Below are 71,492 nucleotides of genomic sequence, written 5' to 3' on the forward strand. Positions count from 1 at the left end.
TAATTCAAAAGCATCAATTCTTCGGCGATCAGCCTTCTTTATGGTCCAGCTCTCACTTCCATACATCACTACTGGGAAAACCATAGCTTTAACTATACAGACCTTTGTCGGCAAGGTGATGTCTCTGCTTTTTAAGATGCTGTCTAGGCAAATTATACTTTACCCATGAGTATTTATTTCCCAGCTGTCAAAGCTTACTCTAAACTCAGCAAGACACCCTGAGCAACAGATGGACAAATAAGCAGACAGGACTTGTTGAAAGGGATTTCTGCATAGTCATACTGTGCATTTTCCTCCTCACACAGCAAGAGTGGCACATTAGGAGGCTACTCACAGTGGCACAGTGAGGTTGAAATCACTATGCTTATCAAATCAAGCACCAGGCAGCTTTTTACATGTCTGGGTGCTGCACCACCTACCTGAGACTGGCTCCATCTGATTCCATCAGATCAGTGAAAGAAGGGTAAGTTTTGTGGTTTTTGGAGGAGAGGCATTCAGTGGGAATTGTTTATATACATTTAATCAAATCACCACATATACATTCAACCTTCCCACCCCCACCCAACCCCGTCTGCAATAGGCTAGAAATTTACAAAGCATTAGTGTCCTGATAGACTCATCAGAAATATTTCATAGCTCCAGAGCAAGGAGCCTTGATGCCCTTTCCAATGGAAGCTGTGTGACATTTAAGGCACATGGGACTATCTGTGTATACCATTAGGCTGCTCTCTCCCTACACTTGTTCCTTTCCCATGCAGTAACCCGTCTGAAAAGGGAGTTAACCAAATGTTGGTACGTACTCCTAGTCCTTACATCTAATGCTATAAGATGATATCCATGGATGTTAAGCACATTCCATGCAAGGCAAAAAGGGAAACTCTGTACACGTAATAAATGACCCTAGTCCAGAGACAGTGAAGCTTAAGTCGCATATATTTCAATGAAGTTAAGTGCCACCGACTGTCTTTGAATCAGGCCCCTTCTCTATACATTGTTGTAACTGAGAGTCTCTGATAATATGTGAAGAGCTGAAATGCTCAGTATAAATGCTGATTATTGATACTACATGTACAGATTGTATAACTGGAAAATCCATCCCACTTCCCCAATTTTTATGGGGAGCAAATGGGCCATAAAACGGGCTTGCTTAAGGCCTCAGTATTGCTGCCTGCCCTGTATTTATATTCTATTATTATTCATATCCTGTGGGATCACAGGGAGGTAAGGAAGAGACTGCTAGATTTAGTTTGGGACAGGGTTCTTGTGCATCTAGAAGGGGGAATTTTGGCAAAGCCACATCTCATTTTATAGGATTACTATTCTGAGGGCTGCTTTACACTTAAAGGATTCCTACACAGACATCACTTGTGTGCAGGAAAACGGCACATTCAGTGCACATACGCTAACATGCAGTCTATTTTGTCACCTCTATACATAGCTGTGTCCGCAGTGGCTTTGGACGTTATTGGATTTTTCTTGTACACAGAAATTCACCTTGCTTTTCCGGAATCTCCAGTCTTAGGCATGGCTTGGAAGCTTGCACCTATAACTTTAAAAAGGAATTAAAACAGCCACTGACCCAAGACAGGAAAACCCCTTCACGATATTGTAGGGTCTCATCTGATCTGCAGTTCGGGTTCCAGCTTCAAAACTTCCTTCCCTTCCCATACAAAGCTAATATTTACTTTTCAGAAAACGATCAAAATCGAAAGCACCTATTTTGCAAGGCCATAAAGATGTACAGTAACTGGCTTGGGCCCAGCACGGATGTGTGTGTTTGCACTGGACGTGGTACACCAGACATTTGTTTGAGCATGGCAGCCGGGTAGATTACCAGAAAATGCACCCACAAAGCCTATTCATCTCCACATGCTTGCTTGGGTCTTGGAGCACTGAGGCCTACTAAACTGTTGCCTTTTCTACTACGAGACACACCTGCTTTTGTTCATGTGCTGTTCCTTGTTCCAAGATAAAGGAATCCCTTTCCCCTTTCAAAATCTCTAGGCAATACCAGACCTGGCATCAACATGTAGAACCCTGGGCTACAGCTTGGAAACGTTTTTCCTGGTGTTCTGAGCAGTACTGAGCAGCTGGGTCCAGGAGCCACAATGCCTCTAATTAATTTCCCACAATGCCTCTAACACAGTATTACTCCTGAGGCATTGGGCAGATTTAAAATTCCAACTACCCAGGCCTGTACAGAGCACTGCCGTCTGGCTCAGTCAATGCTGCCACATACATCCACTAATTCCCACTGCCATGGGAGGGACTCCATAGCAGGGCAAATCACTGTAGGCCTTCGACAAAACTCCCATTGGGACTAGTTTGGATCCTCACCAATGCATTGCAAGCCCTTTAGGTCTTTCTAACTAAGATAATTTCACCTCTCATATGTCCCACACCAAACCAGGGAAGTAAGAACGAGCTAACCTTTCTATCTCCATGAAACCAAGCATTTTCGAGGACAGCTGAGATCTTAACTAAAGCCAGAATCTGCACTGTTCCCTCATCCTCCATTTAGCCAAGATGTTAGCTTCTCCCCACTTTCTGGAGAGGGTTTTGCTTTAAAAAAACATTTGAGAAGCTATTTGTGCTGAGTTGCCATCCGGCTAGTGTAGAAACCTCTGGATTCCCGCTCAGGCTGGTGGGGTTTTATTTCAAGGCACGCTGTTACCAGTTAGGATGACCAGGCAGATCGTAAGGACCAGGAATGCTGTGGGGCAGGTTGTGCAGCCAGCCAGCTAGAGAAATCAGTGTGCAAGATGCTGTAGTGCCCTGTTTTGCTTCATTCTCTTCTAAACGTCTGCAGGGCAGGAAGCCAAACAAGGAAGAACAGTCCTGGCCAAAGGTGATAACCCCCAATCTGAGAGGAAATCAGCCAACAAAAGAGAATGGCCCTGGCAGGATCACTGGCAGCAGTGGGGGAAACAGGGTCTCCATCTCCTAGCAGCCTTCAGTTTCATAAGATGCTACCTTCTGCATGCACCTGAGCAAAGCACGCAGTGAAACGACATGGGCTTGCTTGGCACCATCTCCTCCCAGCCTACAGCACTCTAGCATCATGAAATGTTGCACTGCACAGCTTCCTGGAATTACAGGCATCTACGAAGCCATTATCAATGCACAAAATGATTAAGCTCTATATAAACCGTTTCCCCAGTTTCAACTTTATATATTCATGCAAATACAGCACCAATCATATCTGCACTCACGTATGGTTCTCTTGCGGTTCTAGTCAACTTTAAAAATCAAAGTCCATACGTTACTCAACGACACAGCATGGCTTGGTGATTGCAATGGGTAAAATCAGGGCGCCAAATAGCTGTGCAAAGCAAAGGCTTAGCGGGTGTAATGTTCAGACTGTACGCGTTCAACCCAATAAGGTGCAGAGCTTCAGACAAGGAGTCTCTGAATGCACAGGACTCGACATAGCCTAGTTTTCCTGGAGGAATCCTGTGAATTCCAAATGTAGGCTGGCATGAGTGTCCGTATTCGCTGCGTCTTCCCTTCATTCTCCTGGGATAATCCATGGTATATCAGCTTTAAGTGCACTGGGAACAAAAACACAAAAGAAGAAAAGTTGCATTCAATCCATTGCTGAATGAAAGTGGTATCTGGGTATGTTCCAACTCATTCCTGTTCCAGCCCTTCCTTGCTCAGGGAAAACGCTGCACAGCTAATGAAGCTGAACCTGCATCTTTCTGCATCTTGTCACATCTGCACAGGAGATAGATGTTTTATATAAATAATGGATTTTAAGAAATCCATTATTTCTTTAAATCCTGTAAATAATGGGCTTTGGGGGAAAGGGTTCAATTAGTAATCAGGATGCTTCGGCTTTACCACCAACCCCCACAATTAAAATTTAAAACCACGTGCGTTCCAACCAAAGACATGTTTCTGAAACTGTTTTGCAAAGATAAGCTGGCATGTTATAGCAAAGGCAAATGTGGGATCATTTCGCAAGGGCTTTTACTGTACCAGCCAGTGTAGTTTGAGAAGCATTCTGGCCGCATGCATTATCAGTTTCATGTTGTTATGCATGCCTGGAAGTTCTCCATCCTTGGAGTGATTGGGGCTGAAGCCCTATAATAGTCATGTGGGAGTCTGATTGAATTGACTAGGACCTACATCTAATAGGATTGTGCTCTGGGATATGCATATTCCATATTCTGGAGGATCAGAGTGAGTTTTGTGCCACCTGCCACGGCTGCGCCATCTTATAATGCCTAATAAAGAATAATTACAAGCCATGTATCTGGCAGCTGCCCCATCAAGGAAGCTTGTGGCTCGGGAAACTTTATGGTCCACAGTTAATGATTAAACACAGCAGGCCATAGTGCCAGGCTGGTCACTTTATAACTTGCCCGGTTACTTCTCCCTGTTGTAGAGAGACAGATGTTCACTTGCTCTTCCTCCTAGTCTGGGCACGATGCCAGGGAAATGCCAGGAATAATGGCATACGCAGAGAACTCTCTCCTAGCAGACACCCGTATATTTGTTGTCGGCGATACGGCATCGCAGTCATTGTGAGACAAGGAGCAGAAACTAGAAAATGGAAAAATTGGAGGACTTAGAAATGCAAGGAATAATCGGAACTGCGAGGACATGAGGAGCTGTGGTCAGGATTCAGGATTTGTCAAAACAAATGTACAGCTGCTGGGGGACAAGCCAAAACTGGGAGGGGGCACTACTAGTGGCTACTATTATTTGACCATCCAGGATTAAGTCTGAATCAAAGAGCTGTGAACCTGATTTTAATTTAGGGAGAATGCAATCTACTTCAAAGCAGATTGTGCAGTTTCTCCTGCGGCACCAAAACCCCTGATTGTGCCCCATTTCTATTAGCATCTAATAAAATGCATGGTATTGTTAAAGCCGTTATGAGATGCCAGAAATATTCCCTGTATGTTTTGTTTTCCTGAAGACATGTCAAGAGACATAGCCGAGATGGCTGAAGTGGAGCTTTAATTTGGGGCTTTGGTTTCGCTACAGCAGACAACAGAATTCTCTGACTAGATAATGTAAGAAAAACCCCATACCCACCTTCCCAAATGCAACAAACAAAATAAATGTTGGTTCATCTCTGCGGGAAGCTTGACACGACGACTGAATTATCTATTGGGCTTTTTAGGCAGCTGACTGTCTCTTCTGCGTTTGAGACGGTAGTCCTGCTCTAAGACACATATTTCATTTTTGCCCTTTTGTACGCAAACGTGGATGTTTTTGAAATAAAGCTTTTCAGACAGAAACACCAGACAAGCGTCCAAGGTTTTGTGTGTGTGTGTGTGTGTGTGTGTGTGTGTGTGTGTGTTTAAATTCTGCTAACAAGATAGGCAAACAAATGAGCAACCCCCCCCCCCAAAAAATGATAGCCAAAACACAGGAACTGGACACCATGCTGAGAACAGATGTGAAACAGTAAAAAATGGAACAGACACAACTGATCACATTCCCACCACGCCAGCTGTTATTATCTGCCCTTTCTCTAATTTTCAAAGTAACATGAAATGTACACAAGAGGCCAGTATATTCTATAATGTGCCATGCAATCCTATGCAGGACCAAGTCCTCCTCCTAAGTTCAGTGGCAAGTGGGTACAGGATTGCAGCCTTAATGTGGCAATTATCAGAAGCTGGCTTCTATGACACCAGCAATATTAACAATCATAAGGACTTGCTTATCTGTGACAACTTTTAAGGCAATGTAGTTTGAGTTTAGTAACTTAAGTCACAATGGGGTGTGTGCAGATGGACCCTGACGTACCATTCATTCTCTGGAATTCTGTCATCTCTCTCACACACACATCGCTTAACTACCATTTCCTTGAAGTACCATCATTCTCTGGAATTCTTTGACCTCACACACACCTCACCACCCTTTCGCATTCATAATTCTGCTAATGTGATGTAACATGTTTTTAAATCACTCGGCTCAAATGTATTTCTCTCAAAGCACAAATGTTGGAAAATTCAGATTATATATCTGCCTAAAACAGAAAAACAACACTCTTGGTACATACCTTGCTGTGGGGATGGGTGGGCACTGGCTCTTGTCGCTGCATCATTTCCTTCTACTCTCCAGGGAAAATTTCAGATGCCTCCAGGAGGTGAAACGTTCTTCTCTGTAGTTTGATGGTGCCACCTGCACGTTCTTCTGGTTGTAGATCGACTTAAACAGCTAGTTCTTTAAGGGAGACTTCAATGTTGAGCGAATACCAGAAAGCCCAGAATAGGAGACTAAATGCCAACAGCAGGGCTCCCGAGTAAACAAAGAAATCCCAAGAGCTCAAAAGGCCAAAAATCCCTAGAAGCAGGAGGACCAATCCAGCCACATCACAGACGAGAGCCAAAACTAATATGAAATAACACCGGCCCACGTATAGGGCAAGGAGCGTTGCCAAATTCTTCTTCATGGGGCGCTATCAGCCAAAAGGCAGGCTGAGCTTTGGAAGCCTGTCTTATTGTCATGCTACCTGCCCAAACATCCAGGCTGCCTTGCCATCAGAAGGAAGTATAAATGTCAGAGCACACCTCTGAGGACACTAAGCAGGTAGACCAGGTGAGCCTTTAACTCCTTCCTGCCCTGTCACTGTCACCCTAGCAGTGACACACTTTTGCCTGCAAGGTGCCGCACTGCATGGATCCCTCCACCTGGGCTTTGGTCCTCTTGGGGAACTTTTCATTTTGTACTCGGAAAAACTAGTAAGGGCTTACTTAGCCCATGTCTATTATTTTTTGTTTAAATCTGACATTTTATAGTCGTATAGCTTCTACAGCACTTTGAAATCAAGCCCCACACTTCCTAGACCGAGGGGGTTGTTCTGTTAAACCAGGAAAACTATCGCTAAACATTATTTTAAAATGTGTCAATAAGATCATTCAGCGTACATGTAAAGTTGTGTGTTTTTAGATAGCCACGGTAAGTGTCCTTTTAATGCCAAGCTGAGGCACAGGCATGACAAACCCATAAAATATCTAGGTGTGGTCTTTACTACAAACTTTAAATTACAGCGGTACCTCGGGTTACATATGTTTCAGGTTACATACGCTTCAGGTTACAGACTCCGCTAACCCAGAAATAGTGCTTCAGCTTAAGAACTTTGCTTCAGGATGAGAACAGAAATTGTGCTCCGGCAGCAGTGGGAAGGCCCCATTAGCTAAAATGGTGCTTCAGGTTAAGAACAGTTTCAGGTTAAGAATGGACCTCTGGAACGAATTAAGTACTTAACCCGAGGTGCCACTGTATTATAAAAACTTAATTACACAGCACTTACAAAAAATAAAATAAAATAAAACTACAAAAATGGAGCAAACCAGTTCCATAAATATGAATATTTTACCATGTTAAACTTACCTTTTCCTGGTAGGTTATCTATTGCTATCACGACGGAAGCACTCCAAAATTGGCAGGAACTTATTAACGTATTTAGGCATGGTGGTAATTGGTCAATATTTTTAAAAATCGAACTATCTGAAGACAGAGGGCTAGGAATACCTCACTTATAATGACACCTTGACATTTTTTTAATGTTATGCCCCATGTGCCTTCATTTGTAGGGATTCAGGCAAATAGCAGGGACAAATGGAATGCACTGATGAAGAACATGTGTCTCTTTAAGCCATACTGTTTTAAAAAACAACTTGGTCTCTAACCCTTTCTTGAAACATGCTCTGCAGGTATGGCAAGAGTGGAATAAAATCTACTGTACAATCACTATTAGCCCCTATAATTGTTCATCCTTTGTTCTGTGGAACTGATAAAATTTTGTAATGTAAACACTGGGAGTCTAAAATGCCTCTGTAGGGTGAGGGACTTATCCAGTGGGTTAACCTCATCCTCAAACTGAAAAAAGAGTTAAAAAAACCAAACCCACCACGGTTTGAACTGCATCAAATTTTACGTTTCAGCAATAATGCCCTTAACTGAAATGGAAAATTCATTAACAGAATATTATTCAAGTCTAAAAAACATCAACCTCTGTTTCTTCTATCTACAGGATATTTATAAATTTAATATCACAACTCAAAATGATTCTGTTTTTTTTTCTAAAAAAAGTTTTTCTTAACAGATTTAAATACAACCCTTTCAGATGCATAGTGGAATGCTCAGTGGAGTAAAAAGGCACTGAATCTGTTTCTGCAGAAACACTCTGAAAGTGAGTTATAGGTAGAACCTTACACCTGTCTTATTGAGCAGCACCAACAAAATACTGAGCAAACAATGCTGGAGAGGCTGTACTAACCTTTTTGTTATGTACTGAAGTTCTCACACTGGGACAGCAAGGGGATACTGTAGATAGTTTTCACTCAGGTCCACATATGCAAATAGGGGATTGAAAGTGACGTTCAGTGATTGGATAGTTACAGAAAGTGGTTACTGTTGTGCTGTAGTGGAGCTCAATATAACCAGACTGGCTGAACCCTGCAGTTCAGTTCAGTTCTGGCCTGTGAATAAACAAGAGCTGTTTGAAGAATTGCTGTGTCATCTGATATGTTCACCCACAACTTAACACTTTTGCCACATGTGGCAGAATTGGTCTGAAATTAATCAATTTTGGCAAAAAGTATTTGAAGGCACTGGCAAAATAGCAGGATGTAAGCTTCCATGTTCTCCCCTCAGTTGGTTTTGTTATCCCTGTTTGATAATCAAAATGTTGGTATTCCTTACAAGGACTTAGTAATATTTTTCAATGGGGTCAGCTCATCAGCTGATAAGTAAACTGGTTCAGGATTAACATTATCTAATTGGTACACAAGTAGGGACACGGGTGGCACTGTGAGTAAAAGCCTTAGCGCCTAGGGCTTGCCGATCGAAAGGTCGGTGGTTCGAATCCCCGCGACGGGGTGCGCTCCCGTCGCTCGGTCCCAGCGCCTGCCAACCTAGCAGTTCGAAAGCACCCCCGAGTGCAAGTAGATAAATAGGGACTGCTTACTAGCGGGAAGGTAAACGGCGTTTCCGTGTGCTGCGCTGGCCCGCCAGATGCAGCTTTGTCACGCTGGCCACGTGACCCGGAAGTGTCTCCGGACAGCGCTGGCCCCCGGCCTCTTGAGTGAGATGGGAGCACAACCCTAGAGTCTGTCAAGACTGGCCCATACGGGCAGGGGTACCTTTACCTTTAATTGGTACACAAACTTTTGGCAAATTGCTTTAGCCAAAAAGTAAATGGGGAGACTGAATGCTGGAAGGGAAAGGGGTGGGGAGATGACTTTGACAATGATTGGCTTTGTTTTATTACATATGTTAACAGATCTAGCCATTCTGTGATTCTTCGACCAATGTATGGCGACACTCTTTAAATTAATATACCAGACTTCGTAGTGAATACTGTTGCAGCTGGTGTACTGTGATTCTGCTTTATATAAGTAAGTGCTCATCTACACTTCTGCTTGTCTGAGTGGTCTTCTGCTTGTTCTATGCTTTCTAGGGATGGGTCCACCCCTAGGCGCAGGGCACGCATGCTGCCCCAGGCGCCCGATCGGCTTGCTCTGCCACTGTGTGGAAAATCCGCTTTTCAGCACTAAATCACAGCCAGTGTCAATCTGGAGAAAACCCAACAGTAGGTTTTCCTGGGGGAAAGCAGTGGGACAAGCAGAAGTGTGGATGAGCACTTAATGTTTCTTATTTGTATGTTCAGAACAACATTTAGTTGAAATATTTGCAGGGGGGGGAGTTGAGGCACAGGCATAAGGTGGTTAATAATGTTTATCTCTATATGATGGAAAGCTTCACCTCACTGGTTTTTGCAGATCAACCTGCTGTTAAAGGTACAAGAGCAGCCCAGGCAGGGTCCCCCCCCCCCCCCTGGTCAGTAGAGTAACCATAAAACTATAACACACAGTCAAGGAACTGCATTGTGTTTGCAGTTCCGTAATGTTTGTCAGCTGTTTTGCTCCATCCATTTAAAGGCATACTGTTGAAAATCAATATTTAATCATATAGTGGTTGTGAAATGATAATATAACTGGGTGCAGCCATTTGTCTTCAAAACCTATGCTCTTTTTAAAAACAACTGGGTTAATAACAGGAGCATGGGAAATGGCCTTATGGAGAATCAGACCATTGAACCGTGTGACTTAGCAGTTCTCCAGTGTTTCAGGCAAAGAGGTCTTTGCCAACCTTATCCATCTAGGGATGGAGCCTGAGACCTACCACTGATCCACACAATCCTTCCCCAACCCCCCAACCCCCCCCCCCGTTGCTGTTCAAGAGTTTAAATGCTTGTCACTCTTCATGTCCACCAGTGTCACAGGACTAATTGCAAGAAAATCAAATCATCCAGTTAAAATGTCTGCCTGATAAATCAAACCCCTTACTGTTCAGAACATGGATGCGACACTGTCTCTGTTCAGAGGGTTTGCAATATACATTTGGGTACACCCATTTTTTTTCTGGCAGGGCTGGTGTATCAGGCAGAAATTCAACAGGTGAAGCATTTCTCAACCCTGCATCTTCATCTGCTGTTGGGGGAATCTTTGCCTGTCAAAGTGTGCTGCTAATAAAAGCAGTAAAGCAACAACAATCCTTATTCCTGCCCGCCTCCTCTTTGTCTGTCCTTCTGTAAATTCCTTCCATCTCTTCCCTTCTCACTTTGGCAGCCCTTAATTTTTTTCAGTATTTTCCATCGGAGAAAGCAGCATGATGCTGAAATGGTGGGTGTTTATTTTTAGATGCCCCAGTGGTTTGCTTTTGGTTTACCAAGCTGCCTCACTTGCTCCATGTCTGCTAAGTGTCAGGCGTAATAAAAACCTTATCTGCTTGTGACGTCAAGCTATGAATCACACCAAACGTAACGGTATCAGCCATATGGCCAGATGAACCTCCTGCCAGATCGTTCTCCTCTTTTCCTCTCCTCTCTGGATAACGAGTGTGACTAACATTCCTCAGCAGCAAAAGCCCAGCCCTAATCCAGTTGGCTTTGCCATTTGTCAGTCTTCCATGGTAACCCCTTTTGGCCATCGATAGGCTACCCAGTAACTGCCCTGCTTGCTGAGGACATGCAGAGGCCTCCAGGTTAGCTCCCCAGCTCAGAAAACTAACCATTTTTACTGAACGATTACGATTCCAGTGATGCACCATTCCCAGGGCTATTTATAAACCACACTTGCAGGAGTCACATTCTGACCTGCCCTACGGCCAAAAAAGAGTTCCCGTCACTGTGATGACTGACTGGCAAGACAACCTGTTCTGGAGCACACATGTTATGTGAAGAAACAGAGCTGGCACAATAGTTTTGAAGAGTGAGGATCACAGCTCTGTATGAGGCAATCCTTACAGGCTTTCACAGCAAGCTAGAGAAAATATGGGTGCAAAGAAACAGACAACCCTGGTGCCCCGAGTCTCTCTCAGGAGAGGGGCAGATTTAGACTCTGGACTGAATGCTCTTAAAGGGACCCATCAGTTGGTAACAAGTTTCACATCACTTCAAAATGTGGTGGGCAAGCTCATTCTGCTGCCCTGACCCTGATGGCATCACTTGTTCCTCTTCCTTCACACCCAAACTCTTGAGAACTGCTTCTCAGTACTATGCTGTGGTATGTATGTGTGAATGTGGCAAGTACCCAGGCAGGATTGATGAGTAGAGTTGGCAACAAGATAATATCCTGCCAGGCGGAAGAACCAGCCCTTAGGGAAGGCATACACGATCAGCTGCACCCATGCCCTTCTGCTATTCACGCACATGCCATAGTCACGTGGCATAGCAGCATCATTAGCAAGGGGCCCCAATGCCAGGTGCATATGAAAGGGAGCCTTAAATACCTCAGATGAGGAACTTGCTTCCTAATCCCCATTTCCCTTTAAGTTTTTCAGTTATGTGGATCATCACACACTAAATGCAATCTGTCTTCTTAAGGCAGGGATTTATGCCCTTGTTTACAAATCTTTTTGAAGTGCTATTAGTGCATTGGGTTATCACTATTGTTACTGTAGTTGTTGTTTTATGAAGCTTTGTGACAAGCTAAAACTAGAACCTGACAGGCATGCAGGACTTAGAAACTGCAAACACTTCCCTTGCCAGGAGAGTGCTTCTAAAAGAGTAATAAGGGTAATAAACTATGAAAGAAAAACAAAGTCTTTTTATAATTCCTAAAAAGAGAAACAAAACTAAAATGAACTTCAAAACAAAAACAAAAGCACTTCTTTAAATGGAATAGGACGTTCCCTGGCCAGGAAGAGATGTCAGAGCTGCTCAGCCAGTCTCTGGTTGCTGTTGGGTTTTTTAGCTTATATTTTACAGGGTAAGTTCTGGGTTAAATCCAAAGCACACTTGATTTCACTTTAGAGCCTGGGTTCGGGATTCAAGAGGGGAAATCTTCCTCCATATATACCTCTCCATCCTTTCAAGTCCAGTAACAAGATGTGTTGTGGGCTCCACTCTTCTGAGATTATCCTCAGTAGCTACTACAGGGTGTATTCCTCTCCCAAGTGGTTGTATTTGAATTATTTACTATCAGAAAGATGAGGGGATCTGGTCTGTTTTGTTGAGAGACCTTTCTGTATAAGTAGACCATTGATCTTCAAGCATTAAGCATGCTAAGAGCAGATGATGCATGTTTGCTATTGAGTTATGAATTATTATTTATTATAGAGATGTGAAAGTTTTTCCCCCAGCTCTAGGGCCACATTCCCTTATAAGCAATCTTCTGGGCGCCACAAGCCCTTTGCCATGGGGGGTGGTGTAAAGTGGTACCTCAGGTTAATAACTTAATTCGTTCTGGAGGTCTGTTCTTAACCTGAAACTGTTCTTAACCTGAGGTACCACTTTAGCTAATGGGGCCTCCTGCTGCCGCCACGCGATTTCTGTTCTCATCCTGAAGCAAAGTTCTTAACCTGAGGTACTATTTCTGGGTTAGCTGAGTCTGTAGCCTGAAGCGTCTGTAACCTGAAGCATCTTTAACCCGAGGTACCACTGTATGTGCAAAAGCAGGGACAGATGTGACTCCACCTTTTTGTAGGCAGCAATTTAGTCAGACAAAAGTTGAAGGCATCTACAGATGCCTCTCTGCATTCAGGCCACAGTCTCAGGACACATTTCGACCAGGCAAAAGGACGATGCAGACCTGGGCTGGTTTGGGGCCTGGTGAGAATCCTGTGGGCCAGAGAGAGAGAGAGAGAGAAAGTCCTGGAGGTTGCATTTAGCTCCTGGGCCTGAGGTCTTCCATCCCAGATTAATTGTTGTAACTGTATTTCTCTGTTTTTTTTAAACATTCTTCTCTGCCTTGAGAATGCATATAAATCGGAAACAATCAGACAGACTATAAATTCTGGATTAATAAATCATCTGCTCTTACTGCTTTGCCCCTTGCTTCATGCGCACCTTCTTTTGTCTGTAGGAGGACAGAGGGTTTGTTTTTTAAAACCAACGAGCATTTACCACACTCTTTCATTCCTTCTGCCTCCCATCCTCTCAACATCCTTGTGGCTTAGTGAATCATTCCTGTTTCATAGGCTAAGGAACTATGCCTAAAAAATTGGCTTTGAGGCCAAACCGGGATTACACTTTGTGCTCATGCACAGAAATCACAACAATCAGTCATGTGATTTCTAGAACAAAACAAATGTCCCAAAACATATCCTGAAGAAGGATTTATGTCACTGGTGGTACGAGGGATCAAGAATCTGGATAAAATGTGTCACCTACTCATGAATTCCTGAGTTATGCTGGAACTCATAGAACCCCATAGGATCCTTTGGAATGCTGTGACAGTCTCTCATTTGATCCTGAAATGCCTGCCCGATGTTTTCTTAATGTGTGGAAGCAGATAGGAGTGGTGAATCATGTGGAAGACTCACATCAGCCTCACTAGTGGTAGTGAGGTGCAAAGCTGACATGGAAACAGGGCCGGCTCTACCATTAGGCAGAGTGAGGCAGCCTATTTTTAGGACCCACTCTGTTTTTTGTGATTGCAGTTGGTTTAAAACTGTTTTCAATGTTGTGTTCTAAATTGTTGTAACCAACCCTGGGACTGTGGTTTCTATGCATAACCTGCAATCCACCAACCGCAGACAGGTGCAAACATGCTTTAGAATGAAGGAACAGGGTGCCTCTGAGCACTTGCTCAGGCCAGGAATTTGTTTTCAGGACTAGAACTAAGGCTGCATACACACCACGTATTTAAAGCACTTGACTTCCCCAAAGCACCCTGTGAACTGCAGTTTCTGAAGGGTTCTGGGAATTGCAGCTCTGCGAGGAGTAAACTACAGTTCCCAGGATTTTAGCGGAAGGCTATTTTCTTTAAATTTAAGGTATAAATGCAGCCCAGCTCCAGTTTTGTCACACAAAAATCCACTCCCACTGCGACAAGCTTTCTTCATCTCAGCAGCTTGAGAATAAAACCCTTTTTGTTACTACTGAGGAATAATTGGGAGTCACAATCCTTGCTGAACTATGGAAATCATTCGGAGAGCTCACATTTGATCCCATTCTACCTTCTCCTAACCTCTGATTTTCATCGATTCACTGATCATGCTTTTATTCTCAGAGCGGGATAAGAGATGCTTGTTTGGCCTCAAGTGCCAAAATAGCTCAACCAGGCTTGGGTACTATGCAACTTCAGCAGGGGGTGTTATGAAGGGGAGGGAAGGCAGCAAAATGTTTTGGGTCAGGCCTGGGCGTGACAGCTATGTACTTGCATGTGACATATAAACAGCCTTACCAAGTCAGTGAATATGGATGAAGTCAGACATAGTGATGCAGCCAAAATTAAGCACTTTTATGCCCATTTGGTTTTAATGGGTGATCTTTAAATTATATATAAGCTCCACTGAAGTAAATGGGGCTTAAAATTGCTTACCTTTGGCTGAATCCTGCCCATAATGTCTTTGTCGGCAGTAGCCAGTTCCTGATACTACTCCCCCAAATATTGTTGAACCATCAGGCAACATGCCTGGAAATATTCATTAGCACTACCATGCCCACAAAAAAGAAGAAGAAGAAGAAGAAAAGGAAACTGCTATGGCAAACATCTTCAATCAGTTTCCATCACTGGAATCCATTCTTATGAACCTACTTTTTAGCGTAGCTCATTCCAAATAAAGTGTGGTGGGGCCTTCCATACAAACCTTTGCCCTGGCACCTTGTTTTCTCTTCTCCCACCACAGGATTTCAGTTTTGAACAAGTGTCAGGACTCCCTGGTGGTTTGGGCTCACACAATCAATGAATTTTAGGAAGAATCATAGAATTGTAGAGTTGGAAGGAAACTTGAGGATCATCTAGTTGACTTTGGCATATGAAACTAGGAAATGCCTTTGATCTTCTCAGTATATATATGCCATGTGGGTTGTTAATAATGCTAGATGATACATGAGAAAGGGTTTTTAAATCAATAACCATTTTAACCGATATTCAATTAACAAAATGCTGCCAAATTTCAAATCAATCCATTGACCCATTTTGTGCATTTATTATTGTCATGGTGGAATGTGATTCAGGTGACTCACCCTTAACACAGGGCCACAAGTGTGGTCCTATAATTCACATTATGTATAAATTGAAGCAGAAGGGGGGGGGGGACGTAGAGAACAGGTCCTAAGTGCTATGTACGCAGATCTACTGAAACTGTAATAGATAAAGGATAATGCAAGTACCGGTAATCTCCATGGAGTTATAGAGAACAAATGGAGACAAGAAAACCCAAGAGCCTAATCTGAAAACCTGCTCTTGGAGGAAGGGCAGGCTGAGCTCTGCAGCTTCACTTCTGCATCATAAAGCACAGCACTCAAACCCATGTCAGGATAGCCAAATAGACCATACAAAAATCAGCCATGGTGCACTTTTCTTTTTAAATAAATCAATATTTATTATAAAAAATCTCTGCAGTCCTCACTTTTCTTGTAAACAAGTACACATTTGCACAAATTAACCATAGCTAAAACTTCTTAGAGAAGAGGGTCCAAAAGGAACATCAGCTTGTTTGCACAGCTTAGCTGTGGATCAGCAATGGTCTTAACATATTTCTTTTTACTAAGTAAGCCTTACAGGGCAGAGAAGCCATCAGAGAGTACTGAAGAAAACACAGTACAAGACTGGGCTGTGCCTATGAAAATCCACCACAAAGATTCAGTATCAAAAGTCCCTTCCACAGTTCAAAGGGCAGCTTGACTCCATTGTGAAGGTAAGTTCTCAAGTCTTTGCAGGGGGCTGTGCAAAGAGCATTCAAAGAGCTGGCAGTACAATACTTTGGCACAGTAGTCTTTGGCAAAAAACAACAACACCCCACACACATCCAAGGCTGATGTACATAAAACGAGGCTCTTCCACCAGCTCTGGCGCAGGAGGGTGTCCCACCAATCAATGGCAATATGGCACACTCTGGATTGGCATATAGATGGCGGCAGACCCATGCTGACCTAGGAGGAGAAAGAAGAAAGCATCACTGGCTGACAACATGCCCATTTCAAGAATGCATAGGGAATCTAAGAAAGCTGAGCACAAGTTTGGTCAGGGTCTAGCAGGGGAGAATTCAGCCTATTATTATTATTATTATTATTATTATTATTATTATTATTATTATTTTAAAATAAGATGGAACAGGTTGTGTGTGCTGCTTGCCCAGAGCAGGGTGGAGAGCAGCTGGCACCACTGATGCTTCAGTAAACAGTCTCAGGAAGAAGACCCCAAGGCTTGGTTTGTTTTTCTTGCTTCTCTGCCTGCCTTGAGCTGTGTGCATCTGGAGTTGGCGTAAGCTGCCTAATCCCCAAAGGGAGTAATAGAATCCAAACAGTACAAGCGAGAGAAATTTATCCCACCCTAAGTTGAAAGTATGAGAGCAATAGTTTCTAGACAGACAACCCTAAATATTTACACCACCTTCAAATGTTGACTCTTACCTTGGACAGGTAAAAAGCGCACACACCAACAATTTGGTTTCTATCTCCACCACCTGCATGCCTTAAAGCAGGACCAGGGAACCTGTGGACTTTCAGGTGTTGTTGGATTTCAACTCCCATCAGCTCCAACTAGCTTGGCCAATGGCCATTATGGGAATGGTAAGAATTCAATAACTGGAGGGTCACAGGCTCCCCATGCCTGCCTTAAAAGACTTGGCTTTGTGTCCTTATTTATTTATAAAAGTACAGTGGTACCTCGGGTTACATACGCTTCAGGTTACATACACTTCAGGCTACAGACTCTGTTAACCCAGAAATAGTGCTTCAGGTTAAGCACTTTGCTTCAGGATGAGAACAGAAATCATGCTCCGGCGGCGCGGCAGCAGCAGGAGGCCCCATTAGCTAAAGTGGTGCTTCACGTTAAGAACAGTTTCAGGTTAAGTACGGACCTCCAGAATGAATTAAGTACTTAACCTGAGGTACCACTGTATTTATATACAGCAAAAATAACAAAGGGGTTTACAACTCTAAAAGGATTTTTTAAAAATACGTACAATAAAAGCACATGAAAATTAAAAACAATTTTAAAAGAAAAAATCAAAACAAGCATCAATACAGTAAACCACTGTGGGAGAAGAACTCTTCATTGCCTGCATAGACCTGGAGGAATAGAAAAGTTTTCAGAAGGCATTTAAAGGTTGGCACAGAAGGAACCTGCTGAATCTCTATTAGCAGAGTGTTCTGCAGGTTTGGCCTGATGACACTCAAGGCTTGATTTCTTGTTGTTGTCAAACGTTGTTAAAATGGCCCAGAAACAGCATAAAGCAAGTTCAGCTCTCTGCCAGAGAATCCTAGGAGGAACTTAAACCTCAAGGAATAAGGAGGCAGCAGTTTAATTAAGGAGGTAGTTTAATTCACCAGATAGCCAACCTGGCAAGAAGCTTATCCGTATCTATGTACCTTCCTTTCAGTGAAAGGGTGTTACCTCAGTGCTGCACTTTATACCAGAGCTGAGAAAGCTTTCCTGATACGGCACTGATGGAGAGCAAACAGTCTTGATTAAAAAATTGGGGGTGGGGAGCAGGGGGAGGGAGAAAATGATGAAAGGAAGGCCCGTTGCATTGTTCTGGTTGTGAAGGGCCCACGGTGTGCCCAAGTTCCTCAAATTATAGATGGTCTGCTGTGCCTGTAATGAAGATGAAAAGTCTCCCTCTACTAAAAGTGAGTTTCAAAGATGAGCTTGGGATCATTTGCAGAGAACTCAGATAACACAGGAGAAAGATTGGCACGTGATTCCCAGTTGCATCAGGGCTTCTTAGGCTAATATTTCAACATCAATTTTAACTCCAAAAAGCTATGTCCAATGCAATGGTTGAAACATTCAAGTTTCCCATTTAGGGGTAGAACTCATCCAAGTGGAGCCATTTCAAGCTGACATAAATGCGTGGGGAGAGACTTAAATGCCACATGTTAGGCAAACATGGAGAAATACGTTGCCCATGCTCCCCCTAAAAATCTATTTTGCCCCCAGATGTTTTTTCTTGCTGTAAGGGTTTCTTCCCATTTTTTTTGAGCCCACTTGGGAAGAACAAAGCTGGAGCAATTTGGGGCTGGAAGTCCAGGCAGAGAGTAGATTCGGCTCCTCCATATCATGCATGCTGCTCTTTAAATCATCTCCAACACACTTCATATGAATTCAGCAGAAACCTGAATTCTAACATAGGGGTCTGTCACTGTGGTGTCTACTCTGGATGCATGTAGTATTTTGTTACAGTCTACACAACCTCTGGGGACCCAGGAGCGGAAGCAAAGAGCTTTGTGCTTTTCAGGAGGATTTTTAAAAAATGGTTGTTTGGAGAACATTACATGCTGCTCAAGGGACAGCGGTCGTGCTCTGTCTAAGTGCTTTTATTCTATTATGTAATTGCAATAGGGTAGTGAAGCAAATGGACAAACACAGCATGGAGCACCCAAGGGACAACTATATCCAGACCCAATTGAAGCAAAAGTCTCAGCAGCAGACTGGCGTCATCAAAGCAGGGGCATGAAAAAGCATTTACCAGCATGATTCCATATCAAGTGTTGAAATCGGCACTGAAATTTGCAATAGATGTCTCTTGAAACGGTACAATTTCCTCTATCGCTTTGAAGATACATTATACAAAGGGGACCTTGTTGTGTGTTTCTATGAGGTGGGATGAAGGAAGATCAAGGATTTGTCTTTTTAGAAGGTATACACAATCAGGCTGTAGTCACTGAAATATATCAAGCCAAGAAGGTGGCTCAAAGGCTGCCTTTTATATAAGCCATGCCATGAGAGGCCTGCACCAGTCTGAGAACCAAGCCTAATTTTTGTAGACATTGTGGCCTAGCAAGTTTAAACCTGAAACACACTTTTCGTGGAACCAGGAAAAGATAAATAATAATTGGAAAGGAATACTGGAATGAAGGAATCTGAGTGTTCTACGTGTTCTTTTGAAGAAGAAGACACACCAGGAGAACTTTTCATTTGTCACTGGAACGTGACAGTGAAAGTACGTGGAGATATACAATATCATTAAATGTGTGACACAGGCTATTTACTATGTCATTTTATCAAGTGAGTTTTAAATAGTAAACACTTAAAAATGAAATCTGCAGATTGGAATGTATGAATAGCATGGCAAATTTTTGTTTTTGCATCTGTTTCCTGACATGTGAACTGAATCAGACACATGATCCTATACTGAAGTGCAGGCCAGCCCCAGCCATACACCACACGTCATGTGGAAGAAAACAGGTTTTGAACAGGTTTTGAAGCGGCTCAGAATATAGGCAGACAAACTGACTCGGCGCGTGTCGGAAGCATTCATCAAAGCAGTGGAGGAAGCATGAGTTATGTGCTTCCTCCGTGGACACTTCTGGGTCTCGCGCAAAGGAAGGACAAGTACACACTGTTCCTTCAAGAAGGCGGGAGGAACATTTCCCCCCACCCCTCATATAAAAGTCAAAATTGATGGACTTGTCTATTGCCACTTTAGGTGACCATTCACCTGGGCGATCAACCTAGATGGCTTTAAAAGGGGGCTGGACAAATTCAGGGAGAATAAAGCTACCGGTCATGATGGCCATGCTCTGCCTCTATGGTCAGAGACAGTAATGCTTCCCAGGACCAGTTGCTGGAAGCCACATCAAGGGTGGGTGCTCTTGGACTCAGGTCCCACAGGCATCTGGTTGGCTGCTGTCACAACAGGATGCTGGACTATGTGGGCCGTTGGCCTGATCTAGCAAGCTCTGTTTCTCAAAGAGTTGGCTAGAACCTGCCAGTGGGCTTCAGGCCACCTTCTCAGGTAGGCCTCAATGCCACAGCCTGCCCTGCAACTTCTCACTTATCTGCCTCACACTTAAGCTGTGTCGTAGTCATTTGGTACCAGCGAATCTCTTCATGAGGATTATCCAGGGATGTGGGAATAATTAAAAAAAACTGGCATTTTTTGTGTTTTTCTGAAGGGGGGAAGATGGGAGGAATGAGGAACAGGTTGAATATTGGACAGGAGAAGAAATTACAGAAGATGAGTACATATAATGTGTGTCGGGAAGGGGAAAATGTAAAAGAAAAAGGCATGTGGACCAGCAAATTCTTCCTAAAATGGGGAGGCCGAGTTATAGCACATTCAAAGCAAATATCTGTACTGTACTTAGCTTGAGGAAAGGTGAGCTATGGAACTTTTTGCCACAAGAAAAACAGTGTCAAAGAATTTAGCCATTTCCAAAGGTGGGTTAGATACAGTAGAAGATGACATCACTAACTGCCACCTGATTATGCCAAACTGCCCCTGTATCGGCCGCCATTTTGTGACTGGTGAGCCTCAGTAGTTTTCAGCCATCTCAAGTGAGCATGGGAGCAGAAAGTTTGGGAACACCTATCCTAGGAGACTGTGAGTAATGAAAAGAGGGGGTGATTACAACGAAGGCTCTCATGTGTTTTTCTTCTGAGTATAATGGCTAAGCTTCACAATGAATTCTGCCTTGTCCAGAATAGAGAGCTAAAGAGGGATTATATACTAATGCATTTCATGTACATAAGATACAGAAAACATGAAAAAGTCATAAGAAACCACTCACTTCTAGGACAATTGCTTAGTGATTTCTTTGCCACAGGTAAAAAACACACAAACAAACTGAAATTATACTGTACTGAAAGAGCGTTTGGAACAGCATGGGAAATGGAATCAGTGGCTCAGACTGGGGGAGGGGGGGGAGAGAAAATAAATGCTTTTAATGTACGGTACTCAAACATGAAGTGGAATGGAAGGAAGGAAGAAGGGAGACCAGGATTTCATCCAAGGCTGAGAAAGGGCAAGAACAACACAGTGACTCCCTTGCAAAACATGTCCAGTGTTTTACCTCTGGGGTGGTACTTGAGAACAGGTGCCTATCTATAGATCACGAGTGATAGGAGAGACTCATATAACCACAGACCTTTTTTTAAAAAAAAATGATCATTGTGTTAATGCCACAGCACAAGTACTAGTGAAATGAAAGAAAGAAAGAAAGAAAGAAAGAAAGAAAGAAAGACATAATAGAAAGAGAAATATGATGGATGCACAGCATTATAAGTCTACTAAAGACTACAGAGCAGATTCTGTGCTGTCAAAAAGTCACGGCCATTTAGATTTCAGCAGCTTCCCAAAAATAAGTTTATGCTCTAAACATGGTTAAATAACTAAATACTGTGGGAAGGTTTCCATGCAATTAAAAAAACGCGGAATTATTCGTAAAACAGATTTTTTTTTGTAATTGAAGGTTAAATTGGTAATCTTGTCTTTTCCATAAAAATGGCCTGAATGGTTTCTGAGACCCTCAAATTAGGCCTCTGACACCATGGACACCAGCCATCTTCTTAGTCTCAGGATATACTTCCAGAAGGCCAGGGGTCATTAACATGACAGTTGCTTGAGCCAAAACACTCAAGTGTGACATCAGCCATCTCAATCAGCACTCAGCTGGGGAACAGGCAAGGCAAGAACATGTTGTTCAGAAGCAGGAAACCGCTGCCTTTGGGAAGCAAACCATTTGCAACACACAGCGAAAAGGGCTTAGGGTTTTCTCCCCAGAGGCAATGGAATCTTTCATGCACAGAAAGAGAATTTAAGTTACTTTGCAGAAGCATTAGCTGTATCATCCAGTTGGGACTTATAGGCATGTAGAGTGCTAGACAAGTCCAGAAACATTCAGCGGGAATGAGGTGCACAGAGCAGAAAAGGGAAAATAAAGTTACTATAGCAGGGGATCAGACTTTTTTTTTTTTGGTGTTGCAATCTCCCAGCCACACATCTTACTGTCATAGACATTTGTGTTTCAGTCCCATGTGTTTTGGACACATTAGCACCTATTGCTACCTGCTTCACTGCTTGTGGTGATAAAGGACACGGAGATCTACACAGGAAAGGGAGGCCTTTCCCTATTGAGAAGGGAGATCCAGCATGCTGCAGTGATTAAGAGTGCTGGACTACCAATGGGGGAAATCAGGTATAAGCTGCCACTCAGCCATGAAACTCCCTGGAAGAGCTTCGGCAAGTCACTATCCCTCAGCCCTAACCTACCTCTTAGGATTGTGGTGAGGATAAAATGGGGAAACGGAGAGGAAGGAAATTTAGGATATAAATACAATAGACAAGGGACTGCAAAATACAAAACAAATGAGATCCTACACATCCATGAGACTTCCAGGAGTCATGTTGAGAAGTGCTGTCACACATACAAAGCTAAGCAGGGTCTGATATGGTTTCAAACTGGATGGGAGACCATGTGTAGACATTGCTGCATTGCAGGGACTAGATGACCCTTGGGGCCCCTTCTATGATTCCATGACAGCTACAACCTACAGCAGCTAAAAGCCAGCCAGGAATCACCTATAGATGAGCACAATAGGCCTTTCCTCACTCATGTTTTGAACATACAGTGATACCTCAGGTTAAGAACTTAATTCGTTCTGGAGGTCCATTCTTAACCTGAAACTGTTCTTAACCTGAAGCACCACTTTAGCTAATGGGGCCTCCCGCTGCCGCCACAGCACGAATTCTGATCTCATCCTGAAGCAAAGTTCTTAACCCGAGGTACTATTTCTGGGTTTGCGGAGTCTGTAACCTGAAGCGTATGTAACCCAAGGTACCACTGTAGAGCAGCCTCCACCGACTGGCACCTTCCAGATGTTTTTGCCTACTACTCTCATCAGCCTCAGCTGGCACAGCTGGGCTTTTCTTCTCTTACAAATACCATCAATAAGGCTTTGCTGGTGTTAGGCTTGAATGTGTTGGGCATGATGTGGCTCCAGCCTGTCCAAAGTCATGCCTTTTCTTAATACTCTCAAGAATGTTTAAGAGGCAAACTGTAAATACTCACTGTGGAAGGAAAGGCAGTCGACACACGCTCAGCAGGGCCATTTATTGCTTTGTTTCTGGGCTACAAGAGGGTCGCCGCTTAAGCTCAGCTTAAGGTCTTCCTAAGCTTAAGGAGTACAAAACTGCTGAGAACGGGCCCACCGTCTGGCACCACAGTCATTACTATTGGGAAGAGGGGTGCCGGGGCTCAGCGTGTCCGGCAGCTGTGCGCCCCACGTCCTACAAGTCACATACCATTTAATTCCATATATATTAAAAGCGGAGCGAGGCAGTTACACCGCGAAGTGCGGAGGGAGAGACCTGTCTATCCCAGGGGATTTCTGACCACGTGCCTTTTCTTCCATCCTTCCTTTGGCGCGGGTTAAAGAAAGGTCCAAGGCAGCGAGGATGGACGAAGGAAGAGCAGGTTCCCGGGGAGGCAGCGCTTCACACCAGCCGCTCCTGCGTCCTCGCGGGCCCCTGCTCTAGCGGCGCAGCCGGGCGGAGGCAGCTGAGCTCCAGGGGCCCGGCGGCTGCTCCCGCTCCCGCCGCGCCTCGCGTGGCCTTCGCGGGAAGGCCCGAGCCAAGAGGCGCGCAGGGCGCAGGCGCCGGCCGGCGGCGCTGCGAGAGGCGCTCGGAGAGCTTGGCGGCCAGGCGCAGGAGGCTCTGCCGGTGACGGGGCTGGGTCGTGCCTGCGGCGGCGGCGGCATCGGCGACGGGGCGCACCCCGATCAGGAGCTCTTCGGCGGGCACCCCGCGCAGGTTCCCCGAATACCAAAAGAGCCAGCAGAGCAGCGACAGGGCGAGCAGCAGCGACCCGGTCAACACCAGGAAATCCTCCAAGGGGATCCCGTCCACCATCGGCCGCCCCACGGCGCCCGCCAGCACCAGCGCTAAGCCGGCCCCGTCCAGCACCAGCGCGGCCACGAGGAAGACCGCGCAGTGCCCGCAGCGCGCGTGGCCCATGCCCGCACTGGCGCGGCGCCGGCGGGCAGGCGGCAGCCAAAGTCCGCCGAGGGCCACGCCCGCTCAGGTGCCGCCGGAGGGGCCACGCCCCCCTCACCTGCCCGGCGGCACCGGAGGAGGCTCAATTGCAGCGGGGATCGCGCCGTCCCCGGGGGCAGATGAGAGAATAGACCCCAAGCGAGCGGCTCGGCTGTGCGCGGCCAAGAATTACCCCACAGCCGACGGCTGTCCGTCGCAGCCTGTCACCAATTGCCCCCATAAACCGCGCAATCTCGCCGGATTTGGATCTCGCCCTTCGGTTCAAGGACTGTCTTAGAGGTATCGCAGTGCGCTTAATAATCGTCATAAAAATCTCCGGTGTCGTCGCACTTGGAATACCGTGCACCGTTTTGGTGACCCCATTTCACCCTCACGCCACGTGCAGGGGTGTCGTAGCCAAGCAGCTGCCCCCCTAAATCAAGTAAATAAGTAAAAATACTTAACCAACTCACCAAACTCGTCGCAGATAGGTCGATTCTGCCCCCCCCCCATGTAAATCCTGCCCCTTCCCATCTAAATCCTGACTACGATATGCCCACGTGCTGAAGAGCTGGAAAGGGTACAGGAAAGACCAAGCAAAATGACCAGGGGCTTGGAGCAACTCCCACAAGAGTTTGTGGGCTTTGGGGTATAGAACAGTTGCCAAGAAATTGTGGGAAATCATGTTTTGCCACCTTGGAGGAATAGGTGTGATGTAAATGTAATAAATAAAGGCTGTGTGGATGCTTCCTGGCGCTCAGGTCCTTTGCTGACGCTGTACCTATAGAAATAACTGGGGAACAGCAACTATTGCCTTATGCCCTGCTCAAAGGCATCTGGTTGGCCACCTTAATAGCAGGTCTGTTCTTCTGTTATTATTTTCTTTCGGAGCTCAGGTGGCGTATATGAAGTTTCTCGTTTGTCCGACAAATAGCGATAAATCCCAAATCATTCTGTCAAAGCCAGATTCGAAACCAAATAAACGACAGCCTCCGGATGTGAATCTTCAAAATCTCTTTTATTCTTTCTCAACAAAAGTGAGGGGAAGGTTGGAGGGAAACAAGGAGCAAGCAAATCCATGCTTTTCTCATTCTTTGCCTAATCATTTTGATGGTGAAAACAAAAGGCTGATGGAAGGGTGTGAGCAGGTAATGAAGCCCCTCCCACATTGTTTTACACACAGCCTCAAGAGCTCACCTGCCAGAAACCTCACTCACACCTCAATTTATTTACTGACCCATGCTGCCTACACAGGATCACACCCTTGCTGTATTCTGTGCTCATTAATTGATGTAGAATGACTTCTCTGCAAAGAGAGATGAACATCACCTTGGTCCTCCCTAAACATTCAGCTACAGGGTTCTGAAAAAAGCATCTCTTTGTCATACTTTAACTGCCCGTGTTATGAGTCAAATGAAAGGTGTTGAAAAATAAGTAACTTAAGCTAATGCATCTTCAATGCTTGCTTTCTTTGTCATTTTTAAGCTTTTCAGTGAATCAAGTCACTTACTGCTTGGAGACTCTGAGAGCCTTGGTGCATCTCATTTTAAAATTTACATTTGTCATATTTCTAGAAGTGAAATTCAAGACACAAAAGCTGTTGAGCTTTTTTGACATATGGCAAGCCTAACATATTTTTTCTCCCCTGCCTCCTTGAATATATCAGGATTGGGGCTGTTTTGGGAGGTTCATAGCAACTCTGAGGAAATGTTTCATTGAGGCTGCGGCAGGCAAAGAGGGAGACTCCTCTACACCCACAGCCCCAATCCCAATTCTCCTTATTGTGGCTGATATTGAGATAACCAGGTGGCAATCAGACTGTTAAGGTCACATCCGCATGGGCCCTAAGACCTCAAGCCTCTCAGATCCTTTGCTAATGGATCAACAGAGCCAGCTATGCCATAGCAGATTGTGAGGAAGAGAAGTACCGTATTTTTCCGTGTATAACACGCTCCCTTGTATAAGACTACCCCCCTTTTTAACATTTTTTAGTAAAAAAAAAACTAGTCTTATACACGGAAAAGTACAGTAATTCCTCTGTTTCTGTAAAACAACAAGGGAAACATCCTGTTTTTCAATAACATTGTGGTTGTGAAAACCAATTGGCATTATGTGTATAGTGGCATATCGGGTTACATACACTTCAGGTTACATACGCTTCAGGTTACAGACTCTGCTAACGCAGAAATGGTACATCGGTTTAAGAACTTTGCTTCAGGATGAGAACAGAAATCGTGCAGTATCGGCGCAGTGGCAGCGGGAGGCCCCATTAACTAAATAATAGCTAATAACCAAAAATACACTAAAATATCACACATTAAAAACTTCCCTGAACAGGGCTGCCTTAAGATGTCTTCTGAATGTCAGCTAAAGTGGTGCTTCAGGTTAAGAACAGTTTCAGGTTAAGAACGGACCTCCAGAATGAATTAAGTTCTTAACCCGAGGTACCACTGTATGTGTGTGTGTATCTCTGTATGTGCACATATATAATCATAGAAAATAATTCTTTTGTTTCGTTGGAATGGTGAGAGAGACTTTTTTTTTAAAGTGTGGTTGTGAAAACCAACCAACATAAATTAGCCTGAGTACTAGCCAGACTTTACAGTATATACCTGTGTATTTTTTATATTTAAAAAGATAGATTACCTATTAATATGCTGATGAATAATTGCCCCCTATCCTTCAACTTTGTGGGCTTCCTTGTATTTCAAAAAGTGGAAGCATCTTGGGTAATGTTCATTTCTATCACACTGTTTAAGACTGACTCTAACCAGATGCCACTGGAAAACACAGGAGAAAGCCTGTTTGGTTGACACCCCCTTGCCCAGATTCCAGACAGAAGAGGCTTGTGTGCAAACAGATAAGATGGGAGAAGTGTTGCTGACAAGTTGAACCCCTGACCCCAGGCTTAGAACGACAAAGCAAGGTTTAGGTTCACCCAGGGCACTGGTGGCTTCCAACGGCTGTCTTGATAAGTGCTTCGCAGAGCTGATTTGTGTTTTGCCAGAAAGCACACTGACAAATTTCCTCTGTGTTGTTTTCAGCTGAAATATGATCTTCTTGTGCGACTCCATCTCTTACCCTGCTGCCACGTTTCCCAGAAGTGTCTGTATGTGTCCAGTGTGACTAGTTCTGTCATACACAATCCCCTCTCCTACCTTCACGGCTGTTTTCTACCTCAAGGGCCCTGGGCTATAGCCTGCCCCAGCATTTAGCAGGGAAACACGAAGAACGAGCTTGAAGAACGAGCTTTTCCAGGGGCTATTAAGCTTACTTTGAAGTAAATGGAGAGAGGAAATTACCCAAGCCTTCTGCTGGTTTTAAGCAACAATCAGATTTGGGACTCTGGCACAGAAAGGGCTTTTATTAAAATATAAATGCTTCCTGTGCATCCCAGTGTAACTCAAGGCAAGGTTGCACACAAAACAGAAAGAGGGTTTGTTTGTTTTTCTGGATAGTGCCAAGGGGCAGCTTCAGGAATGGGTCCATGGAAGAAGAAGAAGAGGAGGAGGAGGAGGAGGAATTTATTTGTACCCCGCTCATCTGGCTGGGTTTCCCCAGCCACTCTGGCCAGCTTCCAACAAAGGTTAAAAATACATTAAAATTTCACACATTAAAAACTTCCCTAAACAGGGCTGCCTTCAGATGTCTTCTAAATCAGATACTTGTTTATTTCTTTGACATCTGATGGGAGGGCGAGATCTGCACATGGGGACTTAGTTCTCTGCTTGTATGACTTATATAAGTGAGCCTAGCCAAATGCCAAAACAGTATTGATCTGAGGGTGTATTTACAATTTTTGTATCTTCCAGTTACAAGCCAAATAAAGACTAAGAGGAGACATTTCTGAAGATATTTGACCACCTCCCCCAGATCTTCTCAGTGACCACAAGAAGCACTTGACTCTAACTAAATACTCCAAATTTTAGGAATAACAAGTGGGGTACTAGGGAATGAGGACCACCCCTCAAAGCTTAGTGCCACTCTTCTGAAATGGGAGGTGTAATGCTAATGACATCATGAGACAAATATAAAGCTTGATAATAAGCTGAACTAAGGTCACTGTGTCAGGGTCATGGGAGCATTTGCTGCTGGTTTGGTTCTGTAGAGCAGATCACACTATACAGTAGCAGTGATGACTGATCTTTGGCCCTCCAGGTGTTGTTGGACTTCAGCTCCGATCATCCCTGACTATTGGCCATGGTGACTTGGGCTGATTGGAGCTGGAGTCCAGCAACATCTAGCAGGGCCTTTCTCACCCTTCAAAATGCAGTTACCTATGTACACAGGGATGTAAGAGAGGAGCCAAGCAGTTCTTTCCATACAGACACCAAGAGAACAAAGTTCATTAGTAAAGGATTTATTAGTAGTCAGGTTCTCAAAACAAACACTGCAGCAGATACAAAACATTATTTTTTCAGCAGGAGCACCAAATGAAAGAGGTTTAATGGGGAAAGTACATTAAGGGTTTTATGGCTCCAGCTGGGAGTGAGAATTAGAAGAGTCTCCATTTGGGAGTGGACAAGAGATCAGTGCACTGCTATGTATGCCACTTCCCATTGTCCAGACATAAGCTTGTAAATTCAGCCTCTGCAGCAATGGCAACTTTGCTTGAAACAGGGCATGGTATGGTGGGTTTTTAGAGTCTCAGACTCTAAATCACTACTCAGCCATGAAGCTCACACCTTGGGCAAGTGAATATCTCTCAGCCTAACCCACCTCATGGGGTTGTTGTGAGGATGATTTGGGTGAGAGAAGGAATGTTCTGCTCCTTGGATAAAATTGGGCAGGATAAAAAATGCAGATCAATCATTCAACCTTATCCAGCTGTGTTTCTGTTCTGAGAGTTGTATGCTAAGCTTCTATACCTGCTCAAGAGTGTGGAGTGGATCAGAGAGACAGACAGAGAGGTGCTAGCTATTGTTTGGGGTGGGCTGTTCTGCTTTTGTTTTGGAAGAACCGGACCAGGTGCCTCTTCACATGCCCACAACATTAAAGCCAATACTGGCAAACTGAGGATATGGCACAGAGAATCTCTCTGGAGGTGTGCACTATTTGACTAGCCACTCTGTGCAGCTTGGTGGTTTCAAGCCAGAGGTGTATTTCATTTCATTTCAGTTTCCTGCCTGCAGCAGTGCCCGGACAAATACACAGCTCATGAGATCAATGGCCTGTGTTGTCCCCTGGGGTGGAGGATGGAGGGTGCAGTGGGTGCGGTTCGCCCCAGGTGTCACCACTGAGAGGGGTGACAAAATGCCGGGCAGCACTCACCGTGGGGCCTGCAGCATGCACAAGCCACGCGTGCCCAGGAGAGACACGGTGGCTTGGGCGCATGCAGGCTCCACACTGCCCAAATGGTCTGCCCACTGCCTCCCGCCCAGCTGTAGGGCAGCTGAGTGGGAGGGGGCAGGCAGACTCCGAAGGCCCCACGGTGTGCCCCGCCCCTAAGAGCGGCTTGCCCCACCCCTGGGCGCACCACCCCAAGCGCCCGAGCAGCTTCCTCCACCGCCAGTTGCCCCAGCCTTCTTTGGTAGCCTGGCTACCAAATGCCCATTGCCTAGAATTGCCTGTCGGAGTCTTGCCTGCCTGGAATCCACCCTGTAATGAGTCAGACCATTGGTCCATCTAGCTTGGTATTGTTAACACTGATTGGTAGTGTTTTGAGTGGGAGATGTTCTCAGTCCTACCTGGAGTTGTTAGATATTGAACTTTGGTCCTGCTGAATGCAAAGGAGGTGCTCTAGCCCTGAGCTGCCACCCTTCCCCAAATTGGTGGTGGTGGTGGGATTTAGTTTGTTCCCTTCTCATAGCCCTGCTCTTGTGGCCTGGATTTCTGCAAACCCCAGAAGCAGGGAGCTGTTCTTAGCTTGATATCATAGCAGACTGTGCAAGCTGAAGTAGTGCAGTAATTCGAAAGCATTGATTCCCAGGAGAAGAGCCACGCTGCCAATGTGGTAAGTGTCAGGAAACACTTAGCATGCTCAGATTTCAGCTGCTGCTCTCCTCCTTAATAGAAATCTGGCTCTCCCGGTGCCAAGTCCCATCATGCTTTCCAAGAGCGGTGCACAAAGTATACCACGTTCTCCCATTAACCTCCACCCCTCGTGTTCTGCAGGAGGTACGTGCACTCTGAGATCAGCTCCTGTAAGAGACGGTCGTGGCAGCAAGGCTGAGTTCTAGAGCAGCATAGGAGAAATGACGCACAATTACAGAAATGCTTGTTTTTTTGTTTTTTTAAAAATCAGGAGACAAAGAGCCATTACTAGTGTTAGAGGATCCTGTGACACACTGCACAAACTGTCCCCCACCCTATGCCCTGTATTCTAAGTGGATATTGAAGGCTGTATGCAACTAAGGGCACTTCTAGACTGCTGCCATTTTCAGGTGGGAATTCAATTGCAATTCAGGCTGTGCAAGGAAAGCTGATTTGGTCGCTCGTTTGCAACAAACCTACTTCCCCCAAACACCAGACTTTTAGCAATATGGAAGGTGACAGGAAAATGCAGAGGAAAAGTGTGGGTTGGCACTCAACATCGTCTAGCCTCCCTGCAAACAAATCAGAGTAAACAAGCCACCGTCATCTCACATCCCTGCAGACAAGTCAGGATGGACGTTCAATAAACAGGTTGTCTGGAAACACCCTAAATGACTGTTCTGAAGGAAGAACATATGGAATCTCCCTGGCTGCTGTTCTGGCTTGGATGGAAGTGGCTGTATTCTAGGTGGGTGATTGGTGCTGATGCTGCAACCATAGAAGCACACCATGGAAACAAGGAACCATACGCTCTAGTTGTCTTTATTTACCAGATATTGCCCTGCTCCCCTTTTGCTACCTGTCCTTAATAAGTCATGAGGACACAAGTTTTCTTCCTCCCCTCTCCCTACAAAGTCAAGGCATTTTCCTTTGAGGCTGTGCTTCCTTTATGGGGATATTACATCGTCCCAGCTCTAGACACACTCGACTCTTCCCCCAGATATCACATGCACTGTTACTTCTACCATCACGTGGTTCCAAGAGTGTCACGGGTGCCTTGGACAGAGTTACCAATAACACCAGTAACAGTAATCTGCCCCAGCACCATCTCAATGTACTTTTTATTTACATTTCCTTTAAATACTTTTACTAGCTGCCGCACCATGCAATCGCATCACTACAGTGCACAGACCATACCTTTTTTTTTTTTTTAAGGACTGCCCCCTTGCACCGTGTTACAATTATATTTTTTTCAGAGGTGCTTCCAGATGAGAGTATATTGTGGAATTGGTTCTGCTCTCACACACATATTTCTTGCACCCTCCAATTGACGTTATCATAAAAATGCCAGCCCATAGTTTTTCTTCGTTTAATGTGCATTTGCCCATGATGTGGAAAACCTGGTAAATAAAAATAACCTTTACACATCTGCAGTAAACTGTATGGAAGCTTTTTAGATCATTTTAAAGAAAATGAGCAGTTTGTCTTGTAATGTTTTGGTAAAGGTAAAGGTAAAGGGACCCCTGACCATTAGGTCCAGTCGTGGCTGACTCTGGGGTTGCGTCACTCATCTCGCTTTACTGGCCGAGGGAGCCAGCGTACAGCTTCCGGGTCATGTGGCCAGCATGACTAAGCCGCTTCTGGCAAGCCAGAGCAGCGCACAGAAACACCGTTTACCTTCCCGCCAGAGCGGTACCTATTTATCTACTTGCACTTTGATGTGCTTTCGAACTGCTAGGTTGGCAGGAGCAGGGACTGTACAACGGGAGCTCACCCCGTCATGGGGATTTGAACCGCCGACCTTCTGATCGGCAAGTCCTAGGCTCTGTGCCACCCATGTTTTGGTAGGTGATGACTAATGGTGCACCCCTAATACTGTTGTGTGTGTATATAAATGTTTGGAAGGAAGGGGGATTCTCTGTTCCTCAGTGAATGGAGTAAGGCATAATCTGAACAGGAAGTGCCATGGTCTTACCAGTTTTTGAGAAACACAGCCCAGCATCAAACACTGAAGCCCACACTGAATAGTTGTCTCTGTGGAGAACTGAAACGAACCTTAAGAGCACATCCCTATCTTAAATGAATTAGAAATGCAGGAGGGTTGTTTGGAACCAGCTATCCTAGTGCCAGGAAATAAAAAGCTCTGTCTCAATGTGCCTCTTCTACTGGTGTCAGCAGGAATAGCTGAGGGGTGCCATTTGCAGGGGGAAGAATGCACAAAGCAGCAGTGGTGAGGAGGCACTTTGGGAGTGAGAACCATTTCCAGAAGGCAGCTTCTGAAAATGGTTCAGAATGAATGAATCTAAGGCCTCTATAAGGCAGAATCTAAAGACTCCTGGTTGGTTGCATCTCTGGTTTGTTCTATGTATAAAAATCTCTACACTTCATCCTAAGGGCCATATAACCAGTACAGCCCAATAGCCTTCAAAGCAGTTTCTCAGAGAACCTCAGCGCACATGTGTACGTGATCTAGCAGATCTCTTTCCACTCACGTTTTCCAACTGGAGCCCAAATACTTTTAATTTCCTGCCTGCCTGCCAAGACCAATGCACTGCTAACTCACAGAGCCTGGCCTTGGCATGCAGTAGAGTCTTCCAGGACCAAGAAACCATGCTTGATCATAGTTTCAATGAGACATTCTTCTCACTGGGTCACAGGAGTGTTGCCTGTTGTTCTCCCTGACCAAGGGGTAGATTCCTGGACAAACAGCAATGTAATATTGTAGACTGCCTTAGGAGAGCTGTGTTCCCTAAGGTGGCATATCAGTGCCTTTTCAAATATGTGCAGAACACCCATACCATATACCTCTCCAGGTATTCATATTTTCAAAAGCTGATGTCACATTCATAACTGTAAACATTGTTCCTTACACATAATTCACTATACTTGGCAAGTCCCTGATCCTGGCTAGTTGCCTTGAATTTCTGTCCATCCATGTTTGTCTACAACCATCAACATAATTTTAGGGACTTGCATTCTAACATGAGGCTCATCCAGACTTCCTTTTGTGTTGTGTTTATAGACTTTAAAGCACCATGTCTCTGTGTTTTGTTTTGTTTTGCCCCAGTGCTTTCCCTGTGAAAACCCACTCTTTACTGCTGAAATGGAGCAAATGGCAACCCATGGAGAACCTGAATTGCCATTTGTTCCAATTCAGCATTAAAGAGCAGGTTTTCTCAGGGAAAGCACTGGGGCAAAAAGGGGAGGCACATGACACAGTGCTTTAAAGTGCCCCCCTGCCTAGCAAAAGGGAAGTGCGGATGAGCCCAGGGTCTTTTGTTCAGGCACTTCACTGAACAAAGGAGGAGCAGGACAGAAAAGAAAAGCAGTCACAGACAGTAGCTGCAGTAGCATAGCATAGACAGTGTGACAGATCTCTAGGCAGATCCCATTTTCTTACACAACAGTCTGCCATCTCCTCTATTCCATAGCTCCATGCCCCTCTTTTTCAAAGTAATTTTACAATGACAACTCCTCATTTTGAGAGCATTTGAGAGCTTGGATCCTCTGAGACCCTTCAGGCATTACCCTCTTGCCCTGAGCCTGAGACTTTTGCACGATTAAGATTTGTACTCACACACAGTTGTTTGCTTGCACACTGGCTTCTTTCCTTGAACATTTTAATTGGGGTTGAGGCAGAGGGGTTTGGGTTTTGTTTAAAAAACCCAAAAGCCAGTTGTTGGAATAAAAATATCAATCTGCTTTCTCACAAAAACTTGTGGCAGTTATTAGTCCCGGTGGAGGGTCATGACACAAGTCTCAACTTTCTTGTGAATACAGTCTGAAAACCAGGCTCTTGAAGATACAGATAGCATATCCTTTCAAGCAATAACGAGTGTGAGAAATCCACTGTTCTGGGATCTGATCTGCCAGTTTTCACTCTCTCAGCATGGATATCCTCTTGGAAAATATATTCACTGGCTAAGGACGCAGTGTCACCCAACAGTGTCTCTGCTTGGAGATGGAGAAATCTGTTGCACACAGGAAGAAGAGGAGGGGATGGGAGTGAACTCCCCTTTAGGGCAGTGCTGATCTGTCCTTGTAGGTCCAGGAAGAGAAAGGCAGAGCCCTGTCCTCTGCGACACAGTCTTCTTCGCCTGGTGGCCGAATCTTGAGAGCTGTCTTCAGCGGTTGAGGAAGAAGGACTTGATGCTCTGGAGGATGTGGTACTTTTGCTTCTGCCTCAGCTTTTTGCGGATGATGGGGATCCAGACAAGCCCACACACCAGCAGCATGAGGCCAAGCGAGAGGAAGGCTGGCCCACACAGTTTGAACACCTCCTTGGTCGTGTTGTTCATGCCTCCTCGTTGGTCTGCGGTGAGGCAGGTCAGGCTGGTGAGAGCCACTCCAAAGAGGAACACGGCTCCACCCACTGAGATGACGATAACGGGCTTGTGGTAAATGTCCCACTTGTTCTGGTGAGGAGCATTCCAGGTGGACTCACTTCTCGAGCTGATGCACAAGGTGCTGGCTGTTTGGCTGGGCAGCAGGTCCTTGTACTCGGGGGACTTCTCTCCCTCCTCTGTTTCTTTTGGCTGGGTTTCCATGGTTACCTGTTATGCAGACTCAGGATGTTAAGGCCTATGGGGGGGGGAGAGAAATAGACCAAGGAGCAGGTTATTTGGATAGCTGTATGCTTCACTCTCACCCAAACTCTTGGGCTAAGGTTTATCTACATAGCTAATGGGTGTGACTGGCTCATGAGCTTGGATGTTCATTGTGTCTGTCACAGGCCCAGTTTAGACCATGAGGGAAGGTCAGCCTCACTAGTTCTGAGCTTCCACATGTCCTTTCTTGGTAATAAGGGCTCTGGCCTCAGTTCCTATGACGACAAACATACGTAGTTCAAGTGGTGAGCCCGCTGTGCAAATCCACTCAACACATTTCTGGTACCATACTATTTTCCTTCCCAGCTGGGGTCAAGGAGAACCTGTCATTGAGAATTAGGAGCAGAAGCCAGATTTGCATAGTCCATAATAATAATAATAATAATAATAATAATAATAATAATAATAATAATTTATTTATACCCTGCCCATCTGGCTGAGTTTCCCCAGCCACTCTGGGCGGCTCCCAATCAAGTGTTAAAAACAGTACACACAAGGGAAAGCCCTTGTGATAATGATGGGAAAATCTTATCCCATTCTGAAGCAAAACTGTTTACAGAGATGACCAGCTGGCTATTGTAGAAATCCTCATGGAATTGCCCCGCTTCATTCACTCACTTTTTATGAGGCATCTACATGATGCTGTAAACCAAAGATTGTCACTCTGTTTCTTTCCTGTGGTTCTTCTGTCTTTTCTGAGACTGCAAAAAATGCTGACTCCCCCCCTGCCTCCAGAAGGATGTCAACTGAGCCCAATCTCCACAAGTGTAAGTACCCTTAGCACTATTCCTCTGGCTTTCTGAAAGGGCAGGATTTTGACATGTGCATTGTCAAATGCCACCTGAGGCAGTCGTATCACTCTGCCTAATGGTAGAGCCCTGGAGTAGACCCAGGAACCGCCCACCTGGAACCAGCTACAATGAAATCAGATTGAAGCATGAGCATCTGACCTACACTGAATTGCTAGACTACGGGCAGGATTAAACTAAGGGCCCATTTGCACTTTTGTTCATCCCATGATTTCAAGTCACAAATCTGAGAAGTTTTAGTTTTGTCTCACCACTTTCCCCAGGAAAAACCCACTGTTTACAGTGGTACCTCGGGTTAAGAACTTAATTCGTTCTGGAGGTCCGTTCTTAACCTGAAACTGTTCTTAACTTTAGCTAATGGGGCCTCCCGCTGCCGCCACGCTGCCAGAGCACGATTTCTGTTCTCATCCTGAAGCAAAGTTCTTAACCCGAGGTAATATTTTGGGTTAGTGGAGTCTGTAACCTGAAGCGTATGTAACCTGAGGTACCATTGTACTGCTGAATCAGAACAACTGCCAATGGGGCTTCCCGCGGGTTGTTTTTTGCTCCGATTCAGCAGTAAAGAGCGAGTTTTTGTGGGGAAAGCTCTGGGGCAAAAAATAGCTCTTAGACACAGAGCTCTAAAGCGCAGACCATACCTGGAAAGCATGGAGGAAAGGTAAGCGTGGATAAGCCCTTTCTTGTGTGCAGAAACCTCTGTTTTTTGCATTGCTGTCATCTACATACAAAGGTAAGAATCAAGTACATTGCCCTGCCCACTTTTGCCTTTGGCCACACACCCCACCACTGGCCTGTGGCCCCCAGAAGGTTGATCACAAGAGTATGTGGCCCTTGGGCTGAGAAAAGTTCTCCATCCCTGCCGCAGCCCATGAAACCAATTCTTTCCTGCTAGCCTTTTGCCAAGCAAAGTTTCGATCTCTTTTGTTAGTGGTGCGTAGGTGCTGTAGATGAACTCACCATGGGTAAGGATTGTTGGCTTAGTCAAGTCACTGTTGGGCAGAAGTTCAATTCCTGGCTTCTTTGTGCTTCTGGGGAGACATAGAAACATATACAGGGAGCTTGATATGCAGCAGAGGGCTGTTACAGCTTCCACCATCCATTACTTGATAGCTGTGTAGATATTGTGAGTCACAGCCAAAGCCAACTTCATGCTATCATCTAAAACTACAGTTCTGAGCAGCCCTGCCCTGGAAACAGAACGCAACGTCCAGCCGGTGCTGGTTTCAGGTGTTGGGGACAAGAGATCCTCCTCAGTGAGCTCCCTTAAAATGTGAGGGGTACTGCCTTTCTTTCATCTGAGGGCTGCCCATCCCAGTGGGCTGGGGTGCATGGTGACAGTAGGGCTGGAGTGCCAACATGAATAAAATTGGGGGGGGGTAAGTAAGCCCCACCCCAGATAATGAATCACAATATGTGGTGTACACACATCGTTTGAATGGCAATGCCCATCAACTTTCTGTGGGGAGCTGGCCCCCTCAAATATTTTATTGGGGGAGGGGGTGAAGTGACCTCAGCCCCTAGGAGCTGTCTCCTATGCCATAGGTCTGAGGACCAGAATACAGCATCCCCACACTCCTTTTCACCCCACCTGCACTTACATGCTCACTTTAAAGCACTCAAGAGCATTATTTGTTCTCTTGGCAGGTACCCCTCACCCTGGAACATGATAGATTGCCCTAGCAGCCCCTATATCACCATCATGGAAGCCTCTGGGAGCTCCCATTTTCCAACAGAAGGGGTACTTAGACATTGCAGACCTGCTTGAGATTGCAAGCTGTGAGGAGCTGGCCAGGTTTCTTGGGGGAGAAGTAGTAAGTTCAGCATTCTCAAAACAGGCAACAGCAGTGATTGGATAGAGCAGTTGTGCTGGCTGGGGCTGATAGGATTTGCAGTTGAAACATCTGGAGGGCATCAGGTGGATGAAGGCCAGGCAAAAGGCTTTCTCTGACAGTCACAAGGGGGCCACCCAAGCCTGCCCCAGAGCCATATGTGCACTGGTGTTCCACTCATGGCTGCCACCCAGAGGTGGTACCAGGGCTTTGCTGGCGTAACAACCACACCTGGGTCTGTTTCACTTTAATGGTGCAGCTCGCCAAGTGGCTGCTTGGTGCCTTGAGAAACCGAAGGAGGCACGCACTGCTTACACACCACGCATTCAAAGCAAATTCAAAGCGCAGTTCCCTCCAAAAATCCTGGGAACTGGGATTTGTCAAGGCTGCTGGAAATCATAGCTGTGCGAGGGGTGGAATTACAGTACCGAGATTCTTTTGGCACTGGTGGTGGGAAATGTTATTTAAATATATATTGCGCACGCAACCACACAACTTGGCAAGAGAGCGAAAGGCAGGACCTCCTTCTCAAAAATGCCCAAGGGATTCTTCCCCATCACTGCACCCCCCCACCTGCTGCTCTTCCGCCAGGGCGCACACAATATCTGTGATATAATTAAGATGATTATACAGGCTAAGGGAATGAGAAACCATGATAGGAACATAGATGATGACGACGGTGTTTTGAAGTGTCTTTCTGTGGACCAGGAACACAAAGGATCTGTTCAGTCCGGTTGATGTGCATTGTACTCCTTGTTCTATTGAGCCTGTATTTGCACTGCAAAACATTCCATTTCCTGGACATTCCCTGCTTATGAACAGGAGATCCCTCCATTGTCCATTCTACGTAAGAGAAGTCCTCCCATATATCACAAACATGTTTTGGCTTATTGCTCTGTCTGCTGCTCGCATTTTATACCATATTGTGCTGTCTTTTATCCCCCAACTCCTGTTTTAATGTTTTCACTAAGTTAGCTGCTCTGAAACGGCAGGATAACAAATCCTCAAATAAGTAAATATCCACAATTTGCAGCCCTTCTTCTCTGCTTGTCTTGGGGAACTAGAATGAAACACACCGAAAGGGAACTTAGGAAGAGTAGGGGGGAAAACCATAATTTAAGGGGACTAGAGCAATTCTGACTAGAGTTGATCTTTTTTCATTTAAATAGCCTGGTTTCAGTTCCCTCTGCCCTCATTAATTCAGTATCATTGTAGGGTATGAGTTGTTCAGTGCCATGCAAAACGGTTATGCAAAGAGGCTGGCAAGGTTGGTTTTTATCAGCAGGAGACTGATCACACAAACACACACCCTGCACACGCACAATTGCACTGATCAAAGTGGTCAAGTGGGCACATATGGGGTGAGGCAATTTCACAGGTAAACTGGTCCCAAGTTGCTAACATGCCTTTACATTACACATGTAGTTCGACAGCCAGCCCTTAATGTGCCCTGGGCAGTTGTACTTGCGAGCGATTTCCCTTTTCCTTTGTGGGGATCTGCAAAGAGTTGGTTTGCGATCCATTCCTCCTATTCTTTACATGTTGCTGGTGTGGTGTATGATAACCAGCTGAGAAGTGTCAGACAACCTTGAAAAATGAGGGTCTCCTTGTTGTATGGACTTGATGTGCCAGCCAGGAGATTATAAGAGACATCCATTTATATCAGGGACAGGGAACCCACGGTCCTCCAGATGTTGTTGAATTCCAACTCCCACCAAGCCCAGGCAGCTTGGCCACTGGTCAGGGGATGAAGGGAGCTTTAGCCCAGCATCATCATATGGAGGTCCAGAAGTTCCCCATCCCTGACTTACAATGCATGGGACTGTGACTTTCACCAGTGATTTCCATTCTCCCCTTAGCCTCCCTTGCCATAGTCCAGCCTCAATCTCCACTCTCACCCCATTTTCCTAGCGTTAAGTTGGGCAACAAAGGACACAAATGATGCAAAAAGCAAAAGGCCCATCTTAGCTGCACCCCATCCCAGTGTGAATGGGCCTCGACTTCTTCTCCTGCTAGTTTCCCCATAGGAAAGCCAGGCAGGGAGATCACACCACCCTCCTCTCAGCCAGTGCAGCCCAGCCTTGATCCTAGTTTTCCTGGTAGGAAGAAACTACTGGAGCTGTTCTCACTACACCTCCCTTCCCATCTGCCTTCTGTTTCTTGAAGGAAACAGGAAAGAATTGAGAGTAAGATTCCTCCTCTACTGGTCAGCACAAGCCTCTGCCTCACCTTCTACTGGATTATAGCTTTTGGGGGATGCCTACCTAGATCCTTTGGGTAGATCTTGTGGACAAATTTGTGGATGTCGGCTCCCAGTGCCATCTTACTGGGAAATCTGTTGTTCTTTCCAGCTCTGCCACAGTGGTTGAAGAAGTGTGCACTGGGTGTTGGGAATGTGTGTGAGAATGGCTTGAACCGAGCCCCAGACCCTTGGACAACTGAGAAGCGTAACCCCTTTCAGGAGTCGAATTGAAGCCTCTTGAATCACACAGGCCCAGCATTTATTTGCAATCCTTTTTTTCAGCAATGCAAAGTTGCGAAATATGCAAAACCTTGCCTCAAGACTGGAAGCAAGCCTGCAAACTGGCTTCGTTAACTGGTGGCGAGCGGGAGAGGCAAGCCACATGAAGTGGGCTTGTGTTTCAACCTCCCTCCCGCCCTCTCTGCTTGGCGCTTTACACTCCCACAATCTCATAAGCACCTAGGGAGACAGGAAGCAGCAAGAGTCTCTCTTGCAGCATTCTGACCTTTCCAGAAACCCTTTGCATGATGAGAATGCCTGGTGTCCCCTCCCAAGCCTTCTAAATGGTGTGTTTGTGGGTCCCCTTAGTGGCCTGGGGCTCCTGATATTGGCCTGATCCTGATGACTTTTAGTGAAGCTGGCCATGCCCCGGGGAAGTTTCTCTAAGAAGTGGAGGGAGGGGATCTGGGGACTGGCTGAATCCGCCCTCACTAATTCCACACCCCTTTGGGAGTCAGAAAGTCAAATCTGCAGCCATCCTGCTGCCCTGTGTAGGTTTCTCCACAACTAGAGCCAAAGAGCGAGGAAGGACCAAGTTTCCTAATGCATCTGCCTTGGATTTGAAACTGTTTTGATTTGCGAAATTGCACTATATTTATAGTGTTGATATTTTAAAAATTGTTAAATGCCTTTAAGTCGTTTATTGGAAGTGAATAAACGTGGGCAAGTGGCAACGTAACTATCACAGAGATGCCCGCCATGCACCAACCCTTCTCCTGGCATGCGTGGCCTGGCACCTGATTTTCCTGGTCGACCCCTGCCAACATCTCCCAGGTAGGGTTGGGAGAGGCCCCTGCCTGGAACCCATGAGAGTCGCTGCCAGTCAGGAAGACGATAGTCTGACTCATCAGGCAGCTTTGTATATTCCTCCGTGTGAAGGAAGTAGCAGCTCATGTCCACTGAGTTCGAAGGAAAGAGCCATTGGCTGGGATGAAAGTGGGTGAGAGCTACCCAGGATGCCCTGAGCACGGCCAGGATGATCTGGAAGCTTTCCCCTGCAGAACCACCATCATGGGAGCCAAGGCTTTCCAACAGGGAGTGACCAAGTCTTGGAGCTCAGGCAGCTACCCACCCTCGTCATGACAGCAGCTGCACTCTCCAGCCCAGGATGCAGCGTCTCACTCCATTCTGCTGCGAGAGGATGATATTTACATCAGGCAGGATTAACCTGACTATGCAGTTCTTGCCTGGCAGGGGACTGAGCATCTGAGTCTCGTCTCAGAAGCGGGGCTGCCACACACACACACACACACACACACACACACACACAACCTGTGCAAGTCAGATCTACAGTTCTGTGCTGGTTTTCTCCCTCCCTCCGACCCCCAGTTCCACGCAGTCCCCACACATCTGCTGAGAGACACAAAGGTAGGCTACATGGCCAGTCTGTTAGACTCCCTTTTCTGGGTGCCTCGAGAAAAAGTGCTCATGCCTTTCCTGGGGAAACTTCACGAGTTCCCAGCTCCCCCACTTTTTATGTGGGGTGGTTGCTCCAGTGCACAAAAGGTTTTGCCTCTGATTACCAGTTTTTTTTGCCAGAGAGGATATGGGTGGGACTCAGACCTGTTTATTGCATTCCCAGCCTCTTTCAGCTCCCTGTGCAGGGAGTGACTATTACGCCAACTTCAAGGTCCATTTATTTAGCTCCAGGCAAATGTGAAAGAAACCGCCCAGCGGAGATCTATTCTGAGGCGGGAGGCACCTCCAGCTCATGTTGGGTGCTGAAAATTCAGAGCTTGGGATGCAAAGCTCAGCCTCTGGGATCCAGGGTACCCCCCACCCTCCAGCTCCCTGCCACAAAGAGAGCCCAGGCACCCAGTTCCAACAGAGAAAGTATTTCTACTTACATGACCAGAGGCTCCCTGCAGTTGGCTTGCTGCTCTGCTGAGGCATGGAATGTGTCCTAAGTGGATGTTGCGATTTCCCTAAGTAGCTTAGCTTCCAGGCTCAGATAACCCCCCTCTGATATCATCTGCATTGAGTGGCTCATAAAACCTGGAGCATGTTCCAGCTCAGATGAGCTCACTCACTCAGCAGCCAATGGCTTGCCTTAACCCTTCGCTGGCCAAAGCTCCAGCACATGGGATGAGCCTACAGGACGAGCTGCTATTGTTTAGCAGACAACAGCTGCATGGGCCATGGATGCAGTACAAAGGAAGGGCAGGAGTGGATTGTGGTGCCGGAACAGGTTGGGCAAGAGAAGGAGCATCAGCAACATGGGGGGGGGGGGAGGAGTGGTTCTGACAATTCAGGATCATTGAATGTGAAACCCCATTCTCCCCTTCCTTGCACGTATTCTAATCTGTGGCTTTCACCAAATAGGCATTTTCCAACTTTGTACCTGTTTCACATACCTGGGTCCAACAACTAGTGTTTTGAAGCTAAAGGAATATGGATAGGTTCGGTGGCATCGAAAGAAATTCAGTTCAGTGAAACTTATCTGGAACAAAACCAAGCAATTATGTCCATCTCTAATATTTTTTAATCGAGCTGATGTATTTACAAGCCACCTTTCAGAACAAGGGTGAGGTATCTTTTTCGGGCCAAGGGGTGCATGCCACATGCTAGGACCAGGAGTTGGTGGAGCAATGAATGCAATTTTTACTTTCGTCCAAGTGTTGACTTGCACTCACACAACCAACTGTGTTCTCTGTCCAGACAAGCAAGGTGCCTTATAAGAGTTTAAGGACACTTTCCTGGCAGGCAAAAACATTTGGGGGCAGAGCAGAGTCAGAAAGGGATGCAGTCAGGGGAGACATTTGGGCCTCAGGCCTGAGGTTCCCTAGCAATTTTCGGGTAGGAGTGAAGAACCTGCAGCTCTCCAGGTGTAGTTGGACTGCAACTCCCATCAGTCCCAGACAGCATGGATAATGGACAGGATCCATGGGAGCTGAAGTCCAACAACATCTGGAGGGCCACAGTCTAGTTGCCTCAATTTTAGGGTAAAAGCTGTCCAAGCTTCATTGCACCCTCCAGGGCTATCCCACAACCAAATGCGGTTGGCCCACTTCAGTTAACGTCTGAATAAACCCTTTCTTTCTTTCCTTTTTTTTTGTTATTAATAGAATCAGTTGGGGGTGGAGATATAAAAAGAGGAGGGAAAGCTAATGTACCAACACCTTGTTTCTTGCAGTGAGCCCTGTGGGCCAAAATATGTGAAGAAACATTGCCAAATACATTCAAACCCTTCCAGGATTCCCTCTACATGTTAACAGCTCACTCGCCCAGGTACCAATAACTTCTGCTTCCCACTTCAGAACAGATGCACTTTAGGCACCAGTTATGTGTGGAAAGCCAGCTGCCTCCTGTTTCCTGAACATCCAATTTATTGGAAAGTTGGCCAAAATTATGTCACGAGATAAGAAGCTACAAACTGGATACAGAAGCAGATGAATATGACTAATTACCTCCTGCTACAAGGCAAGCCCGTAACAAATGCAGCAGTGCAGCAGTGCAGAGAATAGTTATATGGCTAGTTGTGTTGGTCTTCCACAAACTTTGGGGACAATTTTATGATGTATCAAATTCATCTTACGATCAAGAGATGGGAACATGATATCCTTTTAGGCGACCTTTTGCCGATCTATTCTTGTAGCCATTTGCCTGAAATTTAAACTCATTGCTTCTCATGCAAGGGACAAATTAGACTTGATGCCAGAGGTGAGTGAATGCGTATTCAGACACTTTTTGTTGGTGTTGCTAAAAGCAGTTGGGGGGTGTCATTTGTGACAGGATCATGACAAAGTGGGGCACTAATTCCCCCAGTGCGACCCACTACACACAGCCAGAGCTACTATTAGCTGAATGTCAGGGACTGGCAGGACTCTGAAGTGTGGGGGGCAGGAGACCAGGAGAGGGGGCCAGTGATTTATGGGGTTGGACACAAGGAGCCAGGGGAGGAGGGAGAGTTAGGGTAGTCCAAGATGGAGAAAGGCATGCCAGATGTGGGAGAAGAAGACAGGTCAGTAGACACCTCCCTTTTCCCTGTCCCACTGTCTCCTAGAACAAGGAGGGGCTTGAAGTGGTAAGAGCAGTGGCACATTCCATGCAGGAGAAGTCTCAGATTACAGGCATGCAACCCATCAGGAGAGCACATATAAGTGGGTAGAGCGGTAGGGTCTCTCTACTGCTGTAACTGCTCTGCGGGGTTTAGACCAGTGGACAGCTGCCTAGAGGCTAGAAAAGTGTGTGTACTCAGAACACTGTGGAAGCTGCTGCAAGCTATCTTGCCAACACAGAATTAACTATCAAAAGTGTGCCTTCCTTGGCTGGAGAGAGCCAGGATACCCGAGGACAGAGAAATGTATAGATACTTGATATAAGGACCTCTGGACAGTTAAGTCCAGTCAAAGGTGGCTATGGGGTGTGGCACTCATCTCGCTTCAGGCTGAGGGAGGTGGTGTTTGTCCACAGACAGATTTCATGGTCATGTGGCCAGCAGGACTAAATTGCTTCTGGCGCAACAGAACACCATGATGAATCAAATACCTGATATAACTCTCAGTATCAAGCGAGGAGCTACATTGCAACTTCTATTGAACTTTATAAATTTATCTCATTTATCTCGTCCAATAATGACAGGTTACTAAGAGGACTGCTTAGGGTAGAGGTTTTCAACCTTTTGGGGTCCACAGCTCCCTTGGCCAACTACATTCTTTCTGTGGCACCCCTGTGGGGCTCAGGTGCCCAGTTATGTCACCGCTTGCTGCTGAGCTGGCAGCCTCTCACCCTTTTTCGAACACCCTCTCTTGTGGAGTGTTTCCTCAGCCTGCTCTCTTCTCCCCTCTCCTTGGGAGTGCTCTGGGCAGCTGCCATCCCTGGTCTCTGAGCTGCCCCCTTTGACCCAAAGAGAGATGCCTCCTCCTACTGCTCCACAGGGGCCTGGGAAGCACCCTCCGGCCAGCCCCAGAGGCACCATTCGCCTGGGGAGCTTGTAGCCAGGGCTGCTGCAACAAACAGCTGTGCAAGCCTTTGGGAGGCAGAGCTGTGAGAGGACATCAGAGGAGGGAAGGAAGGAAAAAGGGACAGAGGCCAGTGTTGCCCACGGCAACCCTGACCATCACTGAATGCACCCAAGGGTGCCACGGCACGCTGGTTGAAAACCACTGGCTTAGGGAGTATTTGAAAGAAGATGGATGCATTTGGGCCATCTGTTGCAACACCATAGACTTAAGGCACACACAGACATGTTGAAAGAACCATGGCAGTTGTAGTTTGTTAAGGGTGATGGGAGTTATAGCTGTAAGTGTAAGTGTAAGGGGCAGTTCCAAGGATTTTCATGAGTGATTAGCTTTGAATGCAGCCACATATTTTGAGGAGCAAAGTGTTATCGTTCTTCCCCCGCAACATTTGGGTTTTACAGAGAAGGCTATACAAAGAATGGTATTAATTGGGATAGAGATGATAGGGGGATTATTTAATTTATCTATTTTTATTTAAGACTGTTTCTGTACCACTTACTATAGAAAATATCCTCACAGCAAATTAAAAAACACAAATACTGCCCCCCACAAACAAAGTCACTGCTGCTCTCTTGCCTTCCACCCCATCTGTCCCATTAAGCACCAACTATCATGATGCATCCTGCCAACCCCAGAGTCAGTCATGACTGGACCTAATGGTCAGGGGTCCCTTTACCTTTATCATGATGCAGGTGGTGCTGCGGTTCAAATCCCCGCAACGGGGTGAGCTCCTGTTGCTCGGTCCCTGCTCCTGCCAATCTAGCAGTTCGAAAGCACGTCAAGTGCAAGTAGATAAATAGGTACCGCTCTGGTGGGAAGGTAAGCGGCGTTTCCGTGTGCTGCTCTGGTTCGCCAGAAGTGCCTTAGTCATGCTGGCCACATGACCTGGAAGCTGTACGCCAGCTCCCTTGGCCAATAAAGCGAGATAAGCGCCGCAACCCCAGAGTCATTCGCGACTGGACCTAATGGTCAGGGGTCCCTTTACCTTTACCTTTTATCACGACCCATAGATCTATCCAATGCTCTTTGCTCTTTCTTGTAGGCTAAATGCAGCCAGTTCCTCTAAGATCTCTTCTTTTGACTTAGGGCTCATTCTGCTTGCTCCATGCCTAGAAGCATGGGTCTGAGCGGTTTTCCTCTCATCCCATACATTCTAGGCACGAGTCTGAGCAGTTTTCCAGTTTTCCCACCTGCTTTTACTGCTGAATCAAAGCAAACGACAAACTGAGGAAAACCCAGCAGACGTTTGCTCCGATTTCGGTGGTGAGGAGCGGATTTTCCCTGGGGAAAGTGGTTGGAAATGCGGAGGTTGAGGAGTGAGCTTTTTGATGGAAATGCTGCAAAGGTTTGTGGGCAGCAGGTTGTAATGCAGTAGTGTGCACAGGTGTCTTTATAAGAAAAGCAGATGTCTTTTCACAAAGAGGAGATCGGTTTATGAGAAGAAGAGGGGGACAGATAAGCTTTGGAATGCTGTTTCTCTGGGAAAAGATATACCTCAGCCTTTGCCAACTATTCTAGCTGGGGATGATGGGAGTTGTAGTCCAAAACATCTGGAGGGCACTAGGTTGTCAAAGGCAAGTTTAGATAGTCCTTCACTGTGGCAGCTATAAATAGCCCCGGTGAGCAATAGTAACACACTTGACGGACTGTTGCCTCCTTTAAGAGTGGTCTCATGGGTGCAGACCTGTTTGCTTTATGGGCCTAGGGTTCATGTCATCACCTGAGCAGGGCCCAAGGATGGACTCTTATCATGGTCAACGTATTGTGATGAATCTGTGGATGCAATACACTTTAAATTCTGGATCAGGTTAGTGTTAGAATTTAATGAAGGTTGGTGTGTTAAAACTGGTTGCTAGACCTGTGTGTGGTAAGCTGTATGTTAGATGCTTTTAATTCTCTGGAATTAACATGTGTGAAAGAACTAATTTAGCTAGACAAGCTTCCTAAAGACACCTCGCTAATCCCCTGCAATCTACGTGTGTTGGAAACTGATCAACTCAGACTAATTTCCTCTGAGGTGTGAGCCTGTGGGGCAATGTGCCATTAGCACAACAGTGGATCAAAGGGGAACTCTGTGGAGTGACAGTGGGGTGGGGCCCCTTTCATTCCACAGATAGAGCAATATGGGTTAGAAGCTGGGAGGAGGATGTTATGTGACAAGCAGAGAGTAGGAGGCAGAGAAAATGACTGGTATCTGTTTGGTTCCAGTGCTGTGCTTATGGGGAGACAAGATCCTCTTGGAGTGTAATGTTGGGGGACCCCTCCATCATAGGCTCGGGTTGTATCTATGTGCATATAAACCATATATCACATAGACACCACAGTCCCCTCTGTGCTTCATTTCCAAAACGAAACAGGGATCCTGGATAAGCACCAGGAACTCCTTAGAAACTCACACTGCCGCGGAGATTGGGAATGGCATGTAACACATATGACGAGGCCTACTGGATCAGATCAAGCATACATCTAACCCAGGATCTTTTTTACCACAGCGGTCAAATATATGGACAGCCTTCTCTAGCTTTTGCTGCCCAATAGCTGGGATAGAGGGGCACAGGGCTTATCCATAAGTCTTCTTGTCCTGCTGTTTTTCCCTGGAAAAAAACCACTCTTTAGTGCTCATTTGGAGCAAATGGCAATTCAAATTTTTCTCTGATTGACGTTTGTTCTGGTCTATCCCTAAAGATTGGGCTTTCCCTTGGAAAGGAGGGGCACAAAGGGAAAACTTCTTTCTAGGCACGGCACAAGAAGAACTGTGAGTGAGCCCACACCGTCTCTGATCACAGAGACTGCAGAAATACATACAGCCTCCAAGCAGCACCACACACAGAAAGGGACCTAGACATGGGAGGCTCTGATCATCCCTCCACATCATGGCTGCTCCAAGCAGAGCTGCATGCTCTTTAGAGCTACTCATCACATGGATCAGATTTGCCCCAGTGGGTCCTTTCCACATTAGAAGCAGTTGTCTGCTGTGGTGGCTGTTGCCCGAGGGGGGCTGGTTGGGCGAAAGGCAGGGAGCCAAACAACCGGTGGAGTCTGAGCCAATGAGACAGAAAGCCAACTAGTTTCCCCCCCTTCTGAATTCTACAAGGGGAAACACTGAGAAGAAGGAGGAAGAAAATGACAGTCCCTGTTACCCTCTGGGACCAGTTGGAAGCAAAACGGCAGGCAGGCAGGCAGGCAGGCAGGCAGGGGCTGGCTGAGGGAGGTTGAGATACCCCACGTAATGGACTTGCCTCCCCTGGTTGTCTTGACTCTGGGAAACTACATGGTCCACGGAGGCAATCCATGGGGGGTCCTTGTGAAGTAGCCCCGTTCACATCCAGAAATCTGCAAGGCCACCACCCAGAACATGACAGTCAGATTCGGCTCTGTCGCTTAGTATTTAGGCTATACCTTTAAAGCACGTTCAGAACACATTCCCCCCTCAAAGAATTATGGGCGATGTAGTTTACAGCTCACAGTTAGAATTCCGAGCAACTCTAAACAAACTGCACTACCCAGAATTCCCTGAGAAGGAATATGCGCTGCGCCTTGGACATATATTGCCTCTTCTTAAGACTGGTTTTAGAGTGCTGCTGCCACCTAGTGGCAAGTAATTGAACAAAACAATAGTTGTACTGGGTGTGGGTTGGGTGGAATTTTCCCTGTGTAACTGGGCCTGTGAGGAACACCCAGGAAGCAGAGCAGCTGAGTGGAGAATTCAAAGAAGGGGCCTGGAATATCCCTCAGGGAGGCCTGCACCCGACCCCTCTGCACAGTGTGACAGTGGCCTTGCAACATTTGCAGCCAAATGCATCAAATGAGAGGCCGAGGATCAAATCAAATGGCATGATAACCAGAATTCTGAATCCCAAAGTGTTTCTGGAAAGCTTAACCCGCTTCTCAGGCATGCAAGATCGGGGTCTCCACTGGCTCCTCTGTCCCCTTCTAGCAAGCAGGGCTTTATAAAAGGAAAATTTAGAACCGCCTAGCGGATATGTGCCCCTTCATGGATCACTGCCTTGCCGTGGCGAAGGGGCTTGAAGAACTCAGAGAAGCTATGAACTATGCCGAGCAGGGCACACAAGATGAACAGGTCATAGTGGAGAGTTTCAACCAAACGTGATCCACCTGGAGGAGGAACCGGCAAGCCACTCCAGTATCCTTGCCAAGAAAACTCCATGGACAAAGACAACAGGCATATAAAAGTTATGACGCTGGAAGATGAGCCCCTCAGGTCGGAAGGCGTCCAACATGCTACTGGGGAAGAGCGGAGGGCAAGTACAAGTAGATCCAGAGCTGATGAAGCGGCTGGGCCAAAGCCGAAAGGACGCTCAGTTGCGGATATGCCTGGAAGCGAAAGGAAAGTCCAATGCTGTAAAGAAAAATATTGCATAGGAACCTGGAATGTAAGAACCATGAACCTGGGTAAGTTGGAGGTGGTCAAAAATGAGATGGCAAGAATAAATATTGACATCCTGGGCATCAGTGAACTAAAATGGACGGGAATGGGCGAATTCAGTTCGGATGACCATCACATCTACTACTGTGGGCAAGAAACCCGTAAAAGAAATGGAGTGGCCCTCATAGTCAACAAAAGAGTGACAAAGGCTGTACTGGGATACAATCTCAAAAATGATAGAATGATCTCGATACGAATCCAAGGCAGACCTTTTAACATCACAGTAATCCAAGTTTATGCACCAACTACTGGTGCTGAAGAAACTGAAATTGACCAATTCTATGAAGACTTACAACACCTTATAGAAGTGACACCAAAGAAAGATGTTTTTCTCATTATAGGGGATTGGAATGCTAAAGTAGGGAGGCAAGAGATAAAAGGAACAACTGGCAAGTTTGGCCTTGGAGATCAAAATGAAGCAGGGCAAAGGCTAATAGAGTTCTGTCAAGAGAACAAGCTGGTCATCACAAACACGCTTTTCCAACAACACAAGAGACGACTCTACACATGGACATCACCAGATGGGCAGCATCGAAATCAGATTGATTATATTCTCTGCAGCCAAAGATGGAGAAGCTCTATACAGTCAGCAAAAACAAGACCTGGAGCTGACTGTGGCTCAGATCACCAGCTTCTTATAGCAAAATTCAAGCTTAAACTGAAGAAAGTAGGAAAAACCACTGGGCCGATAAGATACAATCTAAGTCAAATCCCTTATGAATACACAGTGGAAGTGAGGAACAGGTTTAAGGATTTAGATTTGGTGGACAGAGTGCCTGAAGAACTATGGATGGAGGCTCGTAACATTGTACAGGAGGCAGCAACGAAAACCATCCCAATGAAAAGGAAATGCAAGAAAGCAAAGTGGCTGTCCAACGAGGCCTTACAAACAGCGGAGGAGAGAAGGCAAGCAAAATGCGAGGGAGATAGTGAAAGATACAGGAAATTGAATGCAGATTTCCAAAGAATAGCAAGGAGAGACAAGAAGGCCTTCTTAAACGAGCAATGCAAACAAATAGAGGAAAACAACAGAATGGGAAGAACCAGAGATCTGTTCAAGAAAATTGGAGATATGAAAGGAACATTTCGTACAAAGATTACCATAATAAAGGACAAAAGTGGTAAGGACCTAACAGAAGCAGAAGACATCAAGAAGAGGTGGCAAGAATACACAGAGGAATTATACCAGAAAGATATGGATGTCTCGTACACCCCAGGTAGTGTGGTTGCTGACCTTGAGCCAGACATCCTGGAGAGTGAAGTCAAATTGGCCTTAGAAAGCACTGCTAATAACAAGGCCAGTGGAAGTGATGGTATTCCAGCTGAACTATTTAAAATTTTAAAAGATGATGCTGTTAAGGTGCTACACTCAATATGCCAGCAAATTTGGAAGACTCAGCAGTGGCCAGAAGATTGGAGAAGATCAGTCTACATCCCAGTCCCAAAGAACGGCAGTGCCAAAGAATGTTCCATCTACCGCACAATTGCACTCATTTCACACGCTAGCAAGGTTATGCTTAAAATTCTACAAGGAAGGCTCAAGCAGTATGTGGATCGAGAACTCCCAGAAGTGCAAGCTGGATTTAGAAGAGGCAGAGGAACCAGAGACCAAATTGCAAACATGCGCTGGATTATGGAGAAAGCTAGAGAGTTCCAGAAAGACATCTACTTCTGCTTCATTGACTATGCAAAAGCCTTTGACTGTGTCGACCACAGCAAACTATGGCAAGTTCTTAAAGAAATGGGAGTGCCTGATCACCTCATCTGTCTCCTGAGAAATCTCTATGTGGGACAAGAAGCTACAGTTAGAACTGGATATGGAACAACTGATTGGTTCAAAATTGGGAAAGGAGTACGACAAGGCTGTATTTTGTCTCCCTGCTTATTTAATTTATATGCAGAATACATCATGCGAAAGGCTGGGCTGGATGAATCCCAAGCTGGAATTAAGATTGCCGGAAGAAATATCAACAACCTCAGATATGCAGATGACACAACCTTGATGGCAGAAAGTGAGGAGGAATTAAAGAACCTTTTAATGAGGGTGAAAGAGGAGAGCGCAAAATATGGTCTGAAGCTCAACATCAAAAAAACGAAGATCATGGCCACTGGTCCCATCACCTCCTGGCAAATAGAAGGGGAAGAAATGGAGGCAGTGAGAGATTTTACTTTCTTGGGCTCCATGATCACTGCAGATGGTGACAGCAGCCACGAAATTAAAAGACGCCTGCTTCTTGGGAGAAGGGCAATGACAGGCCTAGACAGCATCTTGAGAAGTAGAGACGTCACCTTGCCAACAAAGGTCCGTATAGTTAAAGCCATGGTCTTCCCAGTAGTGATGTATGGAAGTGAGAGCTGGACCATAAAGAAGGCTGATCGCCGAAGAATTGATGCTTTTGAATTATGGTGCTGGAGAAGACTCTTGAGAGTCCCATGGACTGCAAGAAGATCAAACGCATCCATTCTTAAGGAAATCAGCCCTGAGTGCTCACTGGAAGGACAGATCGTGAAGCTGAGGCTCCAGTACTTTGGCCACCTCATGAGAAGAGAAGACTCCCTGGAGAAGACACTAATGCTGGGAAAGATGGAGGGCACAAGGAGAAGGGGGCAACAGAGGACGAGATGGTTGGATAGTGTTCTCGAAGCTACCAGCATGAGTTTGACCAAACTGCGGGAAGTAGTGGAGGACAGAGGTGCCTGGCGTGCTCTGGTCCATGGGGTCACGAAGAGTCGGACACGACTAAACGACTAAACAACAACAACAAGCGGATATGTGATTGTAATTTGTATGCAAAGCCCATGCTGCTATACCACACCCATTCCTTTCCCTTGCATGTGCACACATGCTTTCTCGCTTAATTATTTCTGCAAGGAGCTCATGGTTCTCTCTCTGCATATTTAATCCTCACAACAACCTTGTGAGGTAGGATAGGCTCAGAGACAGTGACTAGCCCAAGGTGACATAGCAAGCTTAATGGCTAAGTGGGGATTTGAATCCAGGTCTCCCAGGTCCTAGTCCAGCACTCTAACCACTCCACCACACTGCCTCTCCTTAAACATTTGGAAGGAGAGTCACATTCCATGATGTTTAGAAGCCTACACAGAATGGGAGACAATCCTCAGAACTGGGAGTTTGTTAGCAGAAGAGTGTTATAGCTGAACTATTATTTTTTAATGGAAGGTTGTTTTGTAAAGGGGAAAATGGGTTTGGGCTTCTAAATGTTTGTTTTTAAATAGAAATCACTGTGTAGATTGGGCGGAGATCTAAGACATGGCTGATTTTTACTAGTGAGGAGAGCTTGTTTCCATCTAGAAAAGAAATCTTGGGAGACTTGAAAACATACTTCCTAAGTGCCTCTTTGAACATCAATATGCGGCTGACCCTCATTGCAGTGATAAGTCTAGATAGAATATTTCTCTCTTTATGAAGCTCATATTCAATGATTTTGTGCTGCAATGTAACACTTTCAGGCACAAAAGTTTCATGTAGCTTTGCTGCAGTAAGAAAGCCATATTTAGGGTTGCCATATGTCTGTAATTTCCCAGACATATATAGAATGCTGCAGTCATTCTGCTGGGCAGAAATAACAAAACAAAACAAAACAAAAATTGTCAGGGAAACTCCGGATGTATGGCAACCCATCGTTTTTGGTGATTTTCCTTCAAAAACATGCGAGTTTGCAAAAAAAAAAAAAGCTTAACAACTTTGGGCAAAACTATCATATCAGATGTTTCCGACATTGCTGCCCTTTCCTATCATTGACAACCTCCCATGACTTGTTAGTAAAAGTGTGTGCATGTTCAACAATTATGTCCTTCATATAAGAAACATTGGTGAATACTGTATGGAAAGTAGCAGGGAAGTCTGCAAGGAGTGTCTTCAACAGAGGGATAAGAAATGGGCAGAACTGATCAGGGAATGAGATTCTAGGGGTGTGTGTGTGGATTGACTTAATTTACTTTTCACACTGTTATCAGTCACTTTTACTCCACCTAACATGATGCAACTTTTGTATGACTTGAATTTTGGAACTACAGTGGTACCTCTGGATGCAAACGGGATCTGTTCCGGAGCCCCGTTTGCATCCAGAAGCGAACGCAACCCGCGTCCGCGCATTTGCATGTGCTGCGATTCGTCACTTCTGCGCATGATGTCATTTTGACTGCCTGCGAAACCCAGAAGTAACACACTCCGTTACTTCCGGGTCGCCGCAGCACACAACCCAAAAATACTTATCCCGAAGCTACTTCAACCCGAGGTATGACTGTACTCAAACTTCTCATCATTCCTTCCTGCCCACTTTGGGTCTGGCTCCCCGTTTTCAAAAGCTCTGATAGCAAATCCCAACCATAGCAGCTGCCACCATTACAGCCATTGCAACCACTACTGCTATGAAAGACTTGCCTCCCTTTTGGGGAGAGTGCTCCTGTGCTCCTGTCCTGCTTACAGGCTTCCCATGGACAGCCGGTTAGCCACTACAAGATCAGGATGCTGGACTTGATAGGTCCTTGGCCTCATCCCAGCAGAGCTCTCACGGTATGCCCCACGGAGAGCCTCAAGGTCCATAAATAGCAACACCCTAGTGGTCCCCGGGCCCTAAGGAAGTTAGATTAGCTTCAACCAGAGCCAGGGCCTTTTCAACTCTGGCTCCGGCCTGGTGGAACGCTCTGCCTCATGAGACCAGGGCCCTGCAGGATCTGATTTCTTTCCGCAGAGCCTGTAAGACAGAGTTGTTCTGCCTGGCCTTTGGCTTGGAGCCAATTTGATTCCCTCCCCCTCTTTCTTTTCCCTTTTTCCTTTCTCCTCCTGTGATGAGGCTGCATTTTAATATTTTAATGTTTCAATATTTTAATGTTTCAATATTTTAATCTTGTTTTTAAGTTGTATTTATTCAACTTGTTTTTATTATTGCTTGTTAGCCGCCCTGAGCCCGGCCTTGGCTGGGGAGGGCAGGTATAAATAAAAATTATTTATGATGCTGATGCTGATGCTGATGCTGATGCTGATGTTCTTACCTTTGATGCCTAGCCAAGCCTACAGCTGTCGGGACAACACAGTGCAAGTTTTGAAGGAAACCTGTGTTTCAGTTTTCATATTGCTTCAGAAAGTGTGCATTGTAGAATCATAGACTTGTAGGGCTGGAAGGGATCCCAAGGATCTTCTAGTCTTACCCCCTGCAATGCAGGAATCTCAGCTAAAGCATCCATGGCAGATGGCCACCCAACCTCTGCTCAAAAACCTCGAAGGAAGGAGAGTCCACAACATCCCGAGGGAGACCGTTAGGTAGGTTTACATTAAAGCACTAACCAAAGCAAATTTCACCCACATCCCTACCTTCAAGACTTTACTTCAGTTTGTGCAGCGCACTTACCTTTCTGGCGAAGCAACCTTCGTAAAGGAAAGGAAAGCAAAAGGAAAGCAATCTGCTACCTAGACACACGGTGGCGGCCTTGCTCCACTGAGAGGTTTATGATGTGTAAACAGGCGACCTGCCAATGGAGCATTCCTCCTGCTTTGTCTACCCAAAGCTTGTTAGGTCACAGTAACATTGGCTGCCTATTGAGCATTCATTCTGATTTGTTTTCAGGGAAGTTATACGACGTTGCATCAAGCAATTGCTGGCCCACACTTTCCAGTGCAAAAAGTCTGGGTGTTTGGGGTACTGGTGGTGGAATCCACTTTCACTCCACAATGGAATTTGTCGGTAATCACAGGGGGTTGGACTAGATGACCCCTGGGGTCCCTCCCAACTCTACAATTTGAGGATGCTGTGGCTGAATCCAACCTGGAATTAGTGGCAGTCTGGAGGTACCTAAAGAGTTTTGTGCTCCCTCAATGTCTCTTTCTCTCTCTCTTTTAATTCACAAGCTGCTACAGGATCTTCTTGTTTTTACTGCAGTGCTTGTAGATTTGTCTGACAGACTCTATAGTTGGAGGCTCCTTATCTTTATGGAGTGAGCTATAGATTAGCTGCCTATGCCTTGCTGGTCCCACAGAGCAATATGCCACCTGGATTCAAGCTGATTAGTGTTTGAAATTCAGGGAGAAAGTTCCGCAGAGATTCTAAGTCTCTGCTTATGCACACAACAAACTACAGAGATGGCTAACATGCCCACTGCTCTGTATGTCTGCAACAGAACATTTTTAATCCCAGAGCATTAAACAGTGATGTCATAAAGACGAGATCTCTGTCTTGCTGTGAGGTGGGAGCAAGAGCTGCTGCGAGCTGCAGAAATTCCCTGCTTTTCACCGGCACGACAGAGATGTTTTCATGTCTTGTCAGTTCCAGTTGTGGACAGACGCGTTTTGCTATATTCAAATTATACTCAGGCATTACATCAGCCGTGTCACAAGGTGCTGCACTGCCACACAGGCCAGCATTGCAATGCATGTGCAAAGACAAAAATTTATGCACTGTCACATTGGAGTCCCTTAAAAAAAAAAGGTCTGGGATTTCCAGAGGCCAGTCTCTGTGGTGGCGAGATCATTCCTGCCCACTCGGTTTCCACCCCAGAGCCGGACTCAATTTGCTCTGGATGTCCCGTGTATTTTATCTCTTTAATCTCTTTTTAAAGTAACCATGCTTTATTGCACTATTGATCAGGCAAAGCCGAGAATAATCAATGAGGCATAAAGAATTCTCCCCAGATGACAGAAGAGCAATTAACTAAAGTATATGGCCGGAGCGTTAGCCCATTTAATTAATTAATGAGGTCACTTCGTCAAGTGTTTCATAAAACCCTTTGGGAAGGAGGCTGCAATTCTCAGGATCCCAGGAGAGAAGTCGTTTCCCACAGACGGATACCAGGCTCTCAGCCCATCAGCAGAGACGGCTGCTGAGTCTTCCCTGACATTCAGCTGTCCTTCAGCACCAGCGCAAGCAAGACCAGTTTCTGAGAGTGGTGGGAAACTGCGTGCTTATTCTAGAAACAAAATGGATCCCGAATGAGCACAACAGGTTTTTCCCCCTTGTTTAAATAAGCTTGCAGGTGTTATGCAGAACTTCAGTGGCACCAGTGTAGTGGCTGCAGCGCATTTCTCCCCTTGGTGTGCTGGAGTGTGGCAGGGCTGCAGAAGTTTTTCCAGCCGGAGAGATGCATTCCCCTCATCGTGGGCAACCTGCCTTGGGCAGAAGGTAGGCAGAGGCATGCCAGCAGCGGATGGGGCAAGAGACAAAAGTCGGTAGAAGAGATGTGACTCTTACCTTTGTACAGTAGGTGGCATTCCACCCGAGCAAAAGTCAGAGGCTTCCATAAACCAATCCCTCCATGCCCCACCCAAACAAGCAGGATAAATCCAAGAACACATCCCTAAAGCCCTAAACGGGCTTTAGGGATCCTGTATACCTGAAGGAGCATCTCCACCCCAATCATTCAGCCCGGACACTGAGATCCAGTGCCGAGGGCCTTCTGGTGGTTCCCTCATTGAGAGAAGTGAGGTTACAGGGAACCAGGCAGAGGGCCTTCTCGGTAGTGGCGCCTGCCCTGTGGAATGCCCTCACATCAGATGTCAAGGAAATAAGCAGCTATCTTATTTTTAAAAGACATCTGTTCAGGGAAGTGTTTAATATTTAATGCTGTATTGTTTTTAACACTTGATTGGGAGCTGCCCAGAGTGGCTGGGGAAACTCAGAGAGATGGGCAGGGTATAAATAATATATTACTGTAGTATTATTATTATTATTATTATTATTATTATTATTATTATTATTCCCAGCCAGGCAAAAGCACTTAAGGAGGATGTGAGCAGAGCATACGAGGGGTGCAGCCTGAGAAGTGGGGTGGCCTCGTGGAGGACCAAATACAGTGGTACCTTGGGTTAAGTACTTAATTCGTTCTGGAGGTCCGTTCTTAACCTGAAACTGTTCTTAACCTGAAGCACCACTTTAGCTAATGGGGTCTCCTGCTGCTGCCATGCCGCCAGAGCACGATTTCTGCTCTCATCCTGAAGCAAATTTCTTAACCCGAGGTGCTATTTCTGGGTTAGCGGAGTCTGTATCTGCATTTGACCCCCTGGGTCTGAGGTTTCCCTCCTCTGGAGCTCTGCCCATCCTGTAGATTTGCCACCAGGATCACATGCTTATAGCCCAGAATCTCCCATTCAACCCAACAAAGAGTCTCTGAAAGACTAAGACATTTATTAGGGCATCAGCTTTCAGGGACTACAATCCCTCTTCATCAGAGGTTCAAAATGGACTCAAGTCCATAAAAGCTTTTGATTTGTTAATCTTTCAGGTGCAACAAGACCCTTTGTTTCTGCTGCAGCTGACCAGTACAGCGCCTGTCTGGATGTTGTTATAATTAAATCCATCAGTCTTGGTCTTCAGAAATGGAGTGACACTTGTGTTCTGGGTCTTTTAATGGCACCCTACAGATACCCTTGCAAATGTTGATGGGCATTGCCATTCACATGGTGCTGGTGCACCGCATCATGTGATTGATTATGGGGGGGTAGGGCTTACTCCCCCCCCCAATATTTTATTCAAGATGGCACCCCTGCCTGCAAGGATGGGAGGTGTGGGTAAATAGCCAGGAAGCACAGAGTGAGGCCACGTCCAGGACACTCTGTTAGCCAGTCCTGCTCAGAGGTGGACTAGCTGCATGCCAGAGAGACCTTCCTGGACAATATTTATGTCAACATTTTATTTATTAATACTCTAAAAGTGACTTTTAAGGCCCCGCTGTTGCCTAATGAATAATGAAGGATGTCCCATTAAGGTGTATACACAGACACCGAATGCTTTTGACTGGCAGCCTGGCTGATGGATGCTGTGTATTACAACCATCCCGTGTGCGGAGAAATCAATCCATCTCCTTGGGGAAATTAGCTGTGTCAGTGGAAAGAGGCAAGGTGCAGGCAGCATCTCAGCAGGAAAACAGGCTTTATCCCGCCATCCATTTCAGGGATGGGCTGGGAAGCAGCAGTGGGGCTTGGTGCAGTATCAGGCTGGCCGACACAAGGCCGAGAGGAGCAGGGGCCCTGGGAGTAGTGGCAGATATTGATCAGTAAATAATGCAGGTGAGCCAATATCACTCAGAGGAGAGGGTCCACACAGTCTCTCTGGCGCCTGTTAGTTGACCTGCTAGAAAGCTGTAAGGGGCCAGGGCAACTGGGAAGGAGTCACCAAAGAAAGAAGCAGGAAAGAGGGAGGAGGCCAGATGAATGAAGAGAGGAGAAAGCCAGAGGGAAAAGGAAAGGGAAAAGGAATCAAAAGCAGAGTTGTGCAAGAGCAAGAACTGTCCTGGTGAGAAATCACATTGTAGGTAAGCATGAGCCAAATCTCTGAAGCAAAGCTTGCAGTGTTCACGCCTTTCTCTCTCTTTACATTGACAGCTAACTCCCCCCCCATTTGCATCTGCAGCATGGGGGCCTTAAGGTGTCACCCGTTCTGACATCCTATGAAAACTCCTAGACTTTTAACCTGTGTGACATATTGGTTAGGGGTGCACAGGGAACGCAGAGTGCTTTCCAGGCCATCGCTTTTTGTGTGAGGGAGGGATTCAAGTGCACACCAGAAATTTAGGCTTGTGCAGTCGAAGTGGATTAAAGCGCCCTGTCACTCTAGCAGGGGTCAGCAAACTTTTTCAGCAGGGGGCCAGTCCACTGTCCCTCAGACCTTGTGGGGGGCCAGACTATATTTTTTTGGGGGTGGGGGAAATGAACGAATTCCTATGCCCCACACATAACCCAGAGATGCACTTTAAATAAAAGCACACATTGTACTCCTGTAAAAACACCAGGCAGGCACCACAAATAACCCAGAGGTGCATTTTGAATAAAAGGACACATTCTACTCATGTAAAAACACGCTGATTCCTGGACCGTCTGCGGGCCGGATTTAGAAGGTGATTGGGCCGCATCCGGCCCCCGGGCCTTAATTTGCCTACCCATGCTCTAGTACAACAAATCCACTTGACAACGAAGCAAAACCTCTGAGTTTAGGAAGCTGATAGAGAAATGCAGCGGAAAGTGTGAGGTGGGTGTTTGATGAATGGGAAGACATGTCAACACCCTGCAGGCAAATCAGGATGAGTGCTCAGTAAAGACCAGGCATAGTCTAACCTCCGCATAAGCAAATCAGGATGACTGCTGGAGGAGCCCCTATGAAGGTACTGAGGTGGTTCAGGTCCTGTTTTTCCACTGGGATCTATCTCATACCACTAGAACTCATTAGACAAATCATGGAGGACGAGAGTATCTATGGCTTCTGTCCACAATGGCTAGACTCTGCCTCCACAATCAGAGGTGATAATGCTTCTGAATACCAGGCGCTGAAACCACAAGAGGGGAGAAAGCTCTTGTGTTTGGGTCCTGCATGCGGAGTACAGGATGCTGGACCCGATGGGCCATTGGCTTGACCCAGCAGGCTCTTCTTCTGTTTTTAATCTGAAAGAGTCAGATTCAAGCACCACAGAAGCAGCACATTTGGACATCCCTGTAAATATTACCACACAGAGCACCCATATTTTCCTTGCAATTTACTATGTCACCAGTTACATCCACCGCCATGGCCATTTTTGTCCCACGGTGCTAGGAGTTACTGAAAAAGCTACAAACCCTGATTCCCTTTGTTGTCATCTGTCCTGGGTTTTCACTCTCCCTCTGTGTAAGAGTCTCTTGTCTTACAGGGAGGAGAAACCCAGGGAAATGCCCAGAAAGACCCGAGCGAGTGTGTTAGACCAGCACTCCTGCAGTGATTAGCTCCTCCATTCGGGCTTTGTGATAAGTGTCTAATCACCTCTTATCCCTCAGACATTCTCTCCAATAACACGAGCCGCAATCAACTCGTTTAGCTTTACTGTGCCTTTAATATCTAATCCGACAGCCCTTTATGAGACCAGAACAAAAGGCTTAAACGGGAGAACGGTTAGCCCTATTTTATGCATCGCTTCATTTGCGCTTTTCTCCTTTTTAAAGGAAAAATAAAAAATACCCCACACGGTGACCTTTTAAAATTAATTTACAGGGTATTGGAGAGCTATAAAACTCCACCTCCAGCACACAGGCCTGTTTGGGGATGCGCTCAGCCAGAGAAGGAGCGGGACGGTGTAAATACTGAAGACACAGCACATCGCCTGGCTGTGCAGCACCATAGAGTTAGTGCCCGCCCACTTCTGTTATGGTCCTATGACGTCAACATTGCGCTATAGCCTTGCCTGTCCCTGCAGGGCGAAACAGAGGGAATGAGGTGGATAATTGAAGGTCAAAGGCCAGGCTGGCAGCTTCACTGCTACATTTCTGTGCACTTTATCTGTGAACAGGACGTAATATATTTTAAATGCTTCTATGATATGGAACTGGCCAGTAAACAATAGGTTGCATCTAATGGGGCACATACAGTCTTCCACTCATTCAATGGGATTTCCACATCTTCTCTTCTCCCTCTCCAGAATAAAGATCTGCTCAAGAGGGTCTCCCAGATCCCCCATCAAAGATTTGGAGGGTGTAGGGGGAGTGGACTTGCTCTGCGCAGTTCTTGGCTTGCAGGGAGATGGGAGATGTGCAGAGCGAGCAGGTGCGTTGTGTGTTGCCCACAGGCCTGTCCTTGCAGGGACTGCTTTGCTCTTAAGATTTATTATCCACGTAGCATTTCCTGTCCAAGGTCTGAGGCTGCATTTTGCTCAGGTTTCCGTATTAACAGGCATTCCCAAGCGACCCTTGGCTAATTGGTGGATTTAATTAGGCTTCAGCGGATGACTGCTGTTATGGGGAGAGAGAATGTTCCTGGTTGATGAATTCTGGCCGCTGAGATGTTTCTTCCCCTGATTCCTCTTTCCTGGAATTGGGTGGCCAAGGCCAGCCAGGAAATCCCAGATTTTATTCTGCCAGCTGAGGGGTTACAGCAGCTTTGAGGGCCCATCGCCAGGTTGTGTGGGAGGCAACAGAAGAGCCTGTACAGGGTATATTTTAATGTCAAGAGCAGGCTAGGGCTAGTGTCAGCACACAGCATGGCTAGGCAAATTCCAGGCTACAGGACGTCCACTGGGGCTGTAGTTCATGCCCTTTTTTAATTTTTAAAGAACCCAATTGCCCAGAAGTGTTGGGTGATGCAGCATCAGTCGTTAGCGCTTTGGGTGAATGATGATGATGATGATGATGATGCAATTTTCAGTGAATGCTGAAGACAAACATCTTCACCCTGGCCTTTTTAGGACCCACCCTATTTTTGTGATTGTAAATTGTTTTTATCATTGTATCTTAAATTGTTGCAACCCACCTCGGGAGTTCAGGGTAAAGTGTGGGTAAAAAATCATTTTTTAATGAAGGGTAGGGTATAAATAATAAAATTATTACTACTACTACAACAGAAAAGCTGCAGGGACCACAAGTACATGGCATGGGAAGAGAATTGGGAGGGCTGCATCAGCAATGGGGGAAATGCCTACTGTGCTTTTGCCTAATTTGACTGCACCAGGAGGCCCAGAGATTATATACTGTACATCTAGGCTACACTGGAATCGCAGGTTTCTTCTCTTATTGCAAGAAGCAACTCCTTCCCATTATTTGCAGCAGCAGCAGCAGCAGCAGCAGCAGCAGCAGCAGCAGCAGCAAAGTCCTTTCGGGTGACGTTATTTCTTTGCTAAGCCAAACAGTTCCTAGATCAGTATTACAATACTCACGGCATGCATGGCACTGCTTGGGTTATTGCTTCACTTAAGCCAAAATCTATGAGCATCATAATGCTTCATGGCAATGTTGAGCCATGCATCATAACATAAGGATGGATTTATTTCAGAATGTCGGGATCCAAATGTAAGCATTACATGCTCCGCTGGATTCCATCAGCTGGGTGTGGCCATTTTGGCGTCGTTTTTAAAAAAATACAAATGAATTGATTTTGTCCCGGCTTGCCTTTTATGCTTTTCAAACAATTAATGAGATTCTCATCAGCCCAAACCAATTTCACGTTCCTGCAGTATTAACAGGGAACATACATTATTCTCCTGGGTGATGAGTCCAAGGCAGACTCCGGTGAAATTGATTTTCCTCGAGCTGAGAAATGTACAGAACGTGAAAATGCAGGACATATAAATCACGTTGTTGGTTAAATAGCAGAGGCTGTTAAGCCGTTCCATTGAGTAAGGCTGATGACAACCTCATGGGCTTCTTCCCAGTGTAAACTCAGAATTAAGATGCTTTCAGAGACGGAACTATATCAGGTATTAGCTGAAGGAAGACCCAGGCTGGGTAAAGTTGAAAATTTCTTAAGATCAGTGCAAGCAAATTTGTATGGCCTAATTCCTGCCCCACACTAGTAGCTTGAAAGTTGTGCGAATGAGTTGTGGAAGTGATGGGGAAAAGAGAAACCTGTTAATTCTTAAGTTAATCATAGCTGCTTGCTAGGGACTTATATGAGACAATGAAGTAGTAGACTTGACTGGACCAGAACACAGAGAGCTTCTGGTCAAGTTATTTCACATGTAAGGAGACAAAAAGAGAAGGAGGAAGAAAATGTTCTGGAATACCTCTTTTTCATTTATTTATTTTTAAAGGGGCATCATGCGTATATGTGGATAACTGCTTGTCTATGCAATTATATGCTTTCAGATAACCTGTTTATGGACCATTCATCCTGATTCGTTTGCAGGAAGATGAGATGATGTTTGCTATTTAATGGGTTCTACTCTGATTTGTTTCTGGGGAGGTCAGTGGTGGAGCGTGCTCCCACCATGCCCGAGAGAAGGGGGAGACAGGGTGCAGAGGGCAAAAGAGCCTACTGTGCCTGGCCAGCCCTGGCCATCGGAGTGACCCCGCTCAGGGCTAGTAGCGCTTCAGTGGTGAGAGCTGGCCTTGTGCAGCGGGTTCCATACACCCTCCACACCCTACCTTGGAAACACATCCAAGCCACTTGAGAAGTATTTCCACGGGGGGCAAACAGAACCCCCTGGCACCAGGACAACCCTCGCTGCCTTAAGTGACAGCAGCTGTCCCCCTGCTTCCATTCACCATGGGACCTTTTTGATTTCATCTGCTGTTGTTTTCTTCTAGCAGCAGGTGAACCGAGGACACGTTCCAAAGTTCCCCTCCTGGTTTCATTGTGGCACTTGAGCACATGCTTAACCTTCTCCCAATGAAACAGACTGATTTAACTTCAGCCAAAGTGTGTCCCTGCCTACCCTCCTCGGTTGCCTCTTTTGCCCTGTAAATTGCATCAAATTAATTATGGTATGGGTTTATACTGGTTTGTGGGTGCATAGATCCCATGTCTGTTAAGAGGCTGAGTTTGCAATTCTCAGAGGAAGGAAGGAAAAGTTTTTGTCTGCAATAGTGATGGAGAAAACTTTAATGAAACGGATAATAATGTTCATAAAGGGGGGGCACCCCCTTCCACTCCCTGACTTGCTCTAATTTTAGCCAAATCATTTCCCCACCACTCCACAGCCTTCAAAAATTCCTAGCTCAGGGGACCCTATCCCTCCTGATCCTTCACCAGCCGACGTGGGAAACAATAGCAATGTTAAGTACCTGTAGCTGGAAAACATCAAAATGGCATCTACGATGAAAGCCACAATATGTCATACAGCAGGTGGAGGGCCTTCCAGAACTACAACTCCCATCAGCCCCAGCAAGCATGGCCAATTGGGAGGGTCAAAAGTCCCCCACACCTGTCATATGGTTTGCAGGACCTACAAAGATGCTGCCCACACAGCATTTCTTGCCTTTTTAGATGCTGGGCTCTGAAAGCCTCTGACCTTTGAGACCTTATGGAACAAAAGATGCTGCGACTCTCAAGCCAGAAATATGAGGAGAAGAAGAAGAGTTTGGATTTGATATCCCGCCTTTTACTCACTTTAAGGAGACTCAAAGCGGCTAACATTCTCCTTTCCCTTCCTCCCCGACAACAAACACTCTGTGAGGTGAGTGGGGCTGAGAGACTTCAAAGAAGTGTGACTAGCCCAAGGTCACCCAGCAGCTGCATGTGGGGGAGCGGAGACGCAAACCCGGTTCCTCAGATTACGAGTCTACTGCTCTTAACCACTACACCACACTGGCGAGAGTGCGTCCAAGCTTCTCCTTACAACCTGTGCTTTCCACATGAGGTGCTTCTCTACAGGTTCAGTATATTTATTTCATGCCCTTTTGCTTGAAATGAATGCTTTTAAATTATGGGATTCTGTTCCTTAACCTAAAGCTATTTTGCTGTATTTTGTGCAAATATACACTTAGACAGAGGCAGTGTTCTGACAAAGCAAACCCCAAGAGAGCTTGTTGTAGCACGTTGTCAGCTCAGCGTGAATTGTGAGCAAATAAGCACGAAGCTGGAGTGCTGGGAAGGGGGAAAAAACCAGGGAGGCTTTTCTGGAGTGAAGATTGGCAACAGTGTTGGTGGCAAGGGAAAAAAATAGGTTTTTAAATGAGAATTCCCCAGATGCCAAGATCCAGGTTTGGAACAAGTACTCTTTGGTGAGAGACCCCAACAGAGATTTAAAATCACAAGACATTCAGCAAAGTGTGGAAATATAGGCTGTTAGTCCTTTAAAATATGCTCTTCTAAGTTCCTTCCAAAGTTCCCCTCTTTCCCAGCATAGAAAAAGACCACATGTTTGGTAAGTTAAAACTGCCCAGATTCATGTGCTGTTCCATAGAGCAATCAAAAAACACACAGTAAAACTTGGCCTAGCTGCAGTGGTGAAAGTTCCTAAATTATTTGTATAAGAACATAATTATGGCTTGTTAGAGCCATGTGGTCTGACCTGCAGAAACCTTTTCTCTGGTAGACTGAGGTACAGCAATAGGCTTGATTACCTTCTTCCCAAGGTGAGGGGGAGTGACCCAGCTAAGCCTGGCAAGACAGGTTACTCTACTATGGCATTAACCCCTTCATGCATTAGCATGGTGGTTTTATAAGGCTGGTTGTCCCACAAGCTGGTGATGAGGGCTTCTTCCTGCCCCTCCCCACTCCCCCAATAATCCACTCTTTGAGCTAATCATACACAGCAAACCAAGTATTGTATCCACATACTTGGATACAAAAGTAAGGCTGTGTGTAAACCTCTCTACTTCTGTAGTGGCTTCATTGCATGTCAGCCATAGTCCAGTAGCAGATATTCTGCTTTGCATGCAGAGAGAAGGTCCCAGGTTCATTCTCCAGCATCAACAAGTAGGACTGGGGACAAGTGCCACCAGAAACCCTGGAGAACTGCTGCCAATCCATCAACAATGATGCTGAGCTAGATGGACCAATGGGCTGGCTCTGTATAAGGAAGTGCCACATGTTCCTAATGCAGGATCAGTAGTGAGAAAAAGGTGCAATTCTGAAGAAAGACCTAATCTCATCCCTTCTTAAGCATCCCCCCGTGTGTGTTTTTGTGGCACTGCAGTTAATGAGGATCAATGACCACAAAGCTCCCAAGGCCCATTTGCAATGTCCTATTTGGAGCTCTGGCACTGCTGATAGTCTTCTCACAGATCCTCTGGTTTATGTACCTGCAAACCAGAAGCCAAAAGCTAAGCAAGTCACCCGATTCATACACACTGAGACCACCTTGACGTTACTGATTTCCACCTGCATTTCTCAATTCAATTTCCACTTCGACAGGAAACCAAAACACAAAGAGCCTTTGCTCTTGGTACTGGTACCTTGTGTCGTTTTCCTAGCCACTTCAGCCCAGACATTATTATTTGTAAAAATCTGCTTAACCAAATGCCCATTTCTCTTCCTCTCTCCCCATCTCCCGCTGCCAGATGCTATAAAAGTAGCCAGCCGCTGATTCTCCCATAGTTCAGTAGGGGGAGAGCTTGAGTCGCCCATTGGCTCTAGCCTCCTCTTTCGACAGAGCACACTGGAGAGGTTTGCTCTGCATCTCAAACTGATGAATTTTCAGTTACTCTCTCAGATCTTTAATTTTCCTCTGGGATACACAGCCTGCTTTGCTGGAAACATATGGGGGCTGACAGGAAATAGTTCTTTTTGCGCCTGCCACTTTTAGAACATTCTGTAGCTGATTTTTTATCATCTAGTGACGATGAGAGAGTGAAAGAGAGAGAGAGACATGAAAGAGCATTTGCTTAACAAACCGATGGGAAGTAATCCAATAGTGTAAACAAGGATGCTTTGCTGAGAACAAATTACTAATGGACGAATCCTGAATATCTCAGCATCCAAGAATTACTTTAGCAGAGGTCTGTATAACCTACCAAGCTCTGGTGCTTCCAGGTGCTTGATAGCCTCCCCTTCCTAAACTCAGCTTGCAGTCCCAGGCCAGGTAGACAGCAAAAAACAGAAGTTTATCCTGGTGGACCACTGTAAATGGCTGCTGGACTGTGCTCTGCTTGGTGGGTTGCAAATTGTGGAGGTCTGCTCAAGGAGGAAGAATTTATACCAGGCTCTTACACAAAACAGTGCCCAGGATGTAATTTTCATTTCATTTGAAATCACTTGGTTTGATTTTTTCTTCTGGACTGCCCTTGCTGAATTTTTTAAAGACAAAGCAAAGCACATGAGCAGGACTGGCTCGAGATAAAATGGCTAAATGCACACCATACATTTAAAACACATTTAACACACATTTAAATCACACAGCTTCCATAAAAGAATACTGGGAACTGTAGTTTATTAAGGGTGCTGGGAATTTTACCTCCAAGGGGGAGGGGTAAACTACACTTTGCAGGATTCTTTGTAGGGAAGTCATGAGTTTTAAATGTGCTACAACTATATGGGGTGAATGCATTCCTCTGTCCACAAAGGTAAGCGATTACTCAAGGTGTGCAATTTCTCTCACCAGAAACCCTGAAATATGGGTAGCCCTGTATCCAGATTCCATCACAGCTGAATGAGAAGGCTATGAAAGCTGTTCCTGATAATTCAAAACTCAGTGTTATTATTGCACTAACACCCACAAGCAATGACCGTCATGGTCCCTTCAAACTCTACGAAATATTGTGTGTGTGTGTGAGAGAGAGAGGGGGGGGGGAGTGCATATATTAGAGAGATGATTTTCACCTTTAAAACCCCCTATTTTTAATATTTTTAATATAAATGCCCCATAAAATGGCAGGAATATTGCTACTGCTAGATTCTGCCAATTCCCCCCTTTGTTTCAAAGATGGGAATCCTATGCCTTAGCAGGAAGACTGACAAACTAGGCCAATGAGGATAGAAGTTTATACCTCTAAAGTGCAAAGAACAGACTTTACTACTATGGGCCCGCCCACATCACCCAAAATATTGTTTCGTAACTTGAATGTTCCTGCCTTTCTGAGCAAGGGAAACACATGATGTTTCCAGCGTTCTGCTGACATTTCACATGTCTTGTAGCAAAAAGATGCTTTTAACCTAACTGGTAGTAACACAGAAAGGTTTGATAACAGTGATGTGTCGCTTCCCCTGTGGTGTTCATTTGTCATAACTGGCCTTGTATTGGGCTCCCCCTGCTTCTACTCCCCACCTCCACCCAGGACTAGCCGGCTAGAGAGGAATGAAGATCTAGATTGGAAACGACAAGACCAACCAAACATGATGTCTGAAGTGGTATTCAAAGGGTGTCATGGCAGGAGCGGGGAGCCTGCTCTGAATCACACCAGAGCCCCAGGAGAACCCAGAGGTCAGCCTCCGCCATTTCCTCTCTGTGGTTGGGAGGAGACCAGCAGAGCTTCCTATTCATTGTGAGGCTGTTGTGGAGGTGGCATGAGGGGAGTGGGCTGCTGAGGAGGCAGCAGATTTGGCCTCCAAGGAGCATGCTGCAGCCACCACGGCCCCTGTGGATCTGCCGCGTGAGGCATCTTGCCTCATGGGTGGCTGGTCTTGCCTCCACCCAAGCATGTCATGTTTTCCATGCCTTCCCCTGCCTCATTATCTGTTTCCGGTGCTCTTGGTCCCCCCCGCTGTGGAATTATTTGCATTCAATGTGCCTTACTTCTGAGCATTGTGCCTGAGTTGCTAGTACACCAAGCCCAAAGCCCCACCCTCTCTCTCCCGGGGCCCCCTCATCCATGAGGCAGAGAGAAGCAGCTGCTTTGGGCAGCGGACACTCCAAAGGTGGAGCCCCCATGGGTGCCCTTGCCTGCCCCGCCACCTCCACACATGAGATCTCACCAGAAACTGCCACTGCTGCTGTTGTACAACCCAAGTAAGAGAGCTCCAGATGTGGTGAGTTGGGTGTGGGACAGCAGGGAAGGGTGGCAGCACAGCAGCATGTTCCTGTTTCCTCTCAGGCTTTCTCCCTACTTCTCCAACTTGCAAAAGCTTTGCTGCTCGCTCGCTGCTTCAGCATGTGTTGGTAGCTTCTGCAGCCCAGGTGCCTGCATGGAGTATACAGGCAGGAGGAACTCCCTGTGCACGGAATAGGGCTTACTTCTCAGTAGGTAAAGGCGGCGGTAAGTGAGCAATTAGATAGCCATTAGAGCTGCAATATACTCAGAGGAAGCCACCTGCACGGCAGATAGAGCTGATGCCAAAAAAGCATTGCTAGCGGCAATGTTTAGTCAAAGCGCAGCAGTAATCAAATGATGCCACGGAAATACAGAAAAAGCATGCTCTTTCCTTCTTTCTGCTGGAAACAGTGACAGAAAGGAATGCCATCAGGTTTATGGGCAGCAGGGGGGGGCACGGGCAGGGTTTTCAATAGGAGAAGCAGGACACTAGATCTGATAAACAAATGAGCAGGACGTGTGGTCCTGTTTACAATGGGATGTGAGATCAGTTTACAAACAGCAGTGGTGTGGCTCTAAAGAAGCTTCAGTGCATATATGGTATATAAAATGGTTGTGGCAAAATGGTGTGTTTTCAAGGGATGTGCAGAAGGGCTCATGTGTTGTATCTGTGACTCAGGCACTTTAGACCTGAGCGCCTGGGAAGTATTAACCCATTCACACTTGCTATCATTTACTATTATTTATTATTACCAGAAAATATCTGACAGGAAGGGGATGGGGACGGTAGAAAAACTGCAAGTTTCCAAATTTCCTGAGCTATCTAATAGACTGCAGGGAAGAAGACCAGACCATGGTGGTTTGCCGCCCAAAAATTTGCAAAGATGAAAATGGGGTTCTCTACAGTAACTGTGGACACAGGTGGCACTGTGGGTTAAACCACAGAGCCTAGGACTTGCTGATCAGACTGAGCGATGGGATGAGCTCCCATTGCTCAGTCCCTGCTCCTGCCAACCTAGCAGTTCGAAAGCATGTCAAAGTGCAAGTAGATAAATAGGTACTGCTCTGGCGGGAAGGTAAACGGCATTTCCGTGCGCTGCTCTGGTTTTGCCAGAAGCAGCTTAGTCATGCTGGCTACATGACCCAGAAGCTGTCTGTGGACGAACACCAGCTCCCTCGGCCTATAGAGCGAGATGAGCGCGCAACCCCAGAGTCCTCCGCGACTGGAGTACCTTTACCTTTACCTTACAGTAACTGCATAGGAAAAGAAACAAACACCACAAACCAGAAAAGGGGGACGGAGACAAATATTTCTATTGGAATTATCTGTACGTTTTTAATAGACCTTATATATAGATAGATGGTTTTAATTCTATTAATGTTTTTTTAGAAATGATTTCTTTTCTATCTTTTTCACTGTTCCTATTTTATCTGAAAGCTGCCTTGAGTTCCTGCCAGGGGAAAAGGTGGGATAAAACCAAATTATTATTTTTTAAAAAGAAAAGCAGTATGTAAACATTCTGCATAAATAAAATAAATCAGAAGGGGGAATAGTGTGAATACTTGAGAATAGTGTGGAAGCCATCTAAAATGGGCATTGACTGGAATTGGGTTGAGCAAGACGCCTCAGTGATTGGACAGACCCAATAGCTGACATTTTATTCTGTATTGCAATTTTATTGTATTTTTGGGATTTTGTATACTGCCTTGTTATTGCATGTGAAATCTGGTTGCATAGAAATATTTATCACTACCATCATCATTATGATTACTGAGTTATGCATTCTTCTTCTTCTTCTTCTTCTTCTTCTTCTTCTTCTTCTTCTTCTTCTTCTTCTTCTTCTTCTTCTTCTTCTTCTTCTTCTCAAATGACACTTGGCCAGAGCTCATGCCCCGAATTTGGAACCTCCTCTGGGTTGCTGATGCTCCCAACTGGTCCCACCAACACAGATTTGCCATTTAGTGCAGAAGCACATGGGCAGCTGCACTTTGCCTTGAGGAATCACTTTGGAGAAAGATATTTCTATAACTGCACTTAAACTTCTCGGCAGGAGAGAAATGAAATTACTTCCCATTTTCTTCTCCTCTCTCTCTCTCTCTTTTTTTACCCTTTGGGAAAGCGCCTGAAATTGACACTAATGTGCTTCCTGGAACGGCGAGAGCAGGGAAATTACTGCACTTCTCCCTGCTAGTGTGCGAAACAGCAGCTGAGGATCCTGGATGGATGGTCATGGTTAGTGGAGCCTGCCAGTCCCACTGCTGGGATTTGAGGAGCACCAATCTCTATGCTGCTGGGCTCAGCCCAGCACAGAGGGGGGCAGTGCGAAAGGCGCCTGAGAAACAGATTACTCGTGCCTTTGTGAGTGATAGCAAAGGCGCTAGGAGAGGTCTTGCAACCTACCCAGAGTTGCAGGCAATTATCTGACACACACACGGGTAACCTGAAGTTGCTGTCAAGAACAGGGGTCAGGTGTGTTCAGAGCCAGAATTAATTTGCTACTTACCAGAGATGGACTGTGTCAAGGTTTCCAGCAGGCATGGAGAAGAGTGATTCAAAGGGTGTTTGCTGTAATAAGGCAACGTGATTGTTGCAGGTGGCAGATAAGAAGAAGAGGGGAAATAAACTTCACTAGGTGGTTGATATATAACAGGAATCTAGCAATTAGGGAACCAGCCATCTTGGACTTAATCTCACTTTTAATCAGACTGCAGAAGAAAACAAAGTTCAGGCTGGCCAGAGAGAGGCCTTCCACTGTGTTTCTACCTCTGCAGTGTGGTTTTGCTAATTGTCAGAAAGTGCCTCAGTTGTCCTGTGGGCTTAATCACAGCTGTTCTGCTGGGAAGAGGGAGGAAGGATGTGTGAGCTCTGAACTGCATTCACAAGCAAATGATTGCTCAGTCACCACTGCTTATTCAACATAGCCCAAAGCCCCTCAAATACTGGGGATGGAAAACAGAGGCTGTTTGGGAAGCCGATTAACCTGCCTCAGTAGAGTTTCCTCTACTCTCTGTACTGTGCTTGAAAAACGAAAATAAGAAATCCATAAAGCAGTACTCTGAAAAACAAGTCTGATG

General features: G+C 45.9%; 2 protein-coding genes and 1 long non-coding RNA gene across 5 annotated transcripts; all 3 read right to left on the reverse strand.

The window, feature by feature from the left end:
- Positions 1 to 2,636: 2,636 nt before the first annotated feature.
- On the reverse strand, positions 2,637 to 6,684 carry LOC144326938 (uncharacterized). Its single transcript, XR_013391851.1, has 2 exons — positions 6,023 to 6,684; positions 2,637 to 3,551 (listed from the first exon to the last, which is right to left on the reverse strand). It is a non-coding gene; the product is annotated as an uncharacterized LOC144326938 (long non-coding RNA).
- A 9,091-nt stretch (positions 6,685 to 15,775) lies between these two features.
- On the reverse strand, positions 15,776 to 24,161 carry TMEM238L (transmembrane protein 238 like). 2 transcript variants are annotated; one of them, XM_028717196.2, is made up of 2 exons: positions 23,449 to 24,161; positions 15,776 to 16,351 (listed from the first exon to the last, which is right to left on the reverse strand). In XM_028717196.2, exon 1 carries the CDS (start codon positions 24,157 to 24,159, stop codon positions 23,641 to 23,643), a length of 519 nt encoding a protein of 172 aa, XP_028573029.2. In that variant the 5' UTR covers positions 24,160 to 24,161; the 3' UTR covers positions 15,776 to 16,351; positions 23,449 to 23,640. The 2 variants fall into 2 exon arrangements, with proteins under 2 accessions (XP_028573029.2, XP_028573028.2); XM_028717195.2 differs by having other exon boundaries at positions 23,216 to 24,161.
- Positions 24,162 to 28,521: 4,360 nt separating this feature from the next.
- On the reverse strand, positions 28,522 to 41,891 carry PIRT (phosphoinositide interacting regulator of transient receptor potential channels). 2 transcript variants are annotated; one of them, XM_028717198.2, is made up of 3 exons: positions 41,764 to 41,890; positions 36,524 to 36,594; positions 28,522 to 34,731 (listed from the first exon to the last, which is right to left on the reverse strand). In XM_028717198.2, the coding sequence occupies exon 3, from the start codon at positions 34,695 to 34,697 to the stop codon at positions 34,275 to 34,277; it is 423 nt and encodes a 140-aa protein (XP_028573031.1). In that variant the 5' UTR covers positions 34,698 to 34,731; positions 36,524 to 36,594; positions 41,764 to 41,890; the 3' UTR covers positions 28,522 to 34,274. The 2 variants fall into 2 exon arrangements, with proteins under 2 accessions (XP_028573031.1, XP_028573032.1); XM_028717199.2 differs by lacking the exon at positions 36,524 to 36,594 and having other exon boundaries at positions 41,764 to 41,891.
- Positions 41,892 to 71,492: the final 29,601 nt, after the last annotated feature.

The sequence above is a fragment of the Podarcis muralis genome, chromosome 2 (genome assembly GCF_964188315.1).
Source record: "Podarcis muralis chromosome 2, rPodMur119.hap1.1, whole genome shotgun sequence".
In the NCBI taxonomy this organism is placed as follows: Eukaryota; Metazoa; Chordata; class Lepidosauria; order Squamata; family Lacertidae; genus Podarcis; species Podarcis muralis.

What these genes read in the sequence shown, in the direction of transcription:
- TMEM238L (XM_028717196.2), bottom strand. Translation starts at nt 24,159, where the DNA reads ATGGGCCACGCGCGCTGCGGGCACTGCGCGGTCTTCCTCGTGGCCGCG.
- PIRT (XM_028717199.2), bottom strand. Translation starts at nt 34,697, where the DNA reads ATGGAAACCCAGCCAAAAGAAACAGAGGAGGGAGAGAAGTCCCCCGAG.